At 42.7% G+C, this 67,022-nt stretch overlaps 1 protein-coding gene and 1 long non-coding RNA gene across 2 annotated transcripts; one reads left to right on the top strand and one right to left on the bottom strand.

The window, feature by feature from the left end:
- Positions 1 to 14,540: 14,540 nt before the first annotated feature.
- Positions 14,541 to 25,770, bottom strand: LOC127636152 (uncharacterized). The gene is made up of 5 exons (XM_052116572.1): positions 25,688 to 25,770; positions 25,202 to 25,411; positions 18,051 to 18,250; positions 16,736 to 16,895; positions 14,541 to 15,070 (listed from the first exon to the last, which is right to left on the bottom strand). Exons 2-5 carry the CDS (start codon positions 25,311 to 25,313, stop codon positions 14,919 to 14,921), a joined length of 624 nt encoding a protein of 207 aa, XP_051972532.1. The 5' UTR covers positions 25,314 to 25,411; positions 25,688 to 25,770; the 3' UTR covers positions 14,541 to 14,918.
- An 18,274-nt stretch (positions 25,771 to 44,044) lies between these two features.
- LOC127636154 (uncharacterized) lies at positions 44,045 to 47,059 on the top strand. The gene is made up of 5 exons (XR_007969555.1): positions 44,045 to 44,165; positions 46,022 to 46,099; positions 46,250 to 46,466; positions 46,631 to 46,790; positions 46,875 to 47,059. It is a non-coding gene; the product is annotated as an uncharacterized LOC127636154 (long non-coding RNA).
- Positions 47,060 to 67,022: the final 19,963 nt, after the last annotated feature.

The following is a 67,022-nucleotide window of genomic DNA, read 5'->3' as shown; positions in this document are numbered from 1 at the left end:
ACATGCAAATGCCCGGATGTGTAATGCCGAAGTAAGCATGAGTTTTGTGCTCAAGGCATTGAGGACATGTTTATTAATATTACCCCTCATCTAAACCTCACCAATCAGTAGGAAGCTGATAGGAAGCGGTTGTGTGTGACAGAAGCAAGTAATTGTCATGTATTAGATGGAAACGATGTCCAGCGACGTCATTGGCTGTAGTGAAAGTCGTATGAATTCATAGGAGTGCAGATGTTAGGCATACCTCGTCTTGTTCTCACTCTTACCCTTTGGTTGTCATTTTTGTCACTTTTGTAATTCCGTAGTTTTTTGTTTCCCTTGTTTAGCTCCACAGTCTCCCTGTTAGCGTTCGTGTTCTCCGTTCATTGTTTTCACCTGCCCTCGTTAATTTGCCATTGGTTTCTGTTTATCCCCTTGTTATCTTGTTTGAGTTCTGTTTGTTCATTGGCCCCTTTGTCCTTTGTCCATGTATTTAAACCCTGTCTGTTTGTTCAGTCGCTGTCTATCGTTGAATGTTGTCATGCCTGGTTTGTGTTCCCTGCCCGAGTTCTCAGTTTTGTTTTCATCATGTGTTCAGTGTTATGTTCATTTCCCCATTGAGGGTTTTCCTTTGTGTTTATTGATTGTCTAAGTTAATAAAAGTAAGTTTGCATTTAGATCCGCTCTCCTCGTCTGCCTCCATTCGTAACAGAACGATAGACCGCCAAATATGGATCTAGCAGCTTTCTTTACGGAACTGGCCCAGGCGGATCTGACCTACCGCGAGTACTCCCACTTTTTTTCCACTGTTGCCATCCACACCGGCTTTGACGACACATCCCTGAAGACCATCTACCGGCTCGGGCTACCAAGACACCGGCAGAGGGAATTGCCGGACTCCGGAGACCTCACGTGGAAGGAGTATGTGAGTCTAGTCTTGAAAGAACTCGCTGCCGGGGAACCATCTCTCTCGATCCCGGTTTCTGCTTCTGGGCTTTCCGTGCCTGCCACGGCCAACGAGCCAGCCTTGCCAGCCTCGTCAGTCCCAGAGCCAGCGTTGCCAGCTTCGTCCGCCCGGAGGAGGAGAAGAGGAAAGGCTTCTGCTCCCCAGTCTCCACCTGCCACGGTCAGCAAGCCAGAGCCCACGCCTGCCACGGTCAGCGAGCCAGAGCCCACGCCTGCCACGGTCAGCGAGCCAGAGCCCACGCCTGCCACGGTCAGCGAGCCAGAGCCCACGCCTGCCACAGTCAGCGAGCCGGTAGCCTCCGATGTCAGTGAGCCAGCGCCTGTAGCCTCCGATGTCAGTGAGCCAGCGCCTGTAGCCTCCGACGTCAGTGAGCCAGCGCCTGTAGCCTCCGACGTCAGTGAGCCAGCGCCTGTAGCCTCCGACGTCAGTGAGCCAGTGCCTGTAGCCTTGACCATCCCTGAGCCAGCGCCTGAAGCCTCGACCGTCCCTGAGCCAGCGCCAGCAGCCATGACCGTCCCAGAGCCTGCGCCAGCGGCCATGACTGTCCAAGAGCCAGCGCCAGTGGCCATGACCGTCCAAGAGCCAGCGCCAGTAGCCATGACCGTCCAAGAGCCAGTACCCCTCGAGCCTCCCAGGGCTCCTCCTCCCGAGCTTTCCAGAGCTCTGCCCTCCGAGCTTTCCGAGCTTTCCAGAGCTCCACATCCTGAGCTTTCCAGAGCTCCACCTCCTGAGCTTTCCAGAGCTCCGCCTCCTGAGCTTTCCAGAGCTCCGCCTTCCGAGCTTTCCAGAGCTCCGCCTCCCGAGCTTTCCAGAGCACCGCCTCCCGATCTTTCCAGAGCTCCGCCTTCCGAGCTTTCCAGAGCTCTGCCTTCCGAGCTTCCCGAGCTTTCCAGAGCTCCGCCCTCCGAGCTTCCCAGAGCTCCACCTCTCAAGCCTCTCGAGCCTTCCAAGGCTCCGCCCCTCCAGCCTCTCGAGCCCCTCGAGCCTTCCAGGGCTCCACCCCTCCAGCCTCTTGAGCCCCTCGAGCCTTCCAGGGCTCCACCCCTCAAGCCTCTCGAGCCTTCTACGGCCCTTCTCCCCGAGCCTCCTATGGCTCCGCCTCCAGAGCCTCCTACGGCTCCACCTCCCGAGCCTCCTACGGCTCTGCTCCCAGAGACTTCTGAGCTTTCTGGGGCTCCGCCTCTCGAGCCTCCTACGGCTCCACCTCCCGAGCCTCCTACGGCTCGGCTCCCAGAGACTCCAGAGCTTTCTAGGGCTCCACCTCTCTAGAATCCTACGGCTCCGCCTCCCAAGCCTCCTACGGCTCTGCCTCCCGAGCCTCCTACGGCCCCGCCTCCCGAGCCTCCTTCGGCCCCGCCTCCCGAGCCTCCTACGGCTCCATCTCCCGAGCCTCTTACGGCTCTGCTCCCAGAGACTCCAGAGCTTTCTAGGGCTCCACCTCTCGAGCATCCTACGGCTCTGCCTCCCGAGCCTCCTTCGGCCCCGCCTCCCGAGCCTCTTACGGCTCCGCCTCCCGAGCCTCCTACAGCTCCACCTCCCGGGCCCTCTAGGACTCCGCTCCTCAAGTCTCTCGAGCCTCCCAGGGCTCAGCCCCTCAAGTCTCTTGAGCCTTCCTGGGCTCCGCTTCCCGAGCCTCCTACGGCTCTGCCTCTAGAGCCTCCTATGGCACCACCTCCATCGGCCCCGCCGCCAGAGGCCTCCTCCCAGGCCTCCTGACCCTGTTCCTGACCTGTGGCCTCCTCCCAGGCCTCCTGACCCGGCCCCTGTCCTGTGGCCTCCTCCCAGGGCCCCTGACCCTGTTCCTGACCTGTGGCCTCCTCCCAGGGCCCCTGACCCTGTTCCTGACCTGTGGCCTCCTCCCAGGCCTCCTGAACCTGCCCCTGTCCGGTGGCCTCCTCCCAGGCCCCCTGACCCAGTCCCTGTCCTGTGGCCTCCTCCCAGGCCCCCTGACCCAGTCCCTGTCCTGTGGCCTCCTCCCAGGCCTCCTGACCCCGTTCCCGTCCTGTGGCCTCCTCCCAGGCCTCCTGACCCCGTTCCCGTCCTGTGGCCTCCTCCCAGGCCTCCTGAACCTGCCCCTGTCCTGTGGCCTCCTCCCAGGCCCCCTGACCCTGTTCCAGTCCTGTGGCCTCTTCCCAGGCCCCCTGACCCAGTCCCTGTCCTGTGGCCTCTTCCCAGGCCCCCTGACCCAGTCCCTGTCCAGTGGCCTCCTCCCAGATCCCCCAGACCTGTCCTTGCCCTGTGGCCAGCTCCCAGACCACCTGAACCTGTCTTTGCCCTGTGGCCAGCTCCCAGACCTCCTGAACCTATCCTTGCCCTGTGGCCAGCTCCCAGACCACCTGAACCTGTCCTTGCCCTGTGGCCAGCTCCCAGACCTCCTGAACCGATCCCTGCCCTGTGGCCAGCTCCCAGACCACCTGAACCTGTCCTTGCCCCGTGGCCAGCTCCCAGGCCTCCTGAACCGATCCCTGCCCTGTGGCCAGCTCCCAGGCCTCCTGAACCGGCCCCTGCTCTGTGGCCAGCTCCCAGGCCTCCTGAACCTGTCCTTGCCCTTTGTGCCCCCCAGGACTTCCTGCCTGCCCTCTGTGCCCCCTTGGACTTCCTGCCTGCCTTCCTGCCTGCCCTCTGTGCCACCTTGGACTTCCTGCCTGCTCTCTGTGCCCCCTTGGACTTCCTGCCTGCTCTCGTGCCCCCGGTCTGCCCGTCTGCTCCTGGTGTTTTTTTTATTTTGTTTCTTTTTAGTATTTCAGATCGTCTGGAATCTGATCCTTGAGGGGGGCAATAAAAGTAAGTTTTGCATTTAGATCCGCTCTCCTCGTCTGCCTCCATTCATAACAGCAGACGTACAATATCATACGAATTAGCCACATTTAGAAAAGTCATATGAATCCTTATGATTTCACTGTGAGAGTGTGTTTCATGTTGAAGTGATGATAATAGTGTTGATAACAACAAACAAATATTTTCTACTTATATAAGACACAGAACAAAGAGAAAAAATGGATATGCATGAATTGAATGACAATATTTGTGCTCAGACAAGCTCTGTAGATTTTCACACAATTTGAATGTCCTTGAAAGTGGCATTGAATGTCATAATCAAAGTCCCATTTTTGTGTTTGTTTAGGAAATATGTGGGTAACATGTATTATATATATATATATATATATATATATGGCACCACCTCCATCGGCCCCACCGCCAGAGGCCTCCTCCCAGGCCTCCTGACCCTGTTCCTGACCTGTGGCCTCCTCCCAGGCCTCCTGACCGGCCCCTGTCCTGTGGCCTCCTCCCAGGTCCCCTGACCCTGTTCCTGACCTGTGGCTTCCTCCCAGGCCTCCTGGCCTGGCCCCTATCCTGTGGCCTCCTCCCAGGCTCCCTGACCCAGTCCCTGTCCTGTGGCCTTCTCCCAGGCCTCCTGACCCCGTTCCCTGAACCTGTCCTTGCCCTGTGGCCAGCTCCCAGACCTCCTGAACCTATCCTTGCCCTGTGGCCAGCTCCCAGACCACCTGAACCTGTCCTTGCCCCGTGGCCAGCTCCCAGGCCTCCTGAACCGATCCCTGCCCTGTGGCCAGCTCCCAGGCCCCCTGACCCAGTCCCTGTCCTGTGGCCTCCTCCCAGGCCTCCTGACCCCGTTCCCGTCCTGTGGCCTCCTCCCAGGCCTCCTGACCCCGTTCCCGTCCTGTGGCCTCCTCCCAGGCCTCCTGAACCTGCCCCTGTCCGGTGGCCTCCTCCCAGGGCCCCTGACCCTGTTCCTGACCTGTGGCCTCCTCCCAGGCCTCCTGACCCAGTCCCTGTCCTGTGGCCTCTTCCCAGGCCCCCTGACCCAGTCCCTGTCCAGTGGCCTCCTCCCAGATCCCCCAGACCTGTCCTTGCCCTGTGGCCAGCTCCCAGACCACCTGAACCTGTCCTTTCCCTGTGGCCAGCTCCCAGACCTCCTGAACCTATCCTTGACCTGTGGCCAGCTCCCAGACCACCTGAACCTGTCCTTGCCCTGTGGCCAGCTCCCAGACCACCTGAACCCGTCCTTGCCCTTTGTGCCCCCCAGGACTTCCTGCCTGCCCTCTGTGCCCCCTTGGACTTCCTGCCTGCCCTCTGTGCCACCTTGGACTTCCTGCCTGCCCTCTGTGCCCCCTTGGACTTCCTGCCTGCCCATTGTGCCCCCTTGAACTTCCTGCCTGCTCTCTGTGCCCCCTTGGACTTCCTGCCTGCTCTCGTAAACTGCTCTTTCTTTTTAGTATTTCGGATCGTCTGGAATCTGATCCTTGAGGGGGGCAATAAAAGTACGTTTTGCATTTAGATCCGCTCTCCTCGTCTGCCTCCATTCGTAACAGCAGACGTACAATATCATACGAATTAGCCACATTTAGAAAAGTCATATGAATCCTTATGATTTCACTGTGAGAGTGTGTTTCATGTTGAAGTGATGATAATAGTGTTGATGACAACATACAAATATTTTCTACTTATATAAGACACAGAACAAAGAGAAAAAATGGATATGCATGAATTGAATGACAATATTTGTGCTCAGACAAGCTCTGTAGATTTTCACACAATTTGAATGTCCTTGATAGTGGCATTGAATGTCATAATCAAAGTCCCATTTTTGTGTTTGTTTAGGAAATATGTGGGTAACATGTATTATATATATATATATATATATATATATATATATATATATATATATATATAACTGTATATTATATAATTATGTATTGGGTAACACATTTTGGGAGATTAGAACAGAAAAATCATTTACACAACATAAATTGATATTTATAACATGTGAATAATGTCCAGAAATCTGAGCTCCATTAAATTTGCCAGAACATAATAAAACAAGTGTACCTGTAGCTGAAAAAAGCACTGTGTCTGTACTGTGTTTATTGACTGACTAGGACATGTTTGTCTCGAACTAACGGGAGAAACAGTCAGCAACTCTAGGCAATTGATGTGCCAGCGCAGCGGGGCCCCTTTCCAATGGCCCGCGGCTGCGTGCCCGTTGCACACGGCGCCCCAACCCGATCTGGAGGCGTCGGCCGTGACCAGGACGCGTCGGGACACCTGCTGCAAGGGCACTTCTGCCCGAAGAAAGCAGAGGTCTGTCCAGGGTTTGAATGTTTGGCGGCAGGCGGGGCATTGCTTTTGCTCTTGCTCTTTTCCCAGTTGACCTGAAGACCCAAACGGCTGAGGTGCCTGAGCACCTTGTCTCTGTGAGTGCATAGTAACTCTTGGGAGTGGGCCAGAATGAGCCAGTCATCGAGGTAATTGAGTATGCGGATGCCGGCTTCTCGGAGCGGGACAAGGGCTGCCTCTGCGACTTTCGTGAAGACACGAGGGGACAGAGACATGCCGAAGAGGAGGACTTTGTACTGATACGCCTGGCTGTCGAACACGAACCATAGGAAGGGTCTGTCTCGAGGCAGAATTGAGACGTGAAAGTACACCGGGTCTTCCTTCAGGTCTACCGCTGCGAACCAATCTAGATGCCGGACGCAAGTTTTTGTGTTTTTGCGTGAGCATTTTGAACAGGAGTTTGTGCAAAGGCCGGTTGAAAACTCGCAAGTCCAAGATCGGTCGTAAGCCACCGCCTTTCTTGGGTACGATGAAGTAAGGGCTGTAGAAACCCTTCTTCATCTCAGTTGGAGGGACAGGCTCTATCGCGTCTTTGAGTAAGAGAGTAGAGATTTCCGTGCACAGGGATTTGGCATGATCGCCGTGTACTGCGGAAAAGCGGACGCCCACGAAGGGGGGCTGGAGGCCTGGCAAACTGAATTGCATAACCGAGTCGAATGGTCCGGGCCAGCCAGCGTGACGGGTTGGGAAGTGAAAGCCACGCATCCAAGCTCCGTGCTAGAGGCACCAAGGGGACGATTATTTTTGACGTACCCGGCGGGGCTTTGCAGCGGGGCGGAGCAGATAATAAGGCGTCGGGAGGCGAGGACGCGTCCTGAGGCTCTGGTACTGAGAAGAGACTAGAATCACTCACCTTGCTCCGCACACCCGGCAGGGGGCGGGTTAGTGACTGAGGATGAGGTCCTGTAGAGGCGTCCTCTGGACTCGTCAGAACCGGCTGGCCGGGGAACAGTCATGGGGCTGAGGGTGGGTGGTCCTCGTCCAACGTGCCAGGACTGTTGAGATCTGGCGGCAGAGTGCCGTGAGAACAGCATTTGCGGGCCAGGTGACCCAGAGACAAAGGAAATGGCTCTTTTACTGAGAATGTGGGTACCGCAGCCCCGTCTAGGTCCAAATGAAATAAATTCAACAAAAGATTCTCCTCCCGGCCCTCCACCGGGGGACGGAGCAGTCTGCTTACCCGCTCCGGAGCTAACGTCTTGGTCCCTGGGTTGATCGTCTCAGGAGCGCCCTGTGGGGTGCTCGACGCGTGGGCTGAGGGCTGGGCCCGGGTTGAGGCAGAGCAAGGCGATTCTTCGCCTCAGGAGGATGCCCTCGGCGAGCAGACAGGGCACGGCCCATGGCGGCAGGTTTGCGGCGGGGCAGGATATGCGAGATGGTCTCTGTCTGTTTCTTCACCGCAGAGAACAGCTGGGTAAAGTCCTCGACGGTGTCGCCAAATAGGCCGAACTGGGAGACAGGGGCATTGAGGAAGCGCACTTTGTCGGTCTCACGCATCTCGACCAAGTTCAGCCACAGATGACGTTCCTGGACCATGAGTGTGGCCATCGCCTGCCCGAGTGACTGGGCTGTGACCTTCAAGGCTCTGAGGGCGAGGTCGGTCGCTGAGCGCAGTTCCTGCAGCATGTCGGGATCAGGGCTACCCTATGACTGCACTACAACGTCTTATCCAATTCTCGTCAGAGCACTAATTCTCAGTGCAATTTTCATGGATGAATGGATGAAGGTGTTTGCGGTATCTGTGGGTGTATGAGTGCAAACGGGTGTCTTGTAGGTTAATGAAGTTTGTTTTTCCTGAGAAATAAGTAATTGACATTTCAAAAGCAAGACTGTTTTCAGCACAAAGTCTAAACTCAGTTCCTGGTTTGAATTTTGGAGATACCACCAGCAGTTGGAAACAAAGTGCATCTCAAAACTCTAAAAATCAAGTGGAACATCAAATTATGTCCATCATGATCACTCTTGTTTTAATTAAAAAAGAAAAATGTGTTAAACTATCTTTAGGTTATTTTTCAATTACTGTTATTATTAATAATTATTATGTTTATGTTTATATTTACAATTGTATTTATGATCTAAATTGTAATGGTATTTTTTCACCTGTTGTCGTAGAGTGATTTAACGTCACTGCAAAATGGTGGAAGAAGTTGGAGACAGTTTTTTTTGCCACTTTGTTATTTTTATTATATTTTTGTTTTCGTTTGAAGTGTATTTTAATGTAGTCACATTTTTTCATGTTTCAATAAATGAATTCACTTTTGGAAAATGAAAATCAACCGGTAGAAATGTGTGCAAAAATCCCTCAATCCCTCAGGAAGTTGTCTGAGTGTGGCTTGTTTGTGCGTCCTTTTGTGTGTTCAATTGATTTGTGTGACGTGAAAGTGAAGAGGTACCAGTCCGCTTTGCATTTTATGACATACAGTGGTGGCCAAAAATATTTGCACCCTTGGTAAACATGAGCAAAGGAGGCTGTGAAAAAATCTGCATTGTTTATCCGTTTGACCTTTCATTAAAAAAAATCTGAAAAATCTGACCTTTAATTTCCAGCGGAAATATCTCATTATTAAATAAATATTTATCTCCAAAAAGCATTGGCCATAATTATTGGCACCCTTTTATTCAATAGTTTTTGTATCCTCCCTTTGCCAAGATAACAGCTCTGAGTCTTCTCCTATAATGCTTAATGAGGTTGGAGAACACATAACAAGGGATCTGAGATCATTTGTCTATACAGAATCTCTCCAGATCCTTCAAATTCAGAGGTCCATGTTGGTGGACTCTCGTCTTCAGTTCACCACACAGGTGTTCTATGGGGTTCAGTTCAGGGAACTGGGATGTCCATGGCAGAACCTTGCTTTTGGTGTCAGTCAACCATTTTTGTGTTGATTTTGATGTTTGTTTTGGATCATTGTCCTGCTGGAAGATCCAACCAGGGCCCATTGTAAGACTTCTGGCAGAGGCTGGCAGATTTAGATTTTTTATCTGATGGTATTTGATAGAGTCTGTGATGCCATGTATCCGAACAAGATGTCCAGGACCTCTGGCAGAAAAACAGCCCCACAACGTTAAAGATCCAGCACCATATTTAACCGTGGACATTGGGTACTTCTTCATTTCTGTGTGCACTAAAGCCATCTCTGGTGTTTGCTGCCAAAAAGCGAATACATTTTTTTTGTTTCATCTGACCACAGAACCCGTCCCATTTGAAGTTCCAGTAGTGTCTGAAGATGCTTGAGTTTGTTCTTGGATGAGAGCAGAAGCTTTTTTTCTTTAAAACCTCCCAAACAACTTGTGGTGATGTAAGAGATGTCTGATTTATTATTTTGGGACTTTCTGACCTCAAGACCAAACTAATTTCTGCAATTCTCCAGCTGTGATTCTTGGAGATTCTTCGGCCACTTGAACATCCTCCTCACCGTGTGTGGAGACCATATAGACACACGTCCTCTTTCAGGCCGATTCTTAACATCTCCAGTCGATTGGAACATGTTGATGATTGCCCTGATGGTGGAAATGGGTATTTTCAATGATTTGACTATTTTATTACAGCCACTTCCCATTTTGTGAAGCTCAACAACATTTTGCCGCACATCAGAACTATATTCTTTGGTCTTACCCACTGTGATTGATGATTAAGTGAGTTTGGCCTGTGTTACCTCATATTTATTCCTCTGTGAAACAGGAAGTCATGACTGAACAATTTCATGTTCCTAGTCACCCAGGTGCACTACAAAATGTCAAATATGAATGGGAATATATTCAGATATACTGTATGTGACTGAATTTCTAGGGGTACCAATAATTGTGTCCAGTGTGTTTTAGAGAAAAACATTTATTTAATAATGAGATATTTCTCCACTTTCAATTGTTTTACTTCAATTAAATGTTACATTTTTGTGATTTTTTAAACAATGCAGGTTTTTTTTCACAGCATTCTTTGCTAATATTTACCAAGGGTGTCAATATTTTTTGCCACCACTGTAAGTACCTCGTGGCTTGCCATACATAGCTGCATTACATACTTCATATTCCAGTCACAATTTACTGTCCACATATTTACATTTACATTTATTCATTTGGCAGACGCTTTTATCCGAAGCGACTTACAAAAGAGGAAAACATCAGCGAATCATCTTAGGGAGACAGTGGTACGAAAAGTGCCATACTACAAAGTTTCACTATCATCATAATAGTATACAAAACAGATTTAAGTGCAACAAGAAATGTAAATAATATATATGTTGGACCCAGCTGCACGGTGATGTTGTGTTCAACAGCCAGGTTGGCTGGAAAGACAAGGAGTTCGGTCTTGGCTGGGTTGAGTTGAAGGTGGTGTTCCTTCATCCAGGCTGAGATGTCTGCCAGGCAGGCAGCGATTCGAGTGGTCACTGTGGTGTCGTTGGGCTGGAAAGTGCGTGTCATCAGTGTAGCAGTGATAAGAGAAACCATGTGACTGGATGATGGATCCCAGTGATGTTGTGTATATGGAGAAGAGACATATGGTAATTTTAAGCAAATATAGATATACTATAATTACATGACGTGTTTTTGAGTCTCATATTCCGTTCTGGTTTTATTATTTGAGCTTCTAAAATGAACGGACCGGCCGCATTCAGAGCAGAGCATTAAGATGAACCGCTTTAAAGTGCTTTGATGGGTTTACCATCAAAGGAAGTTCACCCCAAACTCCCACAAAAATACAAGCAAGGATTTCTATAGTTTCACTTTCATTTTATTTGCACAATGGCAAATGTTCTTGACTCATACACACAATGTAAATGACACACAGGAGGAGACGCTTGTTTATTGTCAGCTGAATGTCACAATCGTGACAGCTCTAGCTGCAGTGGGATCTTCAGGAACTGTGGTGTGAACAACAAGGGCTCTGAGACCACATTAATGTGAAGAAAAATGAACAGCTAGAAAATGCTAAAAAGGCTCTTTTTTATTTAAATGTCATGTTTTTGACATGAACTGTTGGAATGCATACTGAGACCTGACTGTGTCTATATAAATATAAAACTCCCTCTGGTCTCAGAATCAGATCAGGAAATATATCTTGCTCTTTCACTCCTGTATCATTTAAGTGACTTCCCAGCATTCAGAGGTGACAGAAGAGATTATTCAATACTAATAATAGTGTTCTTCATCCAGTAATCACCTCATGTCCTGATCCAACCCCTGCAGCTTGTGAAGATTTAAAAACTAATCTTCTGGTTTCTCTCCCCCTGCATTCGATTTTTTCATTTAACTAAATTTGAGCCAGTATCTCTCTGTCTTTGGTAGATATTATTCATAGTATGAAGCCTGTTTCCTGTTCCATGGACATTATTATCTTCTTTTGGGAGCTCTGGAAAACCTTGATCCTTATCCTGATAATAATAATTATCGGCCCATCTCAAAACTTTCTTTTCTCACCAAAGTTTAGGAGAAGGTTGTTCTCCATCAGCGTTCTTCATAATATTTGACACATTATGTGATGTTGTTAGATATTGTTTTTGCCCAAAAAATTAATAAATTATCCACACAACAAAAAGCATTCATGTCTCCAATGTGACACGTTTTAGGCATAATTTCATTGAGAATATCTGACCGATGATGTTTAGTAATGAATGCAACAGATCTTTAATGGGTATATTTTGTGTTCGTGTGCAGGAATTGAAGGATGCATCGGATTCTTTTCTTCCTGCTGATGTTCAAACACACACTTGCAGATGATCCTGCATGTAAAGTTGCTCTATCAGAGAAGAGTCTGACAGACGGTGAGATCTCCACATACACAAAACATCAGGGACATTTACACATTTCAATTTTATAACACAATGCCATCAAATTCAATGATGTAATCTTTCACTAAATGAAATGAATAAAACTTCAACACATTTGATTTGATCAAAGGTCACTCAATTCAATTTGATGGAATTTTATTCTAAAATTGAAATGTGTAAATCTTAAAATGATTAGTATTTTGTGTGTGTTTATTTAAAGACGCTGATTGAAAGTGAACAGTCTCAAGACTTTGATGCGTTTCACTCTACATCAGGACAGACGAGCTCTTCTTAATGTGGGAGCATCCTTCTTTACCCTCCTGAGATCCAAAAGGGACTGCTGTGTGCATTTTCAATTTCCCTTTTTGATTTGTAACTAGTGCACCTACTAAACCTAATTCAAAACTCATGCAGATACGGGTCAGGCGCTTCGGTTAATGTTCACATCAACCATCAGAATGGGGAAAAAATGTGATCTCAGTGCTTTGGACCGGGGCATGATTGTTGGTGCCAGAGGGGCTGGTTTGAGTATTTAACTGCTGATCTTCTGGGATTTTCATGCATAACAGTCTCTAGAATTTACACAGAATGTTGCCAAAAATAAAAATGTAAATTAAATTAATAAAAATATCCAGTGAGCAGCAGTTCTATGGACTGAAATGCCTTGTTGAAGAGAGGGGTCAAGGGACGAAGGCCAGACTGGTTCGAGCTGACAGAAAAGCCACGGTAACCTCAGATAACATCTCTGTACAACTGTAATGAGCAGAACAGCATCTCAGAATGCACAACACATCAAACATTAAGGCGGATGGGCACAACAGCAGAAGACCATGTCAGGTTCCACTTCTGTCATGTAAGAACAGAAAGCTGAGGATACACAGATGGTCCCACTGCAGACTCAGTTTTTGTTCTTGGCTGACAGAAGTGGAACCCGACGTGGTCTTCTGCCAATCACTGCCAACCATGTTAAAACAAAATTTTTAATTCTGAATCTATGTACTGAATATTATTGGCCCATGTCTGCCAAACATGTGGAGTGGTCCAAACATCATCTGATTTTAGATGTGATTGCACTTAACTGCATAGAGAGCTATAGGATGCTCCCTTGCTCTCTACTTAGTGAATGACTTAACCTCCAGTGTGCTGTCTGTCTGCACTGGTCTCAGAACAGTCAGAAAGTCGCCTTATTTCCATAAGTCCATATAAAGCCTCTGAAAGCAAAAATATTCATCTTTTGGATTAAAAAATCTATGGCATTTAAAAAAAATGGCATATTGGATGAAACTAAAGTCTCTAATCTTTTTACTCAAACTGGTTTCAACGTAAAAACTTAATTAGGTTTCTTACCAGATGTAGCTTTGTTGACTTTTCTCCCAAGAACAAAGTCCCTGTCCCAAATGCACCTTAAGCCCTTGCGGTCCTCCTTCGAGTCCAAAGTTTGGTGACGTATGTGTGTGCAGACCGATGGGGTCTAGTCAGCAAGTCCATGAGGGTGCATGTTTATAAAAGTGTGCATTTGTTTTTCAAATACATTCAGTTTTACTAATTATTATTTGAAAAATCATGACATTGATAGATATTTATACACACAGCCATAATTCTGCAGGTATACTGCATATATCGTAATATACATATATGTGTAAGCAGCCCTGGTCGCTCCGCTCCGAATGGGACTCGAACCGGCATCTCCAGCATGGGAGGCGGGTGCACTAACAAGGAGGATAAAGGCTATGGCCCCTAGTGTCAGTTGCTAGTGCACCTCTTGAGGTCAGGAGAGTGAGGATTACACACTGCAGCTGGCTCCTGTTACATATGCAATCACAATCATACAGTAATGAGTACTGTACTGCCATAAAGCAAATAAAATGAATTTGCATCAATACGACTGATTTAAGTTCTTATAAAGTAGACTGATAATGTATGCTCATTATATATACATGATGTAATGACAGAACATGAGTCTGATATAAGAGCCGAATGTCTCGAGTAGACTGGCCAGAAACTCCCATCACACCCTCCAGTAAAGGACTGCAGAGTTTATATAGGATTAAACACACTGCAGCAGGTGCGCTCCATCAGCACTCACATAGCAATTTTTCTCTGGCCCAGCTCCGGCCCACACAACCTGCTTTTGCTTGGCCCACATACCGCAATGAATGACGGTCCTAGTGTGGACCAGGTCTGGATTCCAGACAAGGGCCACACGTGGGCCATAACTGGGCCAAGTCTCAGCCAAGTTAATTACCCATAACTGGCCCAGAATTGGGCCAGATCAAAATGTAACATTGGAACCAAAACATAACCTTAAGTAAACCATATCAACACCAGTATTTAAGCAGAAAGGCCAGAACTGAGCCACACCGGAGACTGAAACACAGGTGAACTAAAACCTGGCAGCCACAATATGGGCCACAGATGGGCCATGACAGATCCACAATATGGGCCATGACAGATCCACAATATGGGCCACAGATGGGCCATGACAGATCCATATCTCAGCCACCTGTATGACCATAGTTGGCCCTATTCTGGTCTGGACCAGATGAGTTCCATGTCAGCCTCAACACCACCATAACCAAGCCACTTACACACCCCTCCCAGATGAATAGTCACAACAAGACAGTATTCTGAACAAATATTTATTTGTGTTAAACATCAAAGCATTGGCATCTGACATTTTTCAGTTGTACAAACAACTCCTATCTAAAATGGCACACCTCTCTCAGTTCAGCAAAAAATAATAAAAACAAAAATAAAACAAGTGCAGTTTTTTTGAAATTTTTCATGACGTTTCACTTTAAATGTTACTTGATCATCCATGTTTCTGGTCATCAAGTTTCATTGCTTTGCCTAATGCTTGAACGTCCATGTTTCTGGTCACGAACAAGATTCACTAAACATATAACACTAGAACATGTTTCTAGTCATCAACAAGTTTCACTTCACAAAACACTCCGTCCACGTTTATGGCTAGGAACAAGTAGCACTCTTCAAATGACTCTGAAACAGTCATGATTCTGTCACTGAACAAGTTGAACTCTGGACTGAACATCCATGCCTAAAGCCTGTTAACCAGTCATATTGTCCTTATGCAATTTGTTCTTCATCCTTTCTTTTCGTCCACCATCTCTGTCTGGGGCCAGATACAGCCATTTTTTAATGGTGGAATCAATGTCTTTCTCTGTGGCATCAGATGTTAGACGGTTACGTCTCACAGCCGCTGAAAAACACAAGCACACATGGTGTATAATTAACTTATGCATCATCAGGTAATGTGGATATTGAATAAAATGCAATATTACAACAAAACCTGAACCCAGATTCAAATTCAAATTTATACTGTCTACTACAGGCGAAAGATCATTTAAGATCATGTTTATTTTTACTTTTTTTAATTCAGTGTATGTTTATGTTATGCAACCTTGAGCTTGTATCGAGGCATACATAAAATGTTCTCTTCCTCCTTCACTTTCTTAATCTCTAATATAGTGCATTCATGCTCAACCATGCTGGTTCCAGATTTGTTTTGTTCATTCATGCTTTAAGCATTTAAGTAAAGAGAGAAAGAGAGAAAAAAAACTTTGTGAGGTCAATCTCAACTTGATTTAAAGGAGTTTTTTAGAAAACTGGACAAAAAGACAAAAGGTACAAGACAGTGTAATTAAAGGCTTTATAAAAAGAACTGCAATCCCATGTATCACTACATAATCAAATTAAAAACAGCATGACAGTGTAGTTTTTCAAAAAGAATTCCACTTTCAAAATATTATTTAAAAAATAATAATTAAAAAAAAAAAAAAAGCAAGCTGATGGCTTAGGTAGAACTGACTACAATCAATTAACAAACTAGCTCACATAAAGTCTGTCTTTGCAGGTTTACAAAATGGTGTTAAAATTTAATTTCCATTTTAGACTGGAATTTTTACTTCCGGAACTTCATGTACTTCATCTGCTCGCTCCTTTTCCTCTGCCCTCCTCTTCCCATTTCCTCTTTTTGTACTCCCATGCTCTCTTCTTCTAATCATCTTAAAACTTGAAAATCTATTAAAATAACTTTTTTATATTAAAAGTATAAATGACAATTTATATTTATATTTGCACTTCTACATTTTTTAGGATTTAATTTCATTTTTAGTCTAGCTCCATGTTCAATCTGACTCTAATTTCAAGTGATCATTTAATTTAGGCAATATTACTAATTAAAAACTGATCACAAAAATCAATTGTACGTTAATTTAGATATTTGATTATTCTGGAAATCCGATATACCTTCATATTCATATTCATTATTTGTTCATTAAGGACCTACCATTGCTCAGAAATTCACTCTGTGAACAGTGAACGCACAGACACAAATTTGCCAGTTCTGTAACTTACTCAGATGGTGATTATAATACTTTTTAAATACTCAACTACTCAATGCTCAATACTGTTTATTACTTATTGTCAACTTAATTTAAAGGTTGGATGTTCAATGTCAAAATTCAACATATATTACAGTATACGGATCTTCATAAGTATTGTTAGAAATTTTCCGGTTCCGATTATGGTTCCATTTAAATTAACTATTATAAAGTGCTACCACCAGACCCGGAGATCGGCTGAATGGATTTGAAAATGGTAAAACTCAACTTTTTAACTCTAGGGATTGGAAGTTGGAAAATTAGCCTATTTTCAAAAAAAATTAGTGTTCCTTTAAGGATTGGTGAAGGGACAGATGAGCAAATGGTCTTTCTCCCAGATCTTCCCGTCAAGATTAGAAAGTTTATTGTTTTGTTGGATGCCATGCGTGTTGCCAGAGTTCCTGAGTTTTGGATTCACAAGGAATTGATTTCATAAGGAAATAGTTTCACTCCTTACATATTGGGAATAAATGGCAACTTACCAATCACAACATCTCGTATCTGTAGGCGTAGGAAGCTAATCTTTCCATTCAATCCCCTCATGTTAACTTTCCTCGCCAAGGAGTTGGTAAACAGACCATGCATGATTCTCCAAACAGACTCCTGCACGTTCGCCCCACCTTTAAGAGCCAGTGTGTTTACCTGAAATCATTTATGTAATTAGTTTTAAGCAGTGGTTTAATATTTTAGAACTTCAATAACTAAATACAAAGATTATTATAGATGAAATTGGTCAAAAAATTCTCTCTTAAAAAAAAAAATAATAATAATAAAAAAAAAATATATATATATTGTGTGCACTTAAGAAACTTATTGTGTGCTCCCGAGAAACTGTTTAGGTGCTCACACATTATAATTTCTGGCTAATCTACTGTAAACCATTTCCTTTGTGCGTTGCCATTTTACTGTGGGAAAAAGGAGAGCAGAGATGCAAATTAATTAAGGAAGATGGCTTTCATTAAGGCCCCAATGTACTCATGGATACATTTTTGTTTGTTCAGTGTCAAAAAGAAGTTTGAAATGTGCGATCAGCGGTATCCACCTTATTTTTTAACTTAAAGGTGGGGTATGTGATTTGCAAAACAGCCGGCAGATTTTGAAAATACACAACTCAAAAGGTCCTACCTTCTTTCCTGACCCTCCACCCACTCAACCCATTCGAAGAGGGGGAGGGGAGGGTATGGTACGACCGTTTGATTCATGCACTGACTGTCCAATGATTCTAGACGGTCTTGAAAATGATTGGCTGGAGTTTTTCGAGTCCTGCCCGTTCCACAGATGATTAAATTTTTTAATTTTCATTTCAGTGCTTCTAACTCAGTGGCTGTAAGTGGGTTAGGAATAGGATTTCAAGTTATTTTGAAAAAATGGTCAAAAAAAAAATCACATACCCCACCTTTAAAACACTTTCATCTTATGCTGAAAACTTTGAACTGTTATAATCTTATTATTATGTCATTATCAATCACAAACACACTAGTTTGGAAAGAAAATATTTTTACCTTATACAGCAAGCTGGACCTTGAAACATGTTGCGTTTATGCATATATATATAGTCCTACATAATAGAAAGTTTAAAGGCCAGCAGTTTTACAGTATTAAAAATGAAAAACTGTGTCAGTGTTTCATTTCATCAGAAGTACAATTCTGTTAATCTGAAAGGTGAAAAAAATACACCAAGAATTTAGATTTTTGGGTGAACTATCCCTTAAAGCTATTGAGAGAAAAATAAACTTATTTGGAAAATAAAAGCCAACCAACAAGGATTTAATGTTATAAAAAGAAATGCTCACATACCAATTGCTTATGGAGGTCAGGAGTACTCCGCAGATTATCCTCCATGTTCTGTAGAGAAGTGAGATCTTTGAGAGGCAACAAATTTCGATCTAGGCCTATCTCTGTCTCCTGACTTGATTGCATACACTGGAGGGTCTTAAAGATAATTCGCATTTGGTCCATAAGCATCTCCTGTTTTGTTAATATATTACGAAGAAGAACTAAGAGGAAAAAAAGAGAAAGACAGACAGATTAGTTTTTTTGTTGTCCAAATTGTACTTGCCACACACACACACCTATAGAAAACATAAAATGTCTACATTAAAACAAAATTTTATTTCAGAAACCGATAAGCAAAATTATTTACCAAAACACAATTGGTGTTGACATTATTTAATAAGTATAAAAACAACATTACACATGCATTCACATGGGACACAGCAAGCAGGGAGCACTACATAGCTATCAATTTTATAGAAGTGTTTTGTGCAGATAACTATGAGCATGCACAGATTAGGGATGGGGATTTTTGGCAATTTCGATCATCGATAGGTTTCAAAATCGATTAATCGAGTACTCATGGCGAGGGGCTTGTGCAGGGGAGGGCAAGGCCGTAATGGAGATAATAAAAATCTGTTATGAAAATGAATGTTAAATATAAAAATATGACATGCAAACATGTCTATCAAACATGAACACATGATTATAACAGTTAGATTATGATGTAGCAATGTTATAAAAAAGAAGCATCTAAAAAGAATAGCTGCCTGAGGTAAAGCGGACTTTATGCTAATAAACTGAAACCCGTTCTATGACACTTCCTATGATATTAATCAGATAACTTGGATACATAGCATTGACGTTAACATTACAACTTATCTGTACAAAAGGATGCATATGCCAGTGAACTAAGTTATGCACTAGCGAGAGAGAGTGAGAGATGCAAGAGAGCAATATGACCGTCTCAAATAACTCAATCATTATCGGGCATTACACTTGAGCATGAAACTAAACATGTAATATGCAGCACATTCAGCATAATAAATGTTAATATCCCAACGCATCCTATATTAGATTTAGATGTAGCTAACCCAGACATCACTATGTGACTTCGAAGCCATGCATTGCTCTCTTCTCACGTCTATACTTTGAACCTCATGCTGTTGCAAGCTAAAAAATAAGAGCTCATGGTGCGCCCAAAGTTGCTGTAACTAATCAGATTTTTTTCCATGATTATCGTTTTCATGATCGATCATTGCTGTCACGGCTGAGTACTCGATCGCTGTTGCACATCTCTAGCACAGATTGCGGAAAATCGCTGGCCATGTGAATTAACCAAAATCAGACGATCCTGAGGCTAATCCCATGACACACTATTAGTGCATTCTCTGTGTGAAAAGGGCTAAACACTAATATACTCACACATTTGGTGACTGGATGTTTGCTTGATGTTCGTGGTCTGGTGTGGCTCAGGGAGCCTTGAAGGTTCGGAGTGCCTTTTTTATGGATCTCTTTACTTTTGTGGGCTGGTCTTCTGACCTCAACGTTGGCATGGCTTAAAAGGGTCTCAGTGCTTGATTTACTTGATGTACAACTCTCAGAGAGAACATTCCAGCCTGAGGATAACATAGCAATGCTGTTCTGCTGACTTGAGTGGATCTCAGGAGTGCTGTGGCAATCTGCATACAAGTCAGGACTGTAGCAACTTGGGAGAAGATTGGGACTCTTTTGGCCATGTGGATGAAGGTGACGACTGCTTTGGCCATGTGGGCTAACATCAGGGCTTCTTTGGCCATGTGAATGAAGGTCAGGACTGCTTTGATCACGTGAACAAAAGTCAGCTCTGCCTTGGCCACTAAGGTGGAGGCTGTCTACTGCAGGAGAAATCTGTTCCCTAGAGATCACTGGAGCATTAGGCAACGCATACCTCCTGCAAAGTACAAAAATTCTTAGTCCTTTAACAGCTTTGATAAAATGCACTGTAATTTAAAAAGGCTGATGCTTCTTACTTTTTTTGGACTTTGTTCCTTTAATGCCTTTCATCTCATCATTGCGGTGGTCAGGAGTACCGTGGAAGAGCTTAGGGCAGTTTGGCTTTCCTGGGTCTAATTTGTTGGCATGTCTAGCAATTTTCGGAGCATCAGGTATAGAATACCTTCTGCTTAAAAGTACAAAATGTCTTAGTCATTTATCTGCTGTGATAAAACACATTATCATTATAAAAAGCAGAAGCTTCCTACCCTTTTCTTGATTTTGGTTCTTTCAGGTGCTCTTCCATCGCATTATCATCGTCGTCGCCGTCGTCGTCATCTTCTCCAGGGAAAAGAATGTTCTTGGGTCTAACATCACATTTATCAATTTCAAGATAGGCTTTTATTTGTAAATGTGGTGAAAAACAATAAACAAACAAACTAAAACCTTACATTCTTTTTCTTTGAAATGCAATTGGTGAGTCTCCTCCATCGGTCTGATCAATGTCTGTGTGATCAACAGCTAGAGGTAGTTTACGTCTAGCTTCCTTGTAGTCATCTGGAAAAACAGCATCACAAAAATTTAATTACAAAGTAAAACTGTGATTTTAACTATAACTTGTTACTTTTAACTTATTACTTATAACTATTCAATTTGAAGAAAGTGGTGGCAAAACAACTCACTTGACGTGAAAATAATTCTGGCCTTATGGGGCTTCCAGTCATCTCCAGGACTCTCCTGTGATTTCACAGCTTTGGTTATATCAATCTTATTTGGAGGCCACATGCAATCTCCATTATTAATCCAGACTGAAGGCACAACTTCAACCTCATTTGTCTTGTCAAACACAACAATGTGAAACATCTAAAGCGACAAGAATGACATTCCTCAGCCAACTATTATACACGTCTATTATACAACTATTATACATAATAGTATAATATTTCAGAGTTATTTCTCTTGATGCAGGAGTGGAACAACAACAAATCTGTTTCGGAATGGCAATCTCACATACTTCTGCAGCTTCTTTCCTGTCATGAAACACTTCACCTTTGTGGAGAGGTTGGAAACCACATAAATTCCCAACTCTTTGGAATCAATAGGATATTTAAAGAAGTGTTCCACCTCTTTATATTCATTGCCCACAAGATATACTGCACCTTTATCCTCAACAATGTTTTGGACTAAAACCAACTTATTGTCGATTCTGACACAAGAATCTCTCTCATTGAGCTTCACAACTACATCATCAATCGCAAGAACTTTAAATTGATGAGCTTGTTAGCAGAAGCACTCTGGTACTGGCCCATCCGTATGTTCTTTATCCAATTTTTTAATTGCCTCTTCTACATCACAACTGTAGTTGCTATTTTCTATCTCTGACAATCTACGCATCACCTGAGTCAAAGGATTGCATGGCCCTCGTACCAGTTTTTTGAGTTTTCCTAAGAAATTTTCAAAGGGAAATCCTGATATTAGATCTAGATTGCCATGGATTTTGACATCTTCACTGAGGTGCACCAGGCCATGAATATTGTAAACCAAAAATTCTTCACCATAAAGCTGGCCAAAGTGTTCAACAAATGAACGCAACAGAGTATTTGCAAAGTCATTCATCTCCATACAAAATTCTGGAGTTGCCAAAATGTACACAGCTACAGACAAAAGCATGAAGTTGTCATAGATTTGAGGCTGTAAAACACCATTCAGCACAACTGGACCAGTGTATAACAAAAATTGGCGTAGCTCTGTTGCTTTCCACCTACATCGATCTGCCAGTGCCCGAGGCCTTCGCGCAAACTCACTGGGAATGTAACTTCTCAGTGCAAGAAGTCTATCTGAAACCATGGAAGCTTGAATGGATGATATGCGACAGTGCAAGGGACCGATGGTGCTGATCCACAAGTCTAAAAGACGCCGCATTACACCCAGACAAACCAAGTGCATGTAATCGTGAGGGAAACAAGTGACCATGTCAATGCCAATGTCTGTAAGAGGTGACTGCTGAATGTGGTGTTCTTCATCAGTTGCTTGCCTAAAACTCTCATCAGTTCTGTGCTTTGCATTCACCTCAGGAAATGTCATTCGATTTGATTTCCAGACACCTGTTTGGTGACACTTGTCACATCCATGATATCCAGTGTGTGACTTCACACCTCTGATGAAGGCTCGGGCAGGGGTATCGCACATAACAGAAACAACATTCAAAAAGAACGTTTTCTGCTTGAACAGAAACCCATCCCTCAACATTTTTAGCTCGTGAACCAGATCATGAAGATAATCAGCCAAAGAATTTGGTTTTGAAGTACCACAAAAGAGTCCAATCAACACTGGTGCCTTAGTGTGACCTTGCAGCAAACCAAGAATCGGCCAAAACTGTGTACTAGTACTCTTGAAGAGTGGTAGTCCATCAAAATTCAACTGTATTTTGAAGACATGTTTGTCTGCCACAGTATGCCACACGTTATCAAGGATTTTCCTAACAGAATTCAGAATTCCACAATAATGGAACACACCACCAGCTATACTGCTAATGTTGTATCTTGTTTTTGTTTTCAGCAACGTTCTTCCATCCTTAGGCAGAGAGGAATGATGGACTTTGAGAATGGAAAGAAGTGCTGACAAAGCAATTAATGAAATTCCAAATTCAATTGCCCAATCTACTAGTGAACTCTGCAAATCTCTCTGACTACAAGGATCTCGAAGATCAGACTGGTCCTCAACAGAAGCCTCTTCATGTACTTCCTTATCCTCAACATCTTCTTCAATATTCTGGTGGTCACTTTCTTCATCACTAATTTCCATGTCTGATTCCCCCGAAGAATCAACACAAACACTTAACTCCGAATCGTCCTCCACCTCCCCCTCCCTATGTTCCACATAGTCAGCCAATTCACTGACTAGTTTTAGTGCCCTTCTTCTGGAATTGCTCCTATCATTGTACTTCCATACCTTATCCATACCGTGACTTTACAGAAACCTTTTGTTCTTCCTCCTAAAAAAAAAAAAAAAAAATACAGATTATTTTGTTTTTAATAGACTATAATAAAATACCAGAAAAAGATAAGCTTTTTTCAGCCTCTGCTTGCATTCTGAAAAAAAAAAGTCTGTAGTTGTAATTGCGAAAGCAAACTAGCTTTAACAATGAAATGATTGATGATTAATTAAACCACTAATTAAAAACAATTAATCATCATTAAAACTCAATACATAGACTGTATTGATGATGCAATATACTGTATATTTCCGATGCCTAATTACAAATTGTTTAGTTAATTTAAAATACTTATTATTACTTATTACATTCAAAGTGAAGTAGAATAAAAAAACGAATACCCCTTTTTCGAGCATTTACTCAATTTCAACATGACAAATTCCAAAATATTGGTCAAACAATTTTATTTAAATTGTAAGTTAAAATTCTGGCCTATTTCTGTCCACAGGGCGTAATTCTATTAAAAACTAATTAAATCTAATACATTTTAGCACCACTAATTAACAAAAACAAGCCTAGACTTTTTTTATGGCTGCTCTTACTAATGATTTTAACACATTTTATTGGTGTTTTGTGGTACAATATCTGTGTTTTGGTGTTGTCCGCCACCAGAGTTTTCACATGTCGTGCCATATCTCAAACATTATTTATCACAAATTAATAAAAAAAATATACATATGAATTAAATGTTCCCTGAACTAATAAACTACATGCACAGATTAAGCATATGCATTTTGTACTTTATTTTGCTTAATTTCTACCTGTCCCATGGTTTAGCTGTCATTACCAACACGCTCTGCATAAAGGCACTTTTTTTAACTGTTTTTTCATCATCAAAAGTTTATTTGGTAGCCATGGTAACCTAATAGCATAGCGGAGCACATGGATTTCAAGCTGCAAGACTGATGCCTTGATGTCCAGAAAACTTACTTTTCTAAACTTACTTAAATATACTCTTTATTCTTTGTGTTGGTCATGTACACTTATTATGCGTCATACCATGTGTTGTATTTCTGTATTTTTAAACATTTTTGGATAATTGTTTATCACTTTAATAGTTAAAATGGTGTACATGCAGAAAGCTAGCTACACTTGCTTAGTCATCATCTTTGCTAGCAAGGCTAGTTTTTTGACAAAAATGTCATTACAGCACAGTCATTACCAGCACATTACAGCTTGTGCTAGTAATGACAGGTTGTGATGGTGATGACGGCAGATACATTAAACATACTGTTCTTTAAAGAATTTATGTTAAACTATGTGTTGATGTTTAAACCGATTACTAGCTGGTGTTTTTTTTTTGTTGTTGTTGGTCTGAAGTCACTTAGGCTCTTAAAATACAATAGGTTATGATCAGTGATTTGTCATCACCGCAACAAACTGTCATTACCAGCAATGTCATCACCATCGCCATACATCACCATACATATTTTTGCCAATGAATTATGTATAAATTACAAAAACATCCTATAATTTGTTGGACAGTCTGAATTATCACTGTATTAAAAAAGTTTTGATGTATGGCATTCACTTAAAATAAGCTTATATTCCAAGACAGGGTAGACACTTAGATGACTATAATTCATCTTGCAAGTAAAAATCAACAATCCCATTGAGTTCAAGATAAAATAGATTCCATGTGAAACCACAAAATGTTTTAAAAGCACTGATTTATCATTTAAGTTTTATTTTTTACATATATATTCGATGATGTGATGGTAATGACACATTTACCTGACATAGTTAAAAAAATGACAAAAAAAAATCACTAATTCCCTTATGGTCTCAACCAAGCTCATAACGTTGTTCCTGACTTGAGAACTGATAATTTGATGTATACCAATTAGTCAAATTTGGGATTTTAATTTTCAAAATTGCAGCAACCCAATTTGGCCCTTGATCTGAGAAATGTCCATTATAGTTTTACAGAAATTTGTTCCAACCACAAATACCATAACATGCAACCCTAACTTGCATCATCTGCCAAAGATGATTACATTTGTGACATAAGACAATGACTGACTTTTTGGACATGTTAGTTTATTGTATTTAAAACACATAGATTAAAACTGCGTTTAAACTAAGTCATTGGCGTGCAAATTTTAATTAGAACAGTTTACTATAATTTCGATAGCATGTTCACACATCAATTAATCATTAAGTCCGTAAAATGACTTAAGTAAACTTCAATGATGTTTTCACTTACCAACTCTGCTGTCTTTTTCCCGGTTCAGTGCAAATCGACCGTTACTGAAGTCTGTGCAAGACTGCAGCGCCCGCCCACTTTTTCGACATACAGGTTCCGGGAGTATTTTCATTCACCTTTTCTCTTTGTAGATTACTGCTTTAAAGCGTTATAAGCCATGAATTATAACAACCAGCTAAAACTTGAATCACAACGTGTACAATATTCGATCTGAAATAAAAAAGATTTGAAAATTTGTCAAAAATACAAAAGTACGAGACTATGTGCGTTAAATCCAACTGGGTAAATAAAACTACAATCCCATGAAGCACTGCAAATGATAATTGCGCCTTTTTGTCAATTTTTCTCTGATAGGTCAGCTTCGGGGAACACCGGGGGCCGCCATTGGCTAACAAGCCTTCAACTGCCATCTGAGGCGTTTAAAGACTCCATTTGTCCATTGATTATTTCTAAAGAAACACGACAATGTATAAAAGGCTCTATTACCTTGTATCTTACGTTTTGGCCCGTAGAAGAGGTTTTTGTAAAAATAGGCTAACGATTGCGTCATACACGCGACTCTGTGTTGCGCGTAAGAGAAATTACCGTATAGACAGAAGTAGAAGCTCGCGAACAATCGGGGGGACGTGGAGGCATAAAGTCGAAGGAGAAGCCCATAGAGAGTTGTAAAGTTGCTCCTGCTGCGAGCTCATGAACAGCTCACGATCTCCGGCTCTGCGAGATTCGGAAGGGAATGATTCAGATTCCTCTTGGCACAGCTACTAGAAGACGTACTACTGTGAGACAGGTTGCTCACGTTAAAACTACGTCATCAAGCTCAGTTTGAGCATGCGCAGTGCGCGTGGCAATTAGGTTGCTGTGTCCGTTTCTTTTACTGTCTATTATACGGAAGCTATGTGTTTCTAGAAAAATCTGTCATAAATGGCAACACGTTTCTATCATTTCTCAAATACATTTAATGTCTTTCAATCACATATATGTTCAATTTGTGATCATCTTAATTAACTAACTGGTAAAAGAGTAATCATCATAGAGTAACAACACATTTCCTAGTTACTCTGATAAGGCTGTGTGTGGTGTTGAAATTAAATTATGTTTTAGTTTCATTTTAATCTGTTAGGTATAATATTGAATGCAGGATTAAATCATATATATAGTGGAAAATTTATGATAAGAAAAGTCCTGGTGTACAGGACTTAGCCTACAATGTATGGATATACTATTCTACAATATAAGATATATCATCGCCTGTCATATATTAGGCATGAATATCATTTTACATGTAAACACAATAATTAAATAAGCAACAGAAATTTATGTTATGCATTTTAAAAATATATTTTCAAAATGTATTTCAATATATTTCACAGTGTTTCACATACATGTGAATATATTACCTTTCTGTATGGGAAAACATTGGTATTTTACTCAAAAATATTTGAAAAGGATTTTAAATGTGGCTCAAGATCGGCCATACATATATGGCCCACATATCTATATTTGACATCTGGGCCAAATACTCCATTTGACATCTGGCCCATGTCTTGGGTGCCGTCTTAAATCCAGTGCCATCGCTGCCAAACCCGGGCCATGTTTGGCCCACATGCTGTATGCCAGTTCATGATGAATGCCAGCTGTGCCAGACACATGCCAAATCTGGGCCAAATTTGTTTACTGAGTAGTACATAAAGTCAAATAAAATGTCCTGAAACTTAATCATATATATTGTTTAAGTGGATAGGGCTACATCAAACCCTAAACTGAATGAGAATATGAAAGCAGTGAATGCAAACCATTGTTTGAAGTCAGTTATATATATATATATATATATATATATATATATATATATATATATATATATATATATATATATATATATATATATATATACAGGATATACTATATCATACATCAATCGCCTGTCATATGAGGCATGAATATAATTTTACAAATAAACACAATAATTAAATAAGCAAAATGAGCTTATTATGTTATGCATTTTAAAAATACATTTTCAAAATGTATTTCAAGATATTTTACAGTGTTTCACATATATGTGAATATATTACCTTTCTGTTTGGGAAAACATTGGTATTTTACTCAAAAATATTTGAAAAGGATTTTAAATGTGGCTCAAGATCGGCCATACATATATGGCCCACATATCTATATTTGACATCTGGGCCAAATACTCCATTTGACATCTGGCCCATGTCTTGGGTGCCGTCTTAAATCCAGTGCCATCTCTGCCAAACCCGGGCCATGTTTGGCCCACATGCTGTATGCCAGTGCCGGATGAATGCCAGCTGTGCCAGACACATGCCAAATCTGGGCCAAATTTGTTTGCTGACTGGCATCCTCTCTTCAGGTTCATGCACACCTGAGAATAATGAGAGAGAGGGTGAGAGAGAAAAAAGACACAACACACAACAACTAAACAATAATGCAGAGAAAACACTTTCATTTTAAAATAAGTAGCCGGTTTAATCATCGTCTCTCGCGTCTCCAATCGAGCCCCGCTAGTTTCTGCACATATAAAACATAGCAAGAATTGAATAATATAATTACTTTATTACTATAAACGCAGTTGTTAATAAATGATTGGACTGTACATCCTGTGCTTGTGTGACAGAGAATAATCCCACACCACTATATTCTGTGTTATTCTTCTTATAGTTATTTACTTTGCGGTCAATGACACAGGAACTTTCTCAGCTACTTGTTGATATATGATGGACTTTTTATCACACGTCATCATTTTGCGTCAAACTAATGTAGAGGATGATCCTCATATACACTTTCTGCAGACGCGATCACAGCGTGAATGTGTCATTAGCAGATCTTCACCGCTGAGGGACACTATACCCGTAGAGCTGAATGCTACAAAGCTCTTTCTCCCAATGTAATGAAAGTCAAGCGCCATAAAAGAGTAGAACAACAACAACAAACATAAAAACAACACAACATTCATTTACTGGCTGATTTATTGCAATTGACTTTCTGCAGAATTCAGCGTTCATGAGGACACACACAGATCACAGAGTTTTTGTGTGCAGTTATTCATTCATATTTCATAAGAGATAATTATCATTTGTGAGTATTTTTATACATATGCACAGATGTTATGAGCGCGCATCATTAGATCACAATCAAACAATTCTCTGAACCTTCTTTTAATGTGCCGATAGACTCCACCATATTTTCTGTTTTTAAACTGAATTATGAAATGTGAATTCATTCATTTATATGTTAAACATTGTGTCAAATGATGTTATATTCTCCTGGCAATAAAACTGAAGAAAGAGTGAACAGAATGATTCTTTATGGGAAAATAATTATCAAATGAATTATTGTGACACATTATTTGTATAATATTTGTCTCAATGCATTTGAGTGTTACACTACATGTAATAACCAGAAATGCTATTCAGGATGTTATGAGCTCTGCTATTCATTATCTGTAGTATTTATTACCATCTGTCTGTATTTTATTAGTAGTTCATATTTGCTATTAACCAATGTTGCCCCAAATCTTGATCAAATGTTTGCAAACCTGGGGGTTTGATTCTGCATTTGGAACATTTTCTGCCTCTTTTACTACTAATAATACTTCTAATGAATATGAAGGTTTACTATAATCAAACATGATCCATTAGATTAGCAACATACAGCCGAAAAAATACATTTATAAAAAATAAAAGTTACTAAACACAATTTTATGAACTGAGTGTAAAGCTTACTGATAAACAGCTGCAAATACCTAAATCATTTATTACAAAAAGAATGAAGGTGCAATCGTCTTTAAGGGGCATATAAATGTTTGTTTTTTTAACTTCTTAATTCATATGAACTGTCCAAATGAATCACTAGAACACATCAAATTTGAAACATCGAACTACTGTCCCCTGCATCCGCATTTGTGCTCAAGTGTACTGGGGTATCCCAGTCAATGGACAACAATTGGTGATTTTGGCTATTTTTCTGTCACTATTTAGACTTAAGCCTACTGAGCATGTCCGCAGAAATAACAAAAAAAAACTCAGCAGGGTTTTATTAATTCTGGCAGTTTGTTGTTCATTCAGTTACTGACGATTTTATAATGTGGCATAATATATGGGAGCAGCGTTTCAGTTCAGATTTGATGTGAACCTGAGGTACTGAAGTTAACATGGACATATTGCTGGATAATGTGCGTCGCATACCCAATTAAGAAACCTCATTTGAATACACAGACACTCATGACTGTTGTCACGGTTCTGGCAGTATTTGGAGTTGATATGAGAGTCGAGTGAACAGCCCCTGAACTATCAGTCCATGTGTGTTTTCAAAGAACTTGAGCTTTAAACTAATTCACACCAACCACTGTAACTTTAAATAAATATCATTTAAAAACAACTAAATAAGCACACACGTATACAATATATATACACACCGATCAGCCGCAACATTAATATCACCTGTCTAATATCGTGTCGGTCCCCCTCGTGCCACCAAATCAGCACCAACCCGCATCACAGAACAGCATTCAGAGATGATATTCTTCTCATCACAATTGTACAGAGTGGTTATCTGAGTTACTGTAGACTTTATCAGTTTGAACCAGTCTGACCATTCTCTGTTGACCTCTCATCAAAAAGATATTTCCATCTACAGAACCGATGCTCACTGGATGTGTTTTGTGTTTTTGGCACCATTCTGAGTAAATTCTAGAGACTGTTGAGTGTGAAAATCCCAGAAATACTCAAACCAAACTCATGCCACGGTCCAAATCACTGAGATCACATTTTTCTCCATTCTGATGGTTGATGTGAACATTAACTGAAGCTCCCCAATTAACATCCCTATTATTCCTTTATTTTCATGTACAGAACTGTAAATTAATGATCCAACTTTAGTGTTAATCTTTAACATTTCTCTAACACAGCGCTACAAATTGTGTTCAATAACACACCTGCACCAGCTGGGGGAATATCACTGTAAATATGTCAAAGTTCCCACTGTTATCTTAATGCAGTGCCATATTGTTATGATTATTATTATTTTACAGCAGTTGGTGGTGTTTTGATTTGACAATACAATTCTGAATACAGTATTTAACTGTTAAAAGCATCATCAACAACTAATACAGTGCTTCAATATTCTGCAAACTTCACTGTGTGCTTCTTGTTTTGAAAGAATTGACTATAGTTTGCAGAAGTTTTTATAAAAACTGTATCTGATTTCAGGTTTTGCTGTCTTACATATGCTTACACGTGATGTTAAACATGTGCTGTATGTGTGTTTGTCTTCTAGTGTCTCAGCTGATGTCTGTCTGGATTGTAAACGCACTGAAGACTACTGAACTCCCAGAGTTTCGCCGTGAACTGGACATCGGGATCGGCACTATAGTCTTCGCCCTTTCAAAGTCAGTACATAAGAAATCATATGCAACACTCAACACAGGGCCTCGTTTCGTGCCGACAGAAATGCAGCTCTGTGCGGTAAGACTCGCGGTGGCGGCTTGTGTGTTTATATCAACACAGAATGGAGCAAGAACTCTATGCCAGTCTCTAGTTACTGTTCATCGCTGTTGGAGCTTGTGACTGTTAGATGCAGACCTTTATATTTACCACCAGAATTCATTCAGTTTACATTCCCCCAGCGCTAACACTAATGAAACGCTCTGTGAACTGTATGGGGCTATGAGCAAACTGCAGAACGCTCACCCTGACGGACTGTTTATGGTCGCCAGAGATTTCAACCAAACGAATCTCAAGACAGTGCTCCCTAAATTCATCAGTGTGTGGACTTTGCAACGAGAGGGGTGATCTTGTTTAAACAAACATCCCAGGCGCGTACCGGGCAGAGCCCCGCCCCCACCTCGGCTACTCAGACCACATCTCTGTAATGTTAATCCCAGCATACAGACCATCTCTGCTCTTCAGGACTGTTTTGAGTATACTGACTGGCACATGTTCAGGGACGCTGCAACATATGGCGACTCCACCAACTTGGAGGAATACACCGCATCAGTGACCAGCTACATCAGCAAGTGCATTGATGATGTCACTTTCTCCAAGACCATCACCACATTCTCCAACCAGAAGCCGCGGATCACTGCGGAGGTGCGTGCGCTGCTGAGGACCCGAGACTCCACCTTCAGAGCAGGCGACAAGGCAGCCCTAAGAACAGCGAGGGCCAAACTGTCCCGGGCCATCAGAGAGGCAAAGCGCGCACACGCCCAGAGAATCCACAGTCACTTCCAGGACAGCGGTGACACGCGGCGCGCCCAGAGAATCCACAGTCACTTCCAGGACAGCGGTGACACGCGGCGCATGTGGCAGGGCATCCAGGACATCACCTACTACAGAACAACATCAATTGCCTGTGACAAAGATGCCTCCCTTCCAGATGCACTGAATGACTTCTATGCTCGGCTTGATGTACAGAACGACGTGGTGACGAGGAAGACCACCCCTCCTCTCAACGACCAGGTAGGAAGGTGCAGTTCTGCAAGCATTCGGGCCCTCATGGCCAGATTGTGTAACAGCTTCTTCCCTCAAGCCATCAGATTCCTCAATACTCAGAGACTGGACTGACACACACTACACACACACACACACACACACACACACACACACACACACACACACACACCTGTACACCATCCAACTTTTGCACATGTCCAGAGTTGCACTTTAACTCACTTTATCTGGCTGCTACCTCAATAACTGCTATGTGCATAGAACACTATCTCATAGTATGTTATGTTTACATTTGGCATTTTTAGAAAGGGTCATTTTTTTGCACTATTCATTACAAATGTGTACTGGTCAGCGCTGCACTGTCTCTCACTGTCTATTGTCCTGTTCCTTTTAGTAATTATTGTACTGTCCCGTACAATTGGCACGTGCACTTTATGTAGAAATGTTATTTATTGTGTGTAGTCTCATGTGGTCCTGTGTTTGTCCTATGTTGTTTTATGTAGCACATGGTCCTGGAGGAACGTTGTCTCGTTTCACTGTGTACTTTAACTGTATATGGTTGAAACGACAATAAAAACCACTTGACTTGACTTGACTTGACTATTGTGTTGGGTTGTTGCTGTCTTTTTCTGCATATCGCAGCGCCCGTTTAAGCTCATCACCACCCGTTCAGCTCCATTCGGCCCCGTTTCATGGCTGTCTCACTGGGAAAAGTCCTTTGGACAGTCCGCCCCGGGCAGATGTGTGAATGCAGGGGCAGACTGGGACTAAAAGCTGGCCATGGATTTTGTGGTCCAGTTGCCGGCCCATCACATTATTGATTATTTAGGTATTTGCAGCTGTTTATCAGTATGCTTTCAACTCAGTTCATAAAATGTGTTTATTGAATTTTATTTTTTATAAATGTATTTTTTCGGGTGTATGTTGCTAATCTAATGGATCATGTTTGATCTTGTCCCGACTGCACCTTTCCAGATCAAACTAAAGCTTTAAACACCTCCTCCCCCCAAGCATGGAACCAAACCTTGGTCGTACAGACACACCCCCTGACACAAACGCAGTTTGTCATATATTTCTATATTGCCAATAAACTATTTGGGTTACATCTGTGTGTAAACAGTCACTGTCACTAATAATCTGTGTTATCAAGTTTTAGAGCAACTTAATAGAAAATATGAACTAAAACTCAGTTGATAATGCAAGTGAACCGTATTACTACAATAGAATGTCTATTCACAATAACACAGTAAACTGAAAACAGAAAACGAGGACTCACTAATGATGGGGATAATATGTACTTTATTAAACATGAATATAATAAGCATAAATGTGCAATATAACAACTACAACAAATCAACAAGAGTTAGGTCAGAGGTAATCCAGAAGTAATGCAAAAGTAATCAGATTACCAGATCAGATACACACACACACACACACACACACACACACACACACACACACACTTCAATATACAGTAAGCCTGTGTTCAGTGTGTAAACATGGAGGTAAGAAGATGCCAATTTTCACGGTTATAATCAATAGATTAGTGAGCTGTAAATCTTCCATATGATCTGAAATGGTTTGATCTGGGGTTAATCCATATCCTGCAGTTATGAGTGAAGTGATGATGATAATTCAAGTGTTGATAATAAGATCTACAGTTCTTTACACCTGCTCTAAATGTGTTTCTCTGCAGCTTTTTCTTCCAGCCGTTTGTAAAAGAGTTCAGTGGACAAATGTCAGATGTGTTACGTCAGAAGGTTTGTCGTGCTTTTAAAGACAGATAAATGAACACTATTGCCTGTTGATGATGCTTTCATTCTTATGTTTTCATTTGTCTTTTCTTTCTTAGATTTGTCAGGCAACTGAACAAGCAATTGTGGACTTGGAGAGACACCTACAGGAATATTCTGGTACTGACAAGAGCAGGATCAATTTACTCAAACTTACTCATCCTCATGTTGTTGCAAACACGTATGGAACACACAAGGTGACATTTTGAAGAATCTTCACACAGCTCTTTCCCATATAACTTCAGCAGTGATGGACTGTAGCTTCATTATAAATGAAGCCATTAGCTAAAGAGTTCTTTTACCCCCAAATAAAAATTCTCTCTCTGTAAGTGAACGATGACCAGAAGACTTTGAAGCTTAAAAAGCATATAAAGGCAGCAGAAAAGACTCTAGTGGTTAATCCATGTCTTCAGAAGTGATATGACAGCATTTGTTATAGGGTGGCAAGGGGGTGGCATGCAGACTATGAGGGGTGGCAACACCAAAGCAAGCACCCATGCGTAGTTCTTCTGGATTAAGGTACCCAGCTTCATTGCATCAAGCACTAGTTCATTTACTGCAGTAACTTTCATATTAAAATGTCCATGAATGTGTGATACAACTGCATTTCCACAGGAACCACATAGTAACCATTTTACAACATGAAATAAGTTTTATTATACTTTTTATTATTGTATAATAAAAAATAATGAACACAATATTTATCAACAGAGTATCAAGACATTGTCTATTAAACACATCTCCAAATTCTAAATGTTCCTAAACTTCACATTTACAGTAGAAACGTCAATCTGGACTAAACGTCACCAGCACATATTCTTATTCTGTGAAGTGTAAATATGGATGGAAAATGTATGAATATCTCATGTTATTCTGCTAATAAAGTCATCTTTGTAACAGCTGGAATAAGTCGTTTGAAAGTGAATATTAACACAATGTTTGGTCTAAATAAAAATAAACTGTACAGAATATTGTATTGTGGGGCGGTGCTGTAAAACTCATGAATAGTGTGAAGCCTCCACATGTGCTATGTCTCTGTGGCAACACACTCAAGTCACATGTAAGATGTGCAGGTTGGCGGTCTCAGACGCGGAGGCAGCTGGGATTCATCCTCCACCAACCGGATTGAGGCGAGTCACTACGTGACCACGAGGACTTAAAAGCACATTGAGAATTGGACATTCCAAATTGGGTGAAAAAGGGGAGAAAAAATCTAATAAAATAGAGAGAGAGAGGGAGAGAAAAAGACTGTACATACACACACTGTACATACACACAAACAATACAGTGGAGAACGGTCTCACAATGGAGGACCCTATGCCACCCTATGCCACCCCAGTAGATCCGCCCCTGTATGAAAGTTGTGGGTCAGAAACATGTCAATATTGTGTATTTTTCATCAATATTCCCGTACAGTGTAAATCGTCCCTCTATATTGACACATTTAGTGTCTTCAGCATATTTTGGAAAATAATTATGAACAGTTCCAAAATAATAAAATCTATTTGTGACAGATTTCAGTTTTTTATGACTAAATATACTAAATATAAGCCTTGCATTGAAATAAGCAGTATTAATAAAAACAATCCAATAGGCCCGTGTTCAGTCATTATGAGAGTAATAATATTTTGAGAATGAATGGAAAGGAAAGTGAGTTTTTACACACAACATCACTGACCAGGAGGACACTTGTCTACACAACAGAGCTGAACAGTTACAGTATTGAGAAGAGAGGAAAACCCAACACGAGTGGGACTGTGTGAATCTGTCTGGTTCTTCCATTTCCTACATAACCTCTGCAGTGTCCGGATAATAATAACTGTGCTGAAGTATGATTTAACTACATCCTCCACATCCATCTCTTGCATTAATGAAGCTGCTGGCTTGATGTCCGTTCTATCGTTGTGATAATGACGCTCTGTTTAGCCTAATATTGAGATTGATTGTTTCTCTATATTTTGAGTAACTTACACTAAATGTCAATTAATATTGATCACAACTATCAGCTCCAAAATGGAAAAAGTGCAATAAAATCATCATCAAAGTTGTCAAAGTTGAAGATCGTGTGATTCGTCAATCCAAAGCATTGGGTACGCGTCAAATTTGGACACCGGATTCACTTTCGTCTACACAGAACCGGACCGACCCGTCACTCTTATGCACTTAGAACCTCCGGGCTGGCCCAATCGCTGTGCGACTCTTCTATTACGCCCATATCAAGCATAGTCTCTAATTCTTCCTTAACAACCTTTTGTTTGTGTTCATGAAGACGATAGGGCCGGCTATGAATAACCACCCCTGAGGAGGTCTCGGTATGGTGTTCTATGAGGTTAGCGCGATCGGGAAGTGGCGAGAACACGTCCGCAAATTCCGTTTGCAACTTGACTATGTCTGTGAGCTGCGATGGTGCGAGGTGGTCTCCACAAGGGACTGGGGTGAATGAATTTGGTTTGAGCGTCACCTCTGGCCCGAGCTCCACCCTCTAGGTCGCTAGAGCCACAGGGGCCACCTCCCTCCATGCTTTTAGAAGGTTTGTGCTTAGTTACTCTGACTCGCTCCTTCTGTGGTGAGCTGGTGGCCTTTAAGTCTCCCACCGCCATCATTATATCAAGAGACAGGTGTTAGAGATAATTACAACCCAGGTGACGAGCCTTACCGCTCTCCTTCTCCCTCAGACAGACACACGTCCACGTCCCCACATCCATTCAAATCCTGTGCTATATTCCAAGTCTAATGAAGTCAGCTTTTGTGAGGAACAGACAGAAATATGGACTCCTTTTGATGGTTTTGTTGTATGGAAATGAGCAACTTGAAGACTTCAGTCATATCAGTACTCTTATAAAAGCAGTTTTATTCTACATGGAGAGGGTCCACACATGTTAGAGTCACATGACCAGCCGAATACTACTCGTGTAATCTCAGTAACGTCCTGTTATTGGACACTTTCATTGATTAAAGTAATCATGTCTGACTGTGAATAATACATTTCTACAATGTCATCTGAAACTGAAAACTAGTGATTTTAAATGATGCATTCAAGCTGCTAAAAGTTACTGACTGCACCTTTAAATACTTGTTACAATGACCTCTGTGTGACCTTAAAGGGATAGTTATTTGATGAAATGAAAAGTCTCATCATTCACTCGCCCTCATGTCATTCCAGATGTGTGTGACTTTCTTTCTTCTGGAGAACACAAATGAAGATTTGTTGAAGAATATTTCAGATCTGTAGCTCTATACAATGCAAGTGAATGGTGACCAGACCTTTGTCACTCAAAAATTACATAAAGTAAACATAAAAGTAATCCATATGACTCCAGTGTTTGTATCCATGTCTTCAGAAGTGATATGATAGACGTGGATGAGAAACAGATATAGATCCCAAAGAGCTCCCGATCCATCTGATCACCAGCCAGTTTGACATGTTCATTCCACAGGTCAGTGAATCTACAGGACACTGGATCATTCTGAAATATTGCCATGAATGCATGCATTGTATGTATTATATTTCATTGATTGTACAGTTGCATGAGCATAACTACAGCGATATAAGACTGAATGTGTCAGTCACTGATGTTGAACTCCATCACATCTTTCTAACACTCTGTCTCTCTGTTTCCATGAATGACTGTAGTTGAATTCATGATCATGTAAAACATCAAACTGCTGTTCAGATGAATAATGTGCAATGGTTTCTGTGCAGTTGCTCACCCTGTATCCCGAGACAGCACTCTTCTCCTTTAGATCTGTTGAGGTGGATGTTCATGTGATCTGCTGTTAAACATGACAGCACACTGATTCCTCTGTTTACAACACATAAACAACATCCACACACTCATTCATATCTGAAGGGAGGAGAAATCTCTCGATATGTAGCTTATATCACAATGTAAAGACACATAAAACATGCTACAGAGACACCACAACCAGAAATGACATGTTCCATTAAAGGAATATTCCAGGTTCAATACAGGCTAAGTATAAATACAATAACATGTTTAGAATTATTTCAGCAATGAAGACATTCTCCATGCACACTTGTTAATACTTTCACCTGGTACTGCAGCACGTCTTGTGCGTGTAGCTCTCGACGCTCGGGGCATTTATAGGCCCTGTCCCAAATGACACCCTAGCCCACGTTATACTTCCATTGTGACGTAAACGGCCAGCGTCTGCGTCTGCGTATTGAGGGTGCAAAGGAGTTGCTCATGAGCGATGCGATGATGTCACTTTGTGTGAACGAACCCTCATGAACAGTGGCTGTGTTGAGAATAATCCAGACTTGAGATTTAAAGATTCATTTGTCTGCAGCCACTGATCTGGAGTCAGCTTTTCCCTTCTCACTAGTAATTAAGGTTTGGACTTGTGGATGGAAAACGGATCGTAGATCAGAAGTTACGAGCACCGTCATCCTGACGGCAATCAGAGTTGTACCAATTATTGTATTAATATACAATAATACTGGAGGACTTTTGCGGTGGCAATTTTTCACTACCGCAATGGTAAAGTGTCAACCACCGGCGGTGAATGCTGTTGGACCATCGTTTGGGGGGTGGGTGAGAGTGCGGTCACAAACTATATTTTAATTACGGATTAAACTTTAAAAAGTGAGGCATTGAAAACTAGGTCAAATATTACAAAATACAAAAAACAATAATAACATTATAATATATAATATATGTTTATACAGTACTGTGCAAAAGTTTTAGGCACTTAAGATGTTTCACAACAACATTAGTCTGAAGATGGTTATTTATATCTTCAGCTTTAGTGTTAATAGGAAATATAAATGTTACTGACCGTACATATAAATGTTACTGACTGTCTGTGGTACAGAGTGCCTTCAAGGAGGGACTCAGGATGGCGGCAGGTGGGAGAGGGGCTGTTTTAGCGCTCCTAGTCTATTGTTTACTTGTGAAGATCTTAATGCCTATTCATGCTAATTCAACTCAGATGGTTGGTATTATATTTCCTCTGCCTCATCTAAATGACAAACCGTTGATATATGAAGTCCTGGGTTACAAACAAACAATCAAGGAATCGGCAAACGCAAGCATCGGCTATGGAACCTATACATTGGCCATGGCCTTAATCTATCCATCAATTTATAATAAATTTACCAAGAAAACTAAATCAATACCACCGTCTAAATCGCCGCTGACAACTGGATTAATTATTGCTATATGTTTAATGTTATCTGGAGATATCCACCCGTGCCCAGGCCCGCACCACTTTAAGTCGCCGGGAGAGGCTAATCTACGAGCAGATGACAAACGCGACACTCCTACCTTGCAGGTACTTTCAGGTAATTTTGTGTGTTCAACTGTGGACGACTTGTCTGTCCGAGGAAGCGATGGTGTGGATGGCGTGGTACCGGGGCAGCCTATTGGGGCACTGCACGGAGAAAGTCCGGGTCTGAGGATGTGTGGCGGTGTGTTGGACAGAGGCTGTAGAGGCGAGTCCGTGGGTCTGCAGCGTGGTGCAGTTTTCGCTTCGTATGGGAGCGGGAGACAAGATCCAGATACACAACAACAACAAACTTTTCGGCATGGCCGCTCGGTCACCATGGTAACGTCAGCAAACAGAAAGCGCCTTAATCCAGGGGTATCACCGGAAATGGGCGTTCTTTGAAACTGTTAACCACTCAAAAATAGTTTGGGACCTTAAAGCAAAACCCAAAGGTCTGTTGGGTGGGCACTTAAATATCAGAAGCATCATGTCAAAAACAGAACAAGTTAATCATCTGTTACTTAATTCAAATTTGGATTTTTATGTCTATCTGAGACCTGGCTCAATAAGAATGCTCCATCTGCAGCACTTAACATCCCTGGATATAATATGTTCAGGAGAGACAGAGAAGGAGCAAAGGGTGGTGGTGTCATGATATATATAAAAAAAACATTCAGTGTCAGGAAATTCAATGGCAGAATGATCATGAACTAGAATGTGTGGGTTTAAACATCACACTATCACAACAGATGTTTCTTACAATTGTTGCGATATATCGCCCCCATCTTCAGATGCCAGTTTTTATGAAAAGTTTGAAAAATTATTGAAAGAATCTAATCTAAATAAAGAGATCATTATTTTTGGGGATATAAACATAAATTGGGAGGATAAATTATGTAGAAGAAAACTAAAAAACATAACTGACAAATTTGATCTAGTTCAAATGATCAAAGGGCCAACGAGAATTACTACATCTAGCAGCACTCAGATTGATCTAGTATTTTCCAACCGACCCGAGAGAATAACTAAATCATATAATATGTTGGCTGGTCTTTCTCATCACAATTTGATCCTTGTGGCAGAAAGCTCTCTAAAAAGAGATTTGTTTATTCTGCCAGAGAACGGGAGTATGTTGGAATCCCAAAAATTGCCAGGAAGGATTTATAAATGCTGTCCAGCAGATAGATTGGGATCGCATACTGTCGGGAACGAATTGTGAAGTGGATTGTGCATCTTTCGTGGCGATAATTGAGAGAACAATTAAAGATTTTAGCAGTACAATTAAACACAAACACAATAAAAATATACTTCCTTGGATGAACTCAGATATACTCAAACTAATGAAAGAGAGGGATTTTGCGTTAAAAACAGCAATTAAAACTAAGTCAATTAGTGCTAAAAATCTGTTTACAACATTGAGAAATAAGACGGTTAAGGCTATACATAAGGCCAAAGCAGATTTTTTTTTGACAATAATAGAAAACGCAAAAGGGATTCTAAAATAATTTGGAACCAATTGAAGAAACTTGTAGGACAGGACACAAAAAGAAAAAACTTGTAGAAATTAAGATAGATGGACAAATTATAAATAACACAAACAAAGTTGCAGATGCTTTCAATAATTTTTTATTGAATCTGTATCAACTATTGCTCAAAGTTTTTCATCTAATAATGAAAAAATTTGCCCGATAAATAATTCAGAGCCTATTTTCGATTTAAGGACAGTGACAGAATCTGAAGTCTTACAGACAATTAGAACATTAAAAGCTTCCAGAACTAGAGACATATTTGGTATAGATATGTGCATGCTGAAAGAACTCAGTTCCACATTGTTAACACCGGTAACTAAAATTATTAATCTCTCCTTTATTGAGGCAGTATTTCCTAGGGTGTGGAAGTCCGCTGCGGTTGTACCAGTTTTTAAAAATGGAGATCCATTGTTAGTGGATAATTATAGACCAATCAGCATCTTACCTACAGTATCAAAAGTTGCAGAGAAATTAATTTCCCAACAAATAATAACACATCTAAATACTTCTACATTTTCCCTTCAGAATTGGAATTCTGTTCCACAGAATATTAGAGAACTCACTACATACACTTTGTTTAAAAAGCAACTAAAAAACTGGTTCATATTACACCAGTCATGTCAACACTAATAAGTATATAGGCTACAATTTCCCTCTACCTGATCGTACTGTCATCTGTGTCCCTGTTGGGTAACTGTGTTCAACATTATTATATTTAATTTTAACCTAATGTTGAAAATATAGTGAATTTGTACACTGTATTAATTTAAAGGATTTAACGAGTTATATTGTTTTATAGTTTTTATATTTTGTATTTTCCTTGTAATGTTTTAAAGCTGTTTTCTTTTTAAGGTAGACAATATTACGATCTGTCCAGGGACAACGGATGAAAAATAGCCTTTTGGCTAATTCTGGTGCATTTGCAGTAATGCTAATTAATGTACATTGTCCCTGTCAAATAAACTAATAAACAAACAAACAATACACTCACAAACATTACTTTTGCAAATAGAAAAGTTAGAATAGAATAGAAGAAAGGGGCACTTTGCAAGAGATGTCATGTTGCCCACCGAGGCCCCCACTGAACATGTGGAATATTTTGATCAAGTGTAAATATAGCCATTTTATTCTACAATTATTTGCGATGGTCAAGCATGTATTTTACTGTGTGTGTGTGTGTGTGTGTGTGTGTGTGTGTGTGTGTGTGTGTGTGTGTGTGTGTGTGTGTGTGTGTGAGCGTGTATTTATCACTTTGTGGGGACCAAATGTCCCCATAAGGATAGTAATACCCGAAATTTTTGACCTTGTGGGGACATTTTGTCGGTCCCCATGAGGAAAACAGCTTATAAATCACACTAAATTATGTTTTTTGAAAATGTAAAAATGCAGAAAGTTTTCTGTGAGGGTTAGGTTTAGGGGTAGGGTTAGGTTTAGGGGATAGAATATAAAGTTTGTACAGTATAAAAACCATTATGTCTATGGAAAGTCCCCATAAAACATGGAAACACAACATGTGTGTGTGTGTGTGTGTGTGTGTGTGTGTGTGTTTATCAACACAGAACAAGACAAGTACATCACCCATTGGACAAACACCATTCAAAACCAACACAAACTGGAATGTTATTCGGCACTAAATCGAGAGTACACTGTTGCGAACTACCTGAGCACAGTGAGTGATGTGAAACTCAGGAAAACCCTGACGATGTACAGACTCAGCGAGCACAGTCTGGCCGTGGAGACGGGCCGGCGCAGACAGACATGGCTCTCCCGTGAGGACAGGCTCTGCTCGCACTGCATCCTGGGAGTGACGGAGACCGAGCTGCACTTCCTCACAGAATGCCCAAAATATAAACGCATCAGAGACCACTATTACCCCAAAATTAATCAAATATTTCCCCAATTTAACACCTGTAATCCAACCCAAAAAGTCTGTTTCTTCTCGCTCTATAGCTGAAGACGGCACACATCAGTTTTTGCTGTTTCCCAGATAGCAAAAAATGTCCGCACGGCTTCGTTTTGCCGCCGTCCCCAAGCTGTCGGCTATAGGTGCGTCTCACTGGCGGGGATGAAGCGTTTGCCGCCGAATTCGTCACGCCCATTTCCCAGATAGCAAAAAATGTCCGCGACGGCTTCGTTTTGCCGCCGTCCCCAAGCTGTCGGCTATAGGTGCGTTCAGACGGCGGGCCGCCCGCTTCATTTTCTCTGGCGGTTGCCTTGCGGCAATCGACCGCGGTCGACGGCGGCAAGCCGCTTTGAAATACGAGGACAGCTTAGACTCTCAAAATCGACCAGCCATGTTGGCTATTATTATTTTTTGCTCCAAAGCCATTAGGGTTTATAACAGATTCTTGACTCTTGATTCCATGATAAGGTAAGGTTTAGGAAATGACATATAATTAATTTGAAACTCTGAAGCGATTATACAGTAATATATGTAAAATATATTGAATTATTTATGCACAGGTGAAAATTGTTTACATTTATTTGATTGATGCACATTGAGACATGCACCAATAAACCAAAAATAATTCCTTTTTGTAAAACTTACTTGGCAATAAATATCTTTCTGATTCTGATTAGGTTTTAAAATAGATATTTAATACAGGGTATGAACAATTTAGCAGAATAAATTGATGAAGTTAGACTTTTCACCAATGCCTGACTATCAGTGAACAGTGAAAGACATCTGCAACATGGCCAAAATATCGGGTAGCCTATACTTTAATAATTTTTTATTAATTTGCAACCATGGTGATATCTATCATAAACATGAAAATCCCTGTTTTGACGTGAAGGATAAACTCAATGAAAAAGCGAAATTATCCTCTGGTTTCACAGTTAAGCAGAAACTTCGTTTATGTCTACATTTTTTCCAACCTCGATTTTTTTTGTTATTTTACCTTTTACAGGTTTTGCAATTTGACCTGTACAAATGTTTAAGAAAGTGTTAAAGTCCCTGTAAAGGTAATACAAAAAATCTAAACGCATTATAAATGTTAAAAATGTATTGCTAAAACACATGACAAAGACTGAACAGTGAAGTTCCGCTGTCGCCAAATCTGTTTCCGGTTTACTTGCGCGTCGCCCAAAATGTCTGTTTTTACTCGACGTCTCCAGAATCTTCCGAAAATACGCGTCAGCGATGTTCATCGCATTGTCGATGCCTGCTCCGACAAGCAAGAGGGACAAGGGCTTTAAACTCTACATATCGAGTTATCTGCACAACTACAAGGGTAAGTATTTGAATCTAATGTGGTGTGCCGGCAGATAGCGGCTAAGCTAGTTCGCCACGTGTTCATTTTTAATGTAACGTTAGTATAGAAGCTTGTTTTTTCTTAGTTTTAAAGCAGACTGTTTGTTAATTTTTGTGATAATTGTAATATCAATTGTATTAACTTGCTCTCCTCTCAGTTTCTAATAAAGATCAGGACACCGGTGAAGTCACTGTCAAGGCATTGTGTTACAGGTCCATGAGGAAAGCAGATAAACCTCACAGTTTGAGTGTATGGTGAAGCTAGAATTAATAAGACCGCAGTTATAGGCTTGTTACTTTAATAGCCCGATGTTCCTGGGGACTCGGCTAAGGTTATTCATGATTAATGTAACTCAAATCAAATGAAAACAGTTATTGTAGGCAGGTAAGTTTCCCTAGCTGGTCCCTCTGTGTAAAATGCGTTCTTATTCAAGTTTTCAACTCAGTCATTCGTTTAAGATGCAATCTTGTGTTATAAGTATTAGGCTATCATGATTATACAGTGAGCAAGCTATATAAATAAGTATTTAATATAATAAAAGTGTAGAGCATCAACCGAGGGTGTAAGGTAAAGGCTGAATATTGTAGATTTATTACAATATGTTGCATGTTTGAATTAAAATACCTGTGGATATGCAGGAGCACACACTCTACAAAGGCCTGACTGGAGATTTGCCTGATCTATCCGTCCTTCAGGTGAGTAGGGATATAACAATAGCACATTTCACTGTACAGTATGATATATCAACCAAAATCTGTATACCAATTAGGGTTGCAAAGGGGCGGGTAATTTCCGGTAAATTTCCGGAAAGTTTCCGGTAAATTTCCATGGGAAGTTAAGCTGGGGAATTTTGGAAATATTCCATATTAGAAACTTTACATGGGAATAATGGGAATTATGGGAATTAATGGGAATTTAGGGGAACTAACTGGGAATTCATTGTAATGTAATCGATCATTGTATTACATCCAAGCATAAATATAAACAGAAGTCATAAGAAAACATCCATGCAAAATGTTTTCAACAGATATTTCAACAGATTTATTTGTAAGTAGAACAGAACAAGTTTTAATTATTTTACTGAACAATCACTTGTTTCATGGAAGAACAAAAACAGGAATATTGGGTTAAATATTACTCATCCCCCAACCCCACTCAATCAAAAATGCACCCCCATCCAAATATCCCCACAAAGTCCCATTCAAAATGTTAAATGAAAAAAAAAAAAACCTTCTCCCTCCAAAACGTCCCATTAAACATGCAAATCTTCCTTCAAGCAATCCTCTGCAGTTTTGCTCAGTCAGTGGGCTCTTCGTGGGCCTCATCAACATCCAACAACACGTCCACTTCCTCAACTTCCAACTCTTCCTCTTCAGTGTCACTTTCCAGCCTTGTTGAGGATGGCTCTGTGTCAGGCTCAAAGAGCCTTAGGTTTGCCCGAATGCCAACCAGTTTTTCCACTCTTACATTTGTGAGCCTGTTGCGAACCTTTGTGTGCGTGTTCCCAAACAGCGCTATTTTGGCTGTGGTGAATCATGGAAATTTTTGGCATTGCGTCACCATGGAAACCAAGGGGGGCGGCGCATGGCGATGTCGGCTAAACATTGTGATGTCTGTCAGCCATCACGATGGACGATGATATCGTCCATCGGCCCAACCCTAGTAAGAATACTAATGCAATGGCATGAACAGATACATAAATAGTAAGGCTAGCCAAACAACTGGAATGATCTTGAAAACATATTGCAGGAGGCAGAGAAAAACAGCCACATGTGGTAGCTAGCATCTGCCTTATGTGGTAAATAAAGTTATGCTAGCTTATTTAGCATCTAACTTATCAGCATTGCTACTAGATGAATACATTTGTATGTGATATTTGCAATTTAAACATTTAATAAATATATTTCCCCATAATATCATCAAAACTTACTTCACTTTGTTTAGTCCACAGGCTCAAATGTGTGCCTTCAATAGTCTTGTGCTTTGGTCTTCTGTACATGTGATGGAGGCATGCACAGTGCCAGTAGGGGGTGTGGTCTCAATAGCCATGCAGTAAGCAGTGTTCTATGTGCATGTGATTGAGGAATGGCATGGATATTCAAGTGTATTTGAATGGCATCCGTTTGTTTTAGTCAAGATTATGCTAAAATATACTTCCCTCAACTATATTTAAGTTCCCTATGAAGAGCCAACCCTCAACTTTTAAAATTCCCACTTTATTCCCGTTTATTCCCATAAATTCCTGTTAATTCCCTTAAATTCCCATTAATTCCCATGGAAAGTTTCCAACTTTGAAAATTCCCAGAATTTTGCAACCCTAATACCAATATTTCATTTTCTTTTTCCTCCCCTTTTACAAACAAATATTCTGCTTCAAAGAAAAAAAATTAAATTGATGTTATCATAAGGGTTCTTCATTATGAACTTGTATGCCATGCATAACATACTGTGGATAGAAATTACAGGGAAAGTTACTGGTATGATAATTGTGGTTATATTATATTACTATTATATTTAGTGTATTGCTAATCAATATATTGTTACTTCCCAGATGACAGCGGCTCACTTATAGAGCAGGTGAAGCAAGTTGGGACAATGTTGAAGACATTTGCTCGCACTGGGCAATCGGGTACAACTTGCAAACAACACCTGTGGTTGTTGGTTTAATTCCCACTGGGGCCACCTGTACATGTAGTAGACCTAGATATAAATGTCATAGTTTAGTATTTGAAGGTCCAGGACTGACTACTTTATTCTTTTATTCTGGGAACCCCTGTAGGTGCAGATCAGACCCTAATGCTGCGACGTCTTGGGAGTTTGGCGATGTTGTGCGTAGCATGGACGACAAAATGCTATGCTGCAACGTTTCAGTGCCAATGTGTCTGTTGGAGAGTTATCCCTGACAGGGGATCTGTTACTCCCCCCTAGACACCCAGGAACATTTGGCGTTGCTTGACAACAGTTTGAGGCAGGATAAAGAGCTCCAGCAACGATTTGTAAGTGTGCCGATTTCGTTTATAACGGTATAGGGTAATCTAAAAAGTAAAATTAAGATCGTACACTGCATATTCTACAGTCTGAATCCACAGCCTGTCACATTTTAAATTTATGAGAAGCTTCAGAGAAATGTAATTTGTAACATGTTTTTTTGTATTTTCAGCTTCGGTTTTTGGCAATCAAATGTGGGAGGGACCTAAAGACAACCGTGTGGCGAATGCTTCAGAGTATCTTCTCTAATCACCTTTCCATCAATACAACCTGGACTGTTGTAGGGGATAAAGCATGTTTTAGAGACATGTTCCTGAAGACCATTGTTCAAAGTAAGTTGGATATTTTTTTTATATTTAAGTAGATGTGTATGACCTTATTCCATTCAAATGGAATGACATCTTTATTTTCTACAGGAGCCATCCGGAAGAACCCGGCAACACAGGATGCCACTGATGAGGCGATCCAGGTTAACGTTACGCGTTACCTGAAAGGAGCATCTGAACATGAAGGTGGAAAAAGGCGCCGCACAGCTGAGAGGGACCCACAGCCGACCCCTTGAACCTAGGCTGACTACTGACACCCCAGCATCACTGACAACTGGAACCCTTTCTTTATCCTGCAGTCAGTAACATCAAGACCCCTAAAGAAGCCTGCTAAATGTGTCAGACTACACTCACCCAATCCACACTGTTCACTGTGGAAATTGCTCTTTTTTTTTTCTTTTTTTTTTCTCGTGACCCTGCTTTGAGGGCAGCTCCTTGGATGAATATGGGATGGTTTGTCCTTTTATACAGGCGACAAGGAATCACTGAAGATATGCCAATTTGCACTGCCTCATTCTGGGGGTCGGGAAAACCGGTGATTCTTAGCCCACTACGCACGCAGACCCCAACCTCTCCAGACATTCTGATTGGCTGTGTTCTCTACAGCCAGATTTTCTGCTGTTAATTATATTTATTCCCACTTGTTGTCATGTGTAAGTTGAATGTCAAAATGTATATTATACCTGCACATTCCTTGATACCAAAGATCTCAATTATTTCATATACAATTTGCTGCTTATTTCATTGTTACAGTGCTTAACTATTCTATTTTTAAATATAGCTTGTAAATCCTAGATTATACATCTAATACTTGATATTTGCACATTATCTGGTATCAAATATTCTACTTACCGTGACTTTAGTATTGGCTTATTTAATTCCGTCAGTGCTTAACAATTCTATTATAGTTTGTAAATCCTATTTCATACCTCTGATACTTGATATTGCACATTAACTAGTACCAAAAATTCTACTTTCATTCCATCACAGTGTTTAACTGTTATTCTATTGTTAAATATAGCTTGTAAATCCTTGTGCCACAAGTCAGCATTGCAGTTATAATGGTATATTCTACTCCAGAGCTTTACTCTAAATTATTACCACTTAACCTATTGTTAGAAATGACTTGTAAATATGATGTTATACCTCAATTTATTTGGTATCCTGCACTTTCTTTGGTACCAAATATCCTCATTGCTTATGTTTACTGGTAATTCTTTTCATCCCAGAGCTGACCTCTTTATATTATTAACAATTATTGTAAGTGTTACAATAGTGTTTTTTAAAAAAAAGAAATTGGAAACCTGCATGTTCTTTTGTGTGTGTGTATATATAATGTTTGTATTTTTCTGTTATTTATATTTCAGTGATATGACATCTTGTTTCAATGACAGTTACTGTACTTTGAAATGTGGAATTAAAACGCCAAATGGAAATTTGTCTGGTTTGATCAATCATTATTCTTGATAAACTGCATGCTATAAATATATATATATATATATAAATATATACAATAAGCGGCGGCAGATCGCTCGAAAAAAGCGTTTGCCTCCGCCGGTCCGCCTTCGATATAACGGCGGCGGAGCGGCGGCTGGCCAGCGGGCCGTCCGCGTATCGAAGGCGGTAGGAAGGCGGCTGCCGCTTTTAAAAAGCGGCTGCCGCCGGCGGACCGCCGTCGAACGTGTTTGCGATGTCGCCATTCTGCCGCTTCTACTGCCGCCGGCGCACCGCCAGCGGACCGCCGACTTCTTGCTATCTGGGTTGTTTGGGGGTAAGAGCACGCTGCTCTCGCGTTGCAGCAGGGCGGGTGCGAGCACTGCGATTTGCTGTAACAGGCAGAGTGCGTCGTGCTCACCTCGCTTGCTTCCGGGAGTCAGCACTCACGAAAAGATCGTTCGTGGGTCTCGTGCATGGATTTGGCTGAGGAGCAAGAGACGGGTTGATCCCTTTCTCTCACTCTCTCCCCAAACCCAGCTGGTCCTTCACATGATCTCGAAGCGCGTTCTGACGCTTCTTCGGATCATGAGGTGGATCGCGATTCTCTTCCCGCCTCCGAGCTTTCCGTCCGCGATAAAAAAATCTACGGAGGAATTGCTCGATGTTGTTACTCGTGCGGTTGCCAGATTGGACTGGCCACGCGAAAAAGAGACCCCCAAACGGGGGTAGATTTTATCTTCCAGTCTAAGAAAGGGAACGCCTCATGGGTCCCTTCCCTTTCTTTGATAACCTCCATGAAGAGCTTTTTCGCTCATGGAGAACCCCTAAAAAAAAAAAAAAAAAAAATATATATATATATATATATATATATATATATATATATATATATATATATATATAAAAATATATATATATTTTCTTCCCGTGTTCACATACCCTCGACGTCATTATATTCGACTATCGTGGGTGATGAGGCACGGGGTATTCAGTGATGCCGCCGGTCGAAGAGACGCTTATGGGCTATCTCTCGCCGGGCTCGGCATCACGCTTAAGCAAGCCCTCTCTCCCTCAAAGCCTTGTAGGACAACCTCCACTTTAGTGGGAGGGGCTTATCAAGCAGCAGGTCAGGCTGGTGCTGCTCTGCACACTATGCTGTTTTTCAGGCGTACCAGGCTGACCTCCTGGACGACCTGAGTGTGGGTTCTGCGCTTGACGAGCAAGCCTCAGACCCACCTCGGTCCTGACTGAAGGGAGGCTCAAAAGCAAAGCGTGGCGAGTCGTGCTCCTCCTCCCAGGGATTGGGGACAGTCTCGCCGCCCTCGCCAGCCCCCGAAGCAAGACCTCAGGACCATAGATTCTAGTAAGAGAAAACCCTGACGGTCTTGCGCCTAGATTAGGGGGTAGCTTCCCTCGGGAAGCTTCACTTCACCCCTCCCGGTACCCCCTCGAAGCCCCTCCATTCCCGCCACCTCTTGGTGTTTCAGGTTGCAGAGGCTTCAGTCAAAATTGGGTGTTTTCGCTGTTCCTGCATTTTATTCAGGACGCGAAACATCCGACAACCCCTCAACAGGAAGTGTTAAAATATAATACCCATCTCAGAGATCCTGGCAGCGTGGAAACTTCTGCCGGATATATTCTTTTTCTGTGGGTCTTATAAGGGCGTCAGGATTTAATTCTCTCGCCGCTTTTCCGTGTTTCAACGGCGTGTTCTCACTACCGTAAACCGGATTTCTTTTTTTTGTAAGTAAAAAAAAATAAATAAAACAAAAACTCAATCTCCTGGTTAAAGGGGCCATGGTATGTGTTCCCCTTCCAGAGAGAGAGTTAGGTTATTACACTAAATACTTCCCGTTTCCCATGGAGGGTGAGGGGTGGCGTCTGGCTTAGATCTTAAAGCTTGAACTACCCGTGTTCAAGTCCAAGATATGCCTGTCAAGACGGTCGTGTCTCAAGCCCTACAACTCGTTTGGCTGGTCACCATCGATCTTATGACGCACTTCTATACTTCATTTAGAAGTTCTGCCACAACATGGAAAGTTCCTGAGGCTCACTTCCGGGGGCGAAGTCTTCCAGGGTCAGGTTCTTTCACTCAGCCTAGCCCTTTTTTACCCGCACATTCACAATGCACGATGTAGCGCTGGCTCCTTGCGACTCCGGGGCATCTGCATTCTGAATTACGTAGACGACTGGCTGATCCTAGTGCAGTTCCAGGAACTGGCAGTTCAGCACAGGGACATCGTCTTAGCTCATCTGTTTCTCTGGGGTTGAGGCTCAACGCCAAGAAAAGCGTCCTCTCTCCCACTCAGAACACTGTCTATCGGGGCATCGTATGGAGTTCAATCACAATGCGGGCACAACTGTCTCCCGCTAGGATTGAGTTCATTCAGATCACCCTGAGCAAAGTCAGGCTAGGTCAAGGTTGCACTGTTATCAATATCAATGATTTCCAGGTCTCAGGGCGAACGCATCCACGGTGATCCCTCTGGACCTTCTGCTCATGAGACCGTTTTTGTTGTGGCCAAAAGCCAGGGGATTTCTTCCAAGGGCCAAAACCCCTGGGCTAAATAGGGTTACGCGCCTCAGGCTTCGTTCCCTTTCTATGTGGTTCAGACCCCGGTTTTCTGCCTTGGGTCCCACTCTAGGTGCGTCTTGTTGTCGCAGACTGCTAACGACAGACGTCTCCCTGACGGGCGGGGTAGCGGCCTTAAGTGGTCGCCCAGCTTAAGGGGATAGGAGGGTCGTCAGCTCGGTTGTCACAGTCACTGTCTCGGGTTGATGGCTGTATTTCTGGCCCTGAAATACCTCCTCCTGAGGCTGCCATGTCTTGGTGCGGGTGGACAATACGGCGGTAGCCTCTTACATAAATCTTCAAGGAGACCCACGTTCTTGTCAGCTGTATTTCTGACACGTCGGATTCTCCTTAGGGCCCAGGGTAAGCTCCTGTCACTCAGGTCAGTTATATCCCTGGATGCCCGTATACGGGAGCAGATTTACGGTCCAGACAGAAAATACCAACGCGGGAGTTAAGAACTCCACCCTAAGGTAGTAGTTGCCCAGAGTTCGCCAGCAAGGGTTGTTGCCTCTTACTGATAGCACTGCGCTGGCCGAACAGGGCTTGGTTCTCGGAGCTAATCTCTTCCCTCGACGGCTCGCCTTGGGCGATTCCGAACAGGAAGGATCTTCTATCTCAGGCACAGGGCAATATTTCATCCCTGCCCCGAATTGTGGAATCTTTCATGCTTGGCCCCTAAGGGTACCAACTGAGGGACACAGGGCTTTCTCCTGAGGTTATCGAGACCTTTTTAAATGCCAGGCTTTTTCCACTTGGAACAAGTTTGGGTGAGATCTTAGGGCAGAAGAGGACCTCTTCGCCTCTATGGATAGCGCAATGTCTCCTCTACTTCTCCCTAAAATCACCCAGCCCCCTTGGGTCTGGACGTTAAGACACATACATGACCCAGAATGCGTCTGTATGCATTTCTTTCCCCGGTTTCTCTGCTCCCGGGAGTCTGGCAATGTTCACCAGCAAGGGTCTTGCCTCCTATTAATGGCGCTGCGCTGGCCGAACAGGATATGTTTCTCAGAGTTAATTCCTCTCCTCGACGGCTCGCCTTGGGCGATTCCGAACAGGGAGGACCTTCTCATCCTTGGCCCGAATTGTGAAACCTTTCATGTCTGGCCCCTAAGGGTACCGAATGAGGTTCACAGGGTTTTCTCTTGAGGTTATCGAGACCATTTCAAGTGCTAGGGCTCCCTCCACTTGGAACTCATCTGGGTAGATTTTACAAGGCAGAAGAAGACCTCTTCGCCTCTGTTGATAGCGCAATGTCTCCTCTACTTCTCCCCGAGTCGCCCTGTCCCCCCAACCCTCCCCCTCTGGAGGGGCTGAACGTAGTAATGCAAATGCGCCTGCATGCGTTTCCTTCTACTAAAGTTCTTATTACAGAACCAGCTAACTGCCAGTTTGCTTCAGTTCTGGATTTTCTGTGGAAAGAACTGTCAGCGGGCACTTGCCTCGCCACTGCCAGGTTCTATGTGGCCACTGCGGTTTACCACGGCTTGGTGGGCGGGGTGCCCTCAAAAAGGCATCCTCATTATTGCCCGGGCCTACGAGGCGCGCGGTCAAGCTTCGCCAGTAGGTTTTAGGGCGCACTCTACCAGAGGGCTCTCCTCCTCTAAAACCTTGGCTAGAGGTCTCCCTCTGCAGCAAGTTTGTGATGCGGCAGGTTGTCCTCTCCGCACACATTCATTAGATTTTTATAGTTTGGATGTTTTGCCACTCTGGGCTCTTATGCCCTTGAGTCGACATCTCAAGCTCATGTCTGGACGAGTTTGTGATGCGGCAGGCTGGTCCTCTCCGCTCACATTCATCAGTTTTTATGACAAGTTTGTGTTGCGATAGGGTTCTCTTCGCACACATTCATCGAACTTTATGGGCTAGATGCTTTGCTACTCCGGGCTCTTATGCCCTTGAGTCGACATCTCAGCTCATGCCTGAACAAGTTTGTGATGCGGCAGGTTGTCCTCTCCGCTCACATTCATCAGTTTTTATGACAAGTTTGTGTTGCGATAGGGTTCTCTTCGCACACATTCATCGAACTTTGTGGGTTAGATGCTTTGCTACTCCAGGCTCTTATGCCCTTGAGTCGACATCTCAGCTCATGCCTGAACAAGTTTGTGAGGCGGCAGGCTGGTCCTCTCCGCTCACATTCATCAGTTTTTATGACAAGTTTGTGTTGCGATAGGGTTCTCTTCGCACACATTCATCGAACTTTATGGGCTAGATGCTTTGCTACTCTGGACTCTTATGTCCTTGAGTCGACATCTCAGCCCATGCCTAAACAAGTTTGTGATGCGGCAGGTTGTCCTCTCCGCACACATTCATTGGACTTTTTTAGTTTGGATGTTCTGCACTCGGGCTCTTATGCCCTTGAGTCGACATCTCAAGCTCATGTCTGAGACCTATCGGCGTTTTGTGAGTACACTGCACAACCGTAGGGGTCCGGACAGCCCCAAGTCGTGCGGCGTGGGTATTGCGTTCCCCTAAGCGCTTAGCAGCGCAACATCGTAGTGAAGCTTTTTGTAAAGGAACGTCTCGGGTTACATGTGTAACCCTTGTTCCCTGAAAAAGCGGAGCGAGATGTTGCGCTGCTTTGCCGCACTGGGACGTCCCAGGACTGCTCTTCAAAAAGAAGTGTCTGATGACACCTGGTGACGTATCCATTTATAGCCTGGCCTCAGGTGCATCTAATGATTACATCAGCCGAGGCTATAAATTCCGGTCAATGTTCATTGACGTGTTCCACACATTATTCAGCTCGGCTCACAGCTAGAGCTGTTCCCCTAGCGCTTAGCAGCGCAACATCTCGTTCCGCTTTTTTCAGGGAACAAGGGTTACACATGTAACCCGAGACGTTTTTTATATAGATTTCTAAATCCTTTTTATTTTATTTATTAATCTTTGTTTATTTTATTATTATTGTTTTATGCTATCAGTATTATTATTTTGTGTACTAAATGTTCTAAATCATTTTCCATGTTGTTTTGATGCTTTGGCAATACAAAATGTATTTTGATCATGCCAATAAAGCTTTCTGAATTGAACTGAATTGTGTGTGTGCACTTGTGTGTGTAAGTGTGTGTGTGTGTGAGAGAGAGAGAGTGTGTGTGCATTTGTGTGTGTGTGTGTGAGAGACAGAGAGAGAGAGAGAGAGAGAGAGAGAGAGTGTGCGCTTGTGTGTGTGTGAGAGAGAGAGAGTGTGTGTGTGCGCTTGTTTGTGTGTGTGTGTGAGAGAGAGAGAGAGAGAGTGTGTGTGCGCTTGTGTGTGTTTGAGAGAGAAAGAGTGTGTGTGTGTGCGCTTGTTTGTGTGTGTGTGAGAGAGAGAGTGTGTGTGTGTGTGTGTGTGTGTGTGTGTGAGAGAGAGTGTGTGTGTGTGTGCGTTTGTGTGTGTGTGTATGTGTGAGAGAGTGTGTGTGTGTGCTTGTGTGTGTGTGTTTGTGTGTGTGTGAGAAAGAGACAAAGAGAGAGTGTGTGCACTTGTGTGCATGTGTGGGTGAGAGAGAGAGAGTGTGTGTGCGCGCTTATGTGTGTGTGTGTGTGTGTGTCAGAGAGACAGAGAGAGAGTGTGTGTGTGCTTGTGTGTGAGACAGAGAGAGTGTGTGTATGTGTGTGCGCTTGTGTGTGTGTGTGCATGCGTGTGTGTATGAGACAGAGAGAGTGTGTGTGTGCGCTTGTGTGAGTGTGCTTGCGTGTGTGTGTGAGAGAGAGAGTGTGTGTGTGCGTTTGTGTGTGTGTGCGCTTGTGTGTGTTTGTGTGTGTGTGAGAAAGAGACAGAGAGAGAGTGTGTGTGTGTGTGTGTGTGTGTGTGAGACAGAGAGAGAGAGTGTGTGTGTGCACTTGTGGGTGAGAGAGAGAGAGCGTGTGTGTGCGCTTGTGTGAGACAGAGAGAGAGAGAGTGTGTGTGTGCATTTGTGTGTGCGTGTATGTGTGAGAGAGAGTGTGTGTGTGCGCTTGTGTGTGTGAGTGTTTGTGTGTGTGTGAGAAAGAGACAGAGAGAGAGTGTGTGTGTGTGCTTGTGTGTGTGTTTGTGTGTGTGAGAGAGAGAGTGAGTGTGTGAGAGAGAGTGTGCGATTATGTGTGTGTGTGTGTGTGTGTGTTTAATTAAAGTACAGTCTTTACTTTTGTAGTATTTTGAAAGTCTAGATATGTGACATTTATTAAGTATTAGTTTAGTAAAACTCTATTTCTTCTCTCTTTGCATGAAGTTTAACTGACTCTCGGATCATCTGAGATTGGTGATTTCAATGTGAGTTCTGTTGATTTCTATTATCGGTGATCATTTATGTCAAATATTGACTGATTAATATTATTGCTAACATGACTAACAATGAACAATACTTTACAGCATTTATTAAACTTGTTTAATGTTCATTTCAGCATAAATGTTTTAATCAAAAGTTGTATATGTTAACATTAGTTCATGTATTATAAAATAACCACAAACAACTGTATTTCTATTCAATAACAGGTAAATAAATGCTTTAAAAATAGATGAAATATTCATATGATAGATAATGCATTAATGTTAACAAACAGAACATTATTGTAAAGTGTTAATGCTTTTATTAGAAAAAACATGCAGCTCATGTTAATTGGGAACTCTGAATTAGCACTAGTTGTAAGTGACAGTATGAATGTTCCAGAAGTATTTTTCTCATGAGGATTTAATAAAGTACTTCATAAGAGTACATCATGAATCAAATCCACCAGCTCTGACGTGAATCTCAACATTACAAACTTTGTCTTTTTGTCTGAGCTTCAAATCAACAAGACTGTGCACTTGATGCCTTCAACGAGGGAATGAAATACAATCCCATGATGCATTGCAAATCAAATTAAAGAATATAAAACAGTTGAAATAAGTTTACAAATACATATATGAATGTAGAAGTCATTGAAGAGTGTAGGGAGAGCGACTCGATTTATTTTGTGTCATGGGAGTGGGCGTCGCTTTGTTTGGTGTCTTTTCTCCTTTAGGATCATGGGTAGTTTAGTCATAGCAGTATTGAATGCAGTTTGTAGTAGAAATAACACAGACTGACGACTTCAACAGAAGCAGAAACCATCGATTCACAACCTCAGAGCTCACGGTCAGTCTGACTTTAAAGATTTATACTTTAAAAATCAATTCCTCAATGTCAGAAATTAAAATAAGATCTTTACTTCTGGAACAAGACTGTTATTTCCACAAAGTTCTAATGTTGTTTCTACATTTCCTTGTGATGAAGTAGTTTTGGTCTCCTTTATTTCAGTTGTCCAGACGTTCAATAACGTGAGTCTGGTTAAACACGTCTCTAACATCTGGATTATTCAGATTTTAGCTTATCTGAAGATTGGTGTTCCCTTACCCACTCTGCACGGCTTTAGCTTTAGTAATGCTGAAATGTTCTTAAGAATCGTGAGTAATATTAATAAATGTTTGGGTTCTGCAGTGATGTATGGGGTAAGTCTTCATTGTATTGTTAGGTATAGTATGAAACTCTTTCAGGGTTTTGTGCTCATGTGACAGATGTTGAAGTCCCCCATGACATGCCAAAGATCTCTGAGATCCAAACACAGATTGTGCAGAACAACAGCATTCCTCTACAATGCTTAAATAATCATTACATTCATTTTTCATTTCTTGTGAAATTCTACACAATGTCTTGGAGGACGCGTGAATTTACTTCCTTAAAATGTATTGCAAGGGGAATACAAAACTATTAATTTTCCCTCACAATTATTTTGCTTTCCATCTCAGTACCTTTATTCATCACTTACGAAAATGAACCAAGGTTTTACTGCAGTATTCATCATTTATGGTATTTGTATTAAAATCATAGTAACCACACAATTTAAGCTTTACTATAGTTCAACTATGGTCAATTTTGTGATTATGGTTTTACTACAGTATCCGTATTTTAATCATGATACTCAGAGTAAAACCATAGTAACAATACAGAAAAACCAAAACTATGGTAATATAAATATATATATCATAATCAAAATGCCAAAAATGTTTTACAATAGTAACACAATGGTTAAGTTGTTATACAAGTATGGCTGTGGTTTTTAGGAACACATATGCCTTTATGAAAAGTAACCATGTTTCCACTACAGTAAACCTGCAACCCTCAGGTCATCCCAGATGTGTAAGACTTTCTTTTTTCTGCAGAACACAAACAAAGATTTTTGGAAGAAGATCTCAGATCTGTAGGTTCATACAATGCAAGTGAATGATGACCAGAACTCCAGAAAGGACATGAAGTCAGCATAAATTGTACATTGTACATCTTGACAGCTCGATTCCACTTCCTAACGCACCATCTAGCACTCTGTGCATGTGTCAAGCACTAGCCCAGATAGCAATAAGTCGGCGGTCCGCTGGCGGTGCTCCGGAGGCAGTAGAAGCGGCAGAATGGCAATATCGCAAACACGTTTGACGGCGCACCGCCGGCGGCAGCTGCTTTTTAAAAGCGGCAGCCGCCTTCCTACCGCCTTCGTTCCGCAGCCGGCCCGCTGGCCATCCGCCGTTCCGCCACCGTTATATCGAAGGCGGACCTTCCGCGGGGCGTCGGAGGCAAACGCTATTTTCGAGTGATCTGCTGCCACTTATTGTATATATATATTTTTAATATTTATAGCATGCAGTTTATCAAGAATAATGATTGATCAAACCAGACAAATTTCCATTTGGCGTTTTAATTCCACATTTCAAAGTACAGTAACTGTCATTGAAACAAGATGTCAGATCACTGAAATATAAATAACAGAAAAATACAAACATATATATATATATATATATATACACACACACACACACACACTGTTATGAATGAAGGAGGCTGGAGTGAAGACAGACGAGGAGGTGCGGATCCAAACACAGTTTAAACTTTTATTAAACTGAACAAACAAATAAACAAAGGAAAACCCACGATGGGGAAATAAACATAAACAAAGAACTCGGGCAGGGAACACAGACCAGGCTTGAACAACATTCAACAATCGACAGGGAGTGAACAAAACGCAGGGCTAAAATACACAGGGAGTGATGACTGGATTGGACACAGGTGAAAACAATGAACCAAAATGGCCGTGCTGATGGCAGGTGGATGGTGGGAAATGTAGTTTAAGACAAGAACAGTGAAACACGGGGCGGACAACAAGGAAAACGTGACATGGAGCATGAACAGTGACGGGTGAAAAGGAAAACACGGAGTAGACAGGGAAACATGACATGAACGTGAATATAGAAACACAGAACACAAGACAACAGTGAACATGACAGAATAAAAGAAACTACAACAAACCAAAACAGGAACTAAACTAAACTTCACAATAACAGTACAAAAAACAAAAGACAACAGGGAACATAACATAACCCCCCCTCAGAAGGACCGGATTCCAGACGGTCCTAAAGAAAACAACAAGAACAACAACAAAAAAAAAATACATGTCCAAGGGGTGAGGGATTAGGACAGGGGAAAAACAGACAGACCAAAGGGGGCACAATGGGTACAGGGACAGTCCAAGGAGGCACAAGGGGAAATCAGGCAGTCCACGGGGGCGCAAGGGGCAATTAGGCAGTCCACAGGGGCACAAGGGGCAATTAGGCAGTCCACGGGGCTAAGGGGCAATTAGGCAGTCCACGGGGCACAAAGGGAAAAGAGAAAGTTCACGGGGCACAAAGGGAAAAGAGTCAGTTCACGGGGGCACAAAGGGAAATGAGACAGTCCGGAGGGCCAATTTGGCAGTCTCTGGGGGCACACAGGGACAGGTTTAGGAGGCCAGGGAGGTATCGCCCGGGCAGGGGCAGGTTTAGATGACCTGGGAGGTGGCCACAGGACAGAGGCCGGTTTTGGTGGCCAAGGAGATGGCCGTGGGGCAAGGACCGGTTCGGGGGGCCTGGGAGGAGGAATTGCCACTGGGGAGGCCGGCGGAGCCGCGTGAGGTGAAGCCGAGGGAGGCTCGGGAGGCGAAGCCGAGGGAGGTGATGGCTTAGAAGGCTTTAGGGGCGGAGACCAGGAAGGCTCTGGAGTCTCTGGGGGTGGAGCCGTAGGAGGCTCAGAGGGCGGAGCCGTAGGAGGCTCAGAGGGCGGAGCCGTAGGAGGCTCTAGAGGCAGAGCCGAGGGAGGCTCGGCGAGAAGAGCCGCAGGAGGCTGAGCCGAAGGAGGCTCGGGAGGCGGAGCCGTGGAAGGCTCGGGAGATTCTGGAGGCAGAGCCCTGGAAGACCTAGGAGACGGGGTTGAGGAAGGCGGAGCCGAGGATGGCTCAGGAGGCCCAGGAGGCGGAGCCGTGGGAGGCTCTGGAGGCGGAGCCGTGGGAGTCTCTGGGGGCAGAGCCGTAGGAGGCTCGGGAGGCTCTGAGGGCGGGGCCGTCGGAAGTTCGGGTGGCTCGAGAGGCGGAGCCTTAGGAGACTCGGGAGGCGGAGCCGTAGGAGGCTCAAGAGGCTCTGGAGGTGGAGCCGTAGGAGGCTCTAGAGGCAGAGCCGAGGGAGGCTCGGGGAGAAGAGCCGCAGGAGGCTGAGCCGAAGGAGGCTCGGGAGGCGGAGCCGTAGGAGGTTCAAGAGGCTCTGGAGGCGGAGCCGTGGAAAGCTGGAGAGGCTTGAGAGGTGGAGCCCTGGAAGGCTCGAGAGACTTGAGAGGCGGAGCCCCGGGAGGCTCGAGAGGCTTGAGGGGCGGAGCCCTGGGAGGCTCGAGAGGCTTGAGGGGCAGAGCTTTTGGAGGCTCGAGAGTCTCTGGAAGAAGAGCCGTAGGAAGCTCTGGAGACTTGGGGGGCGGAGCCCTAGTAGGCTCGAAAGGCTTGAGGGGCGGAGCCCTGGAAGGTTCGAGAGGCCTGAGAGGCGGAGCCCTGGGAGGCTCGAAAGGCTTGAGGGGCGGAGCCCTGGAAGGCTCGAGAGGCCTGAGAGGCGGAGCCCTGGGAGGCTCGAGAGGCTTGGGGGGCGGAGCCCTAGTAGGCTCGAAAGGCTTGAGGGGCGGAGCCCTGGAAGGCTCGAGAGGCCTGAGGGGCGGAGCCCTGGGAGGCTCAAGAGGGCTGAGAGGCGGAGCCCTGGAAGGCTCGAGAGGCTTGAGAGGCGGAGCTCTGGGAAGCTCGGAGGGCGGAGCTCTGGAAAGCTCGGGAGGCTTGAGAGACGGAGCCCTGGAAGACTCGAGAGACTTGAGAGGTGGAGCCCTAGGAGGCTCGAGAGGCGGAGCTCTGGAAAGCTCGGGAGGCGGAGCTCTGGAAAGCTCGGGAGGCGGAGCTCTGGAAAGCTCGAAACTCGGATGGCTGAGCTCTGGAAAGCTCGAAACTCGGATGGCTGAGCTCTGGAAAGCTCGAAACTCGGATGGCTGAGCTTTGGAAAGCTCGAAACTCGGATGGCTGAGCTCTGGAAAGCTCGAAACTCGGATGGCTGAGCTCTGGAAAGCTCGGAACTCGGATGGCTGAGCTCTGGAAAGCTCGGAACTGGATGGCTGAGCTTTGGAAAGCTCGAAACTCGGATGGCTGAGCTCTGGAAAGCTCGAAACTCGGATGGCTGAGCTCTGGAAAGCTCAGGAAACTCGGATGGCTGAGCTCTGGAAAGCTCGGAAACTCGGATGGCGGAGCTCTGGAAAGCTCGGGAGGCGGAGCTCTGGAAAGCTCGGGAGGCGGAGCTCTGGGAAACTCGGATGGCTGAGCTCTGGAAAGCTCGGGAAACTCGGATGGCTGAGCTCTGGAAAGCTCGGGAAACTCGGATGGCTGAGCTCTAGAAAGCTCGGAAACTCGGATGGCTGAGCTCTGGAAAGCTCGGAAACTCGGATGGCTGAGCTCTGGAAAGCTCGGAAACTCGGATGGCGGAGCTCTGGAAAGCTCGGGAAACTCGGATGGCGGAGCTCTGGAAAGCTCGGGAAACTCGGAAGGCGGAGCTCTGGAAAGCTCGGGAAACTCGGAAGGCGGAGCTCTGGAAAGCTCGGGAGGAGGAGCCCTGGAAGACTCGAGAGACTTGAGAGACTTGGGAGGCAGAACCCTAGGGGGCTCGAGAGGCGCTGGCTCTTGGACGGTCACGGCCATTGGCACTGGCTCTTGGACGGTCATGGCTACTGGCACTGGCTCTTGGACGGTCAAGGCTTCTGGCACTGGCTCTTGGACGGTCACGGCTTCTGGCACTGGCTCTTGGACGGTCACGGCTACTGGCACTGGCTCTTGGACGGTCACGCTACTGGCACTGGCTCTTGGACGGTCGTGGCTTTGGGCACTGGCTCAGGGACGGTCGAGGCTACAGGCGCTGGCTCAGGGACGGTCGAGGCTACAGGCGCTGGCTCAGGGACGGTCGAGGCTACAGGCGCTGGCTCAGGGACGGTCGAGGCTACAGGCGCTGGCTCATTGACGTTTGAGGCTTGCGGCCCTGGCTCACTGACGTCTGAGGCTACAGGCGCTGGCTCGCTGACATCGGAGGCTACAGGCGCTGGCTCGCTGACATCGGAGGCTACAGGCGCTGGCTCGCTGACATCGGAGGCTACAGGCGCTGGCTCGCTGACATCGGAGGCTACAGGCGCTGGCTCTGGGACGGTCGAGGCTACAGGTGCTGGTTCATTGACGTTTGAGGCTACCGGCTCTGGCTCGCTCACCATGGCTGACGAGGACTCAGGCTCGCTCACAGTGACATGCGTGGGCTTTAGCTCGCTCACCGTGACATGCGTGGGCTCTGGCTCGCGAGACCGGGCTGGCGCGGGCTGAGAGGCGGAAGCTTTCCTTCTCTTCCTCCTCCGGGCGGATGAAGTTGGCCTTGCTGGCTCGTTGACGGCGACAGGCGTGGGGGTTTGCTCGCTGACCGGAGGGACTGGCGTGACAGGGAGAGCTAGGGACGACTGAAGAGTCACCGCTGTGGGAGGGAGGCAGGATCCTCCTCCACAATATCCACAATAAGTGGCGCCGCGATACCAGCAGCGCCTCCGCCACAAAATCACAGAGCGTCCTGCCGGCGTCGCCGGTGGCAACTGCTCCCTGAGCGAATCGGTCAAGCCATCCCTAAAAAACACCACCAGGGAAGAGTCAGGGAAGTCGGTGGCACACGCTAGGTTCAGGAAGTCCCTAACGTGATCCTCCACCGGGCGGCTTCCTTGCCTCAAATTCAGTAGGCGACAGCTTGCCCGGAGAACCGCTGGATCCATATGTGGTCGATTGTTCTGTTATGAATGAAGGAGGCTGGAGTGAAGACAGACGAGGAGGTGCGGATCCAAACGCAGTTTAAACTTTTATTAAACTGAACAAACAAATAAACAAAGGAAAACCCACGATGGGGAAATAAACATAAACAAAGAACTCGGGCAGGGAACACAGACCAGGCTTGAACAACATTCAACAATCGACAGGGAGTGAACAAAACGCAGGGCTAAAATACACAGGGAGTGATGACTGGATTGGACACAGGTGAAAACAATGAACCAAAATGGCCGTGCTGATGGCAGGTGGATGGTGGGAAATGTAGTTTAAGACAAGAACAGTGAAACACGGGCGGACAACAAGGAAAACGTGACATGGAGCATGAACAGTGACGGGTGAAAAGGAAAACACGGAGTAGACAGGGAAACATGACATGAACGTGAATATAGAAACACAGAACACAAGACAACAGTGAACATGACAGAATAAAAGAAACTACAACAAACCAAAACAGGAACTAAACTAAACTTCACAATAACAGTACAAAAAACAAAAGACAACAGGGAACATAACACACACACACACACACAAGAACATGCAGGTTTCCAATTTCTTTTTTTTTTAAAAAACACTATTGTAACACTTACAATAATTGTTAATAATATAAAGAGGTCAGCTCTGGGATGAAAAGAATTACCAGTAAACACAAGCAATGAGGATATTTGGTACCAAAGAAAGTGCAGGATACCAAATAAATTGAGGTATAACATCATATTTACAAGTCATTTCTAACAATAGGTTAAGTGGTAATAATTTAGAGTAAAGCTCTGGAGTAGAATATACCATTATAACTGCAATGCTGACCTGTGGCACAAGGATTTACAAGCTATATTTAACAATAGAATAACAGTTAAACACTGTGACGGAATGAAAGTAGAATTTTTGGTACTAGTTAATGTGCAATATCAAGTATCAGAGGTATGAAATAGGATTTACAAACTATAATAGAATTGTTAAGCACTGACGGAATGAAATAAGCCAATACTAAAGTCACGGTAAGTAGAATATTTGATACCAGATAATGTGCAGATATCAAGTATTAGATGTATAATCTAGGATTTACAAGCTATATTTAAAAATAGAATAGTTTAGCACTGTAACAATGAAATAAGCAGCAAATTGTATATTAAATAATTGAGATCTTTGGTATCAAGGAATGTGCAGGATAACAGGTATAATATACATTTTGACATTCAACTTACACATGACAACAAGTGGGAACAAATACAATTAACAGCAGAAAATCTGGCTGTAGAGAACACAGCCAATCAGAATGTCTGGAGAGGTTGGGGTCTGCGTGGCGTAGTGGGCTAAGAATCACCGGTTTTCCCCGACCTCCAGAATGAGGCAGTGCAAATTAGCATATCTTCAGTGATTCCTTGTGCACCTGTATAAAAGGACAAACCATCCCATATTCATCCAAGGAGCTGCCCTCAAAGCAGGGTCACGAGAGGAAAAAAAAAAAAAAAAAAAAAAGAGCAATTTCCACAGTGAACAGTGTGGATTGGGTGAGTGTAGTCTGACACTTTTAGCAGGCTTTTTTAGGGGTCTTGATGTTACTGACTGCAGGATAAAGAAAGGGTTTTCAGTGATGAAAATAAAGATCTGTCATTCCATTTGAATGGCATAAGGTCATACACATCTCCTTAAATATAAAAAAAATATCCAACTTACTTTGAACAATGGTCTTCAGGAACATGTCTCTAAAACATGCTTTATCCCCTACAACAGTCCAGGTTGTATTGATGGAAAGGTGATTAGAGAAGATACTCTGAAGCATTCGCCACACGGTTGTCTTTAGGTCCCTCCCACATTTGATTGCCAAAAACTGAAGCTGAAAATAAAATAAAAAACGTGCTACAAATTACATTTCTCTGAAGCTTCTCATAAATGTAAAATGTGACAGGCTGTGGATTCAGACTGTAGAATATGCAGTGTACGATCTTAATTTTACTTTTTAGATTACACTATGGCGTTATAAACAAAATCAGCACACTTACAAGTCGTTGCTGGAGCTCTTTATCCTGCCTCAAACTGTTGTCAAGCAACGCCAAATCTTCTTGGGTGTCTAGGGGGAGTAACAGATCCCCTGGCAGGGATAACTCTCCAACAGACACATTGGCACTGAAATGTTGCAGCATAGCATTTTGTTGTCCATGCTACGCACAACATCAACAACATAAACGTCTTCAACATTGTCCCATCTTGCTTCACCTGCTCTATAAGTGAGCCGCTGTCATCTGGGAAGTAACAATATATTGATTAGCAATACAGTAAATATAATAGTAATATAATATAACCACAATTATCATAACAGTAACTTTCCCTGTAATTTCTATCCACAGTATGTTATGCATGGCATACAAGTTCATAATGAAGAACACTTATGATAACATCAATTTCATTTTTTTCTTTGAAGCAGAATATTTGTTTGTAAAAGGGAGGAAAAAGAAAATAATGAAATATTGGTATACAGATTTTGGTTGATATATCATACTGTACAGTGAAATGTGCTATTGTTATATCCCTACTCACCTGAAGGACGGATAGATCAGGCAAATCTCCAGTCAGGCCTTTGTAGAGTGTGTGCTCCTGCATATCCACAGGTATTTTAATTCAAGCATGCAACATATTGTAATAAATCTACAATATTCAGCCTTTACCTTACACCCTCGGTTGTTGCTCTACACTTTTATTATATTAAATACTTATTTATATAGCTTGCTCACTGTATAATCATGATAGCCTAATACTTATAACACAAGATTGCATCTTAAACGAATGACTGAGTTGAAAACTTGAATAAGAACGCATTTTACACAGAGGGACCAGCTAGGGAAACTTACCTGCCTACAATAACTGTTTTCATTTGATTTGAGTTACATTAAACATGAATAACCTTAGCCGAGTCCCCAGGAACATCGGGCTATTAAAGTAACAAGCCTATAACTGCGGTCTTATTAATTCTAGCTTCACCATACACTCAAACTGTGAGGTTTATCTGCTTTCCTCATGGACCTGTAACACAATGCCTTGACAGTGACTTCACCGGTGTCCTGATCTTTATTAGAAACTGAGAGGAGAGCAAGTTAATACAATTGATATTACAATTATCACAAAAATTAACAAACAGTCTGCTTTAAAACTAAGAAAAAACAAGCTTCTATACTAACGTTACATTAAAAATGAACACGTGGCGAACTAGCTTAGCCGCTATCTGCTGGCACACCACATTAGATTAAAATACTTACCCTTGTAGTTGTGCAGATAACTCGATATGTAGAGTTTAAAGCCCTTGTCCCTCTTGCTGGTCGGAGCAGGGGACCAGGCATCAACAATGCGATGAACATCGCTGACGCGTATTTTCGGAAGATCATGGAGAGTAAAAACAGACATTTTCGCGCAAGTAAACCGTAAAAAAGATATGCTGACTTCTGGCGACAGCGGAAGTTGGTCACTACGCTTGTGCATGTAGGCTATTCAGTACTTCACAGTTCACAGACTTTGTAATGTGTTTTAGCAATACATTTAACATTTATAATGTGTTTAGAATTTTTTTATTGCCTTTACAGGGACTTTAACGCTTTCTTATACATTTGTACAGGTCATGCAAATGAATCCCTTACCTGTAAAAGGTAAAATAACAAAAAATAATCGAGATTGGAAAAAATGTAAAGATATAAACGAAATTTCTGCGCAACTGTGAAACCAGAGGATAATTTTTCTTTTTCATTGAGTTTATCCTTCACGTCAAAACAGGGATTTTCATGTTTATGATAGATATCACCATAGTTGCAAATTAATAAAAAAAATATAAAGTATACCCAAGATTTAAAATGGTAATTTAAATGTCATGTCCTAAACCTTACCTTATCAAGGAATCAAGAGTCAAGAATCTGTTATAAACCCTAATGGCTTTGGAGCAAAAATAATAATAGCCAACATGGCTGGTCGATTTTGGGAGTCTAAGCTGTCCTTGTATTTCAAAGCAGCTTGCCGCCAGCCGGCCGCGGTCCATTAGACGGAGGCAACTGCCAGAGAAAATGAAGCAGTCGTCCCGCCGGCTGATCATATGGTATATAACCTTGAAAAACAGGTGTATTTCTTCAAAAACAAAATGTGTTTCTGTTAATCAATAGTATTCTGATGACAGTCCTTGGTGTGTGTCCTTTGTGCTGGCACGTATCTTTTCAAAGATACTTTTAATCAGTTATTATATGAATAGTGTCTTGTTCTAATGAGCTGAATGAATGATATCTTTGCAGCTGGTGTTCTCTTTCAAATAATAATGTGTATGAGCAAACAAGGCTGCCCATTGAGGGAATGCACTGAAAATGCAGGAAAAAGATAAAAAGTATTTGATGGAGACATGGCTGTTTACGCAGATGTTTCTAGGAGTTGATGTACTCTGTCCATGAACTGTAACATGAGGTCAAGATATGAGAGGCTACCAAAGATGTATGTTTCTATATGGGCGAGGGCAAGAAACAAGGCAGTGACCTCGTGGGTCAGAGACAGTGGGTAACAAGATAACAAAAAGGTATATAACTGAGAACTTAGGAAAATGAGTCAGAACGGACAGCTGGCCGGTCTCATGTTTGTTGGTGTTCAATAAACTACAACTTTGGCATCTGGAACTCAAGACTCCGAGAGTTTTCTTACAACTTAGAGAGATTCATTGTGATTTTCCACGACATATTGCTGGTGACCACAGAAGGGACGGCAGTGAGGTCAAAGGGGTCGAAAGGTCACTGACAGGACGGCTTGCACGAGTTACACAAGATCACTGGCACCACAAAATCAAGGTAAGCGTTTTGCTTAAGGTGATCTTGTGTGATCTGTGATAGCAAGTCCCAGTAAGTGACTTCCCTGAGACTTTTGCCGGACATAGAAGAATTTGGACTAATTGGCTAAAATAGAGACGAGTTCCAGATTTCAAAAATTGGGGGTGGGATTGTTTAAGAAAGTTTATTTAAAGAAGGTAGAAAAAGCCTGGGGGTGAGTCGAGAAGTGACGGCGCGTGAAAATTCCTGGTTAGATGCATTTATTCAAGGTTTTGCCAGAAGAGTGGCTGAAAATCC

This window comes from Xyrauchen texanus, chromosome 43, assembly GCF_025860055.1.
Source record: "Xyrauchen texanus isolate HMW12.3.18 chromosome 43, RBS_HiC_50CHRs, whole genome shotgun sequence".
NCBI classification, from domain to species: domain Eukaryota; kingdom Metazoa; phylum Chordata; class Actinopteri; order Cypriniformes; family Catostomidae; genus Xyrauchen; species Xyrauchen texanus.
The sequence above is the reverse complement of the archived record's forward strand: the minus strand, read 5'-3'. Positions and strand labels throughout refer to the sequence as shown.

What these genes read in the sequence shown, in the direction of transcription:
- LOC127636152 (XM_052116572.1), bottom strand. Translation starts at nt 25,313, where the DNA reads ATGAAAATACTCCCGGAACCTGTATGTCGAAAAAGTGGGCGGGCGCTG. An exon ending in GGAAAAAGACAGCAGAGTTG is followed by an intron (nt 18,251 to 25,201) that starts GTAAGTGAAAAC and finishes TTTTCCTCTTAG; the next exon opens with TTCTTCTTCGTAATATATTA. An exon ending in CTGACCTCCATAAGCAATTG is followed by an intron (nt 16,896 to 18,050) that starts GTATGTGAGCAT and finishes AAATGATTTCAG; the next exon opens with GTAAACACACTGGCTCTTAA.